The sequence below is a fragment of the Sorghum bicolor genome, chromosome 2, assembly GCF_000003195.3.
Source record: "Sorghum bicolor cultivar BTx623 chromosome 2, Sorghum_bicolor_NCBIv3, whole genome shotgun sequence".
Taxonomy (NCBI): domain Eukaryota; kingdom Viridiplantae; phylum Streptophyta; class Magnoliopsida; order Poales; family Poaceae; genus Sorghum; species Sorghum bicolor.
Genome location: NC_012871.2, coordinates 25288697 through 25349927, shown reverse-complemented (window position 1 = coordinate 25349927; position 61231 = coordinate 25288697). Strand labels below are relative to the sequence as shown.

At 49.5% G+C, this 61231-nt stretch overlaps 1 protein-coding gene across 10 annotated transcripts; it reads right to left on the bottom strand.

Annotated features, from left to right (window-relative positions):
* LOC8063874 (sulfate transporter 4.1, chloroplastic) lies at nucleotides 905-56173 on the bottom strand. Of its 10 annotated transcripts, none has more exons than XM_021453103.1 (17): nucleotides 55684-56173; nucleotides 52000-52048; nucleotides 51694-51895; nucleotides 44651-44819; nucleotides 40880-40945; nucleotides 40690-40797; nucleotides 32571-32678; nucleotides 32435-32521; nucleotides 30530-30590; nucleotides 30290-30417; nucleotides 12620-12661; nucleotides 12235-12351; nucleotides 12090-12141; nucleotides 1963-2101; nucleotides 1776-1861; nucleotides 1533-1609; nucleotides 905-1444 (listed from the first exon to the last, which is right to left on the bottom strand). In XM_021453103.1, exons 1-17 carry the CDS (start codon nucleotides 55978-55980, stop codon nucleotides 1124-1126), a joined length of 2109 nt encoding a protein of 702 aa, XP_021308778.1. In that variant the 5' UTR covers nucleotides 55981-56173; the 3' UTR covers nucleotides 905-1123. The 10 variants fall into 10 exon arrangements, with proteins under 10 accessions (XP_021308778.1, XP_002459897.2, XP_021308779.1 ...); XM_002459852.2 differs by having other exon boundaries at nucleotides 32435-32500; nucleotides 55684-56172; XM_021453104.1 differs by lacking the exon at nucleotides 40880-40945.

Here is a 61231-nt window from a genome sequence, read left to right as displayed (position 1 = left end):
AAAGCACAAAAACGCACGAGAGAAAGCCGAAGAGGGATAGGGGAAGGAGGCGCGCTCACCACGGCGAAAATCGGGGGGCGGACACGGCTCGGTTCGGCCGGACAACGGGCGGTGGATCGCGGCAGCGCTCCGGCGGTGGTTTCTGCGCACTGCGAGCGAGAGCAGGTGCGAGGGAAGAGCGAAAAGGGGCGTGGGGTTTGCGGCTCGTGCGCGGGCGCGGCCAAAGAGGGTGAGGCGCCGGGGAGTGAACGTGAGGGAGCGGGGAGAGGAGCACACGGTTGCGGCTTCATGAGAGAGAGGCGGTTGGAGGAAAGGGATGAAGCTGACGGGTGGGCCCCGCTTGTCAGCCACCGGAGAGAGAGGAGGGGAAAGGGGTCGGCCGGCTGGGCCAAAACTGAGGGGGGGGGGGGAGAAGGGTTTTGTTTTTTTTCAACTCATTTTCAAAAGCATTTTCAATTTGAATTTTGAACAAATTTTTCTTTTGCAAAATTCACACATCACAAAATAAAATGCCATAGCATGAATGCACACACCAAAAAAAATGTTTTCTAAACTTATATTAAATTTTATTTTCCCAAAATTTATTTATTTTTTTTTCTATATTTTATGAGCACAAAATAGCAAATTAAATTATTTTTTATCTATTTCCAAAAGAGCAAAATTTAGGGTGTTACAAAGGAGCCAAACATCCATGTTCAGCCTGATGAAACGAGCCGAAATTAGACTGAGCCGGATAAAACGAGCCGAAATTATTGAGCTGGCTACATACATGCATGTGGTCCATACCCTATAAAAAGTACACATGCAAGTAGAGTCCATGCCAAAAAGCAGCCAATGAGCATGCGCGAGTAAGCTCCACGACCGCTGATACGCAAGGATTTTTTGATCTGAGCTCTCACATGTATGTTTGATAAATTTTTTTTGATAAAAATCTTCATGTGAACAAACGAGAATATCTTCTCCTTTCCTTCTACGTGTCTATATGTTATAAAAAATGATAAATAAACAGCACAGTAACAATTGTACACTTCACTTTCTTCATCACAACAAGTTAACGACATAAATAAACACATATATGTCCAAGACAGTGAGGGAGTGAGTCCATCCCGTTAAGTATTCTGTATTACACAAGGTTTTGCCGGAGCAGCGGCTGCACCTCACCATCAGCGTGCGCGTAGTCCCGTGCCTTCCATAGGTTCTTGAAGAAGCCATAGTACTTTCGATGCTGCTTCTCTGGTTTAGGAGTTGAAACAGAATCGGACAACTCACCTGATGCCTGAACAGCCAGCTTCAACGCATTTGAAGATGAATTCTGCACATGCTGTAGGCATACATGCACAGCATCATGCACTCGCACAAAGCACCACCCAGCACCTATCAAGTCAATGATGCCCGATCTAGACAACAAAAGGTGCACTTGCTGGTTTGGGTTAGCTATGGCAATCTGCAATCAGTAAAGAAAATACAGCTTCTAAACACATTTTTTACTAGTTTCTCGGTGCAACAATTTCAAATGTGCTTACGGGATCAACCTGAATATGGCGTGCTTTGTATTCTTGGTGCAAATCTTTAAGAGCTTGAACAGCACTCGAATCAATATATGTAACAGCTGCATGACCAAATATTTTATCATTTTAACAAGTGATACTGAAAGCCCTTAAGAAGCTCATAAGTTTCTTTCAGAAATGACCACTACCGAGGGGAACAATCTGATGCAGAAAGCAATGATTCACAAGCTTCTTGTAAAAAGTGCAATTAGAAAATGAAAGACTTACGGGACATCTCGAGGATAACAAAATACACCCTTCCAACATCAAGTCCCTTATTTGAACTTGGAAGATTGAGCTCATACTCACGCAACCTGACAAATTATGATTACCAGATGAACTTACATTACCTTGTAAATGATGAAAATGTATTCCTGTGTTTACACAAATGATGAAAACAGACCAACAAATTTACCTGTCTTTGATGTAGCTAATGTTGGCAAAGTAGATGGGTGCATCAATTCGAACCACTACTATCCCATTATATGTATAAGCCTCAGGGTACTGTAATGTATTCCTGTACACAGTAGTGCCAGGTAAACGGCCCAAGACAGCTGTACAAGCACAGATCAGCCCCAACCAAAGAGTTGATAATCTTCAACACAATTACGGAAATAAAAAAGTTGTCTTAAGTCAAAATTTTATAAGTTTGACTAAATAAACTTAGAAAACAACACAAATATCTATGCCAGAAAATTAGTATCATGAGATACACCATGAAGTATTTTCATAATATGCCATTTAGGCCTTGTTTAGTTCACCCCGAAATCCAAAAAGTTTTCAAGATTCCCTGTCACATCGAATCTTGCGGCACATGCATAAAGCATTAAATATAGACGAAAACAAAAACTAATCACACAGTTTGACTGTAAATCGCGAGATGAATCTTTTGACCCTAGTTAGTCTATGATTGGACAATATTTAGCACAAACAAACGAAAGTACTACAGTAGCGAAATCCAAATTTTTTTCACATCTAAACAAGGCCTTAGTTGTTACTAACCTACAAATTACAGAAGTCCAAGCACTCCAATAGTGGAGTTGGATATAGAGAGAGCCACATAGGCAATATGGGCGAGTAGTAGATGGGCCCTTATACAATTATAATAACAGAAAGAGGTGGAATGGTTCAATTGATCGTTCTGCTAGGATGGCCAGAGCTGAGTATGAGCAGTGCAGGGCACACTTTGTTACGATCTTTGGGGACTTGGCAGCACTGTCGGTTGACGTTCTGGCTGATGAGCTTGCTCGTCGCCATGAGCTCCTGATTGAGTCGTTAAAGTTTCACCGTTTGGACAGTGCTGATTACCTGCTAGTCCTCCCCAACAAAGCTACAACATCTCGTATCTTCAATGATGGGCAGCCTGTGCACTTGCCGCCATTCATGCTGGTTTTCCGACGTTGGTCCCGGCTCAGGAATGCGTCTGTGGTGGTGTTGCCCTCGCTGGTTGATGTGGAGCTGAAGGGCATTCCAGCACACGCCTGGGAACTCGAGACGGCGAAGCATCTTCTTGATGAATGGTGCTGGGTCCGTGGACTGCATCCTGATACGGTCGACTAGAGGCACTACTCTTCCTTTTGGCTCAAAGCTTGGTGCTCTCAACTGGAGTCGATCCCTGAGATCATGTTCTTGGACATCTTCGAGCCACTAGTGGTTGTCAAAGAAGTTCCCTCGACGAAGCGTGCCCTGAAATATGAAACCAAGATCGCCGTGTCTGGTGCTCTGGATGCTGGGATGGATGCGCTGTCGTCGCTGCCGTCCCCGCCGCATGATGACCCCGACCGCGGGAGGCGTTGTCGGCGGCGGTGAGATCTTGCCCCGTCGGATTTTGCTCATCATCCCAGTATCGATGGTGGAGCTCCTCGGGTCTCGGTGCTTCAACGTTTTGATTCCCGTTCGGTGTCTGGTGGGCTGGCTGCGCGTCCACTAGTGCCTGAGGCGTTGCATGCGCGGGCATCTACTTCATCCGTTGTGGGTCAGCCGGCGGATCTCGAAGATCCTGCTGCAGGCGCAGCCTCTGGTGCCCGAGGCAACGCATGCGCGGTTATTGCCTTCAACTGCCTCGGGTCGGCTAGCGTTCATTGATGATATGGCGGCACAGGTCATCATGCCATGCTTTGGGACGGTTGATTCGATCCCGGAGAAGCCAGAATTACTTTTTGGGATGTCGATCGTCAGCTTGGCTACCCCTGTGGTGTGTGAAGACCCGGTGGAAGATGGAGGCGTGCTGGCTGATGGTTTGGGCGCGAAGGCGGGCCTGGGCGCGCGGCCTGGAAGGCGGCGACGCGAAGGTGCGCGCACGGCCTGGGAAGGTGGCGACGCGAATCGCGTGCGGCGCGCGTGGCCTGGGAAGGCGGCGGCGCGAAGGAGCACACGCGGCCAATGGTGCGGTGGCGCGCTTTCTTAGAGAGAACGCACGGGCGGAGGAGAAGCAAAGCGGAAGATTAGGATCGTAATTAGGGATGATACCATGTAGAGAAACACCGCACACCCTAATCAGGGGGGGTGACCTTCATTATATAGCCTAATAGGCTAGGGTTACAGTGTACAAGGCCAATGGGCCGTATGCCCAATGTGGGCTGTTACAATATATTCTAACACTTCGCACCCCAACTCGCGAGCTCTATTTTCCATTGCAGTCACTACAGAGGTTGGAAATGGACGCAATACTCTGTTCTGGACTGATAGGTGGTTGCATGGTAGTTCTATTGAAATCTTGCACCATTGGTTTTTGCGTGTGTTCCGCCAAGAACCCGCAAGAAACAAATGGTGGCTGAAGCTCTCTCCAATCTGGAATGGCCAAGGAAGCTTATCTTGGACAGGAATTAGAGAATTCCTACAGCTTTGGGACTGCTTGCTCAATATTAATCTGACTGACCAGGAGGATTGTCACACATGGAGGCTAGATGCAAGTCGAAGCTACTCATCCAAATCATCTTATAAAGCCTTCTTCTTTGGCGCTGTAACTTTTGAACCTTGGCAAAGAATATGGAAGACTTGGGCCCCAAGTAAATGTAAAATGTTCTTATGGCTGGCTATCCAAAACAGGTGCTGGAGAGCGGATAGGCTCGCTAAGAGAGGCCTTTACCATCCAGAGAAATGTCCGTTATGCGATCAAGAAGAGGAAACAATACTTCATCTGCTAACAACATGTGTGATAGCCAGACAAGTTTGGTTTAAGCTTTTAAATCCTTTCAACCTTGCTGATTTGGTTCCTCAGATCAATGAGCGGAGTTTTGCTGATTGGTGGCGCGAGACGATAAGCAAAGTTTCTGAGCAGCACAGGAAAGGAGTGAACACCCTTATTACTTTAGGGGCCTGGAGTATTTGGAAGCATAGGAATGCTTGTGTTTTTGAGGGAATATCTCCTTCTGTCAGCACTATTTGGAGGGAACTTAAGACTGAACACAGCTTATGGTGTATGGCTGGGGCTAAGAAGCTTTTGGAGTTAGGGCTAGCTCTTGCTGACTAGATCCCTCTAGCTTTGGTCGTTTTGTAACCCGGTTCTATGTATCTGTGCCTCACTCATATTTGGTCCCCATATGAGTGAGGAGCTTGTTGGGGACCCAACTTATGTTTCATCTCTATAATATAATGAAACACAGCTCTCTTGTGTTTTCCCAAAAAGAAAAGCCTATGACAGGGTAAGCTGGGATTTTTTTGTTTGAAGTCTTAGAGTCTAGAAGGTTTTCTAGTATTTGGGTTAATTGGATTAAGCAGTTAGTCACAGGTGGGTCTTTAGGTATTTGGTTAATAGTGAGGAAAGTGCTTACTTTAAACCGGGAAAGGGTCTAAGACAAGGAGACCCACTCTCTCCCCTGCTTTTTAATTTAGTTGGTGATGCTTTCTCTAGAATGCTAGATAAGGCTGCTAGGAGTAGCTTGGTTCAAGGGGTTTTTACTGATTACAAATAGCGAGGTATCATGCCTCTCCAATATGCAGACGATACTATTTTGTTTAGTAGTGCTGAGTTTCCTCACCTGGTGAACCTTAAACATGTAATTATGTGGTTTGAACAGATCTCGGGAATGAGAGTGAATTTCCGTAAGAGTGAGCTCCTCACTCTAAATCTTGATGAAGTAGAAATTAAGAGGGCTGCTAGTATCATCAGTTGTCCTATTGGTGCTTTCACAATTAAATATTTAGGTGTGCCGCAGCATTATGATAATTTGACTAGAGAAGACTTACAGCCTTTAGTTGATAAGCTCCTTAGTAGGATAGCAGGGTGGAGGGGCAAACTTCTATCCTTGGCTGCCAGAACGTTACTGATAAAAACTTGTCTTGCTAGTATTCTCATTTATTTACTCTCTTTTATTAAATTCCCAAAGTGGGCTATTCAGATTCTCAATTCTCATATGGGGAACTGCTTATGGAATGATTTGAATGATGCACACAAATATCATTTAGCTAATTGGGAATTTGTTGCTATGAGTAAAGATTTTGGAGGTTTGGGAGTCCCCAACTTGAGAGATTCAAACATTTGTCTTCTAGCATCTTGGCTTAGGAGATATGAAAAAGACAAGAACAAGCTTTGGACAGAGATCTTAGATTTTAAGTACAATACTAAAGATCCTAATATTCTGCAAACTAGGGGTGCCTCGCCTTTTTTCAAAGGTTTCATGTGGGCGGTTCAAGCAGCTAAGATGGGATATAGGTGGGTTATTGGTAACGGTGAAAAAGTAAGGTTCTGGGAGGACAACTGGTTAGGCACTTCTAGTTTGGCTATTCAATATTGGAAGCTTTATAGATGGGTAAACGAGAAGAATAAGTCTGTTGCCAGCCTTTGGGATGGTACAGATCTTAAATGTTCCTTTAGTAGAATGGGTGATGAGAACATGTTGGAGCTTTGGGAAGAAGTTTGTCAAATTGCCTCAACAATCAATTACAGTGATGAAGAAGACTCCATGGTATGGCAGTTTTCTTCAAATGGCAGATTCAATGTTCAATCTTTCTATAAGGTAGTTAATTTCAGAGGTATCCAGCCAGTGTTCATTTCTTCCCTCTGGGATATTAAAATCCCTCCTAGAGTTCAATACTTCTTGTGGCTTCTTAGCAAGAACAAACTCCTAACTAGGGATAATTTGAGTAAACGAAGAAAAGTGGAAGATCCAACGTGTTCATTCTGTAATGAGGAGTCCATTCAACATTTGTTCTTTACTTGTGTTGTTGCGAAGCAACTTTGGCATGTTTTTTCTAAAACCTTTGACATTCATCAGTTAATAGTTTCCTTTGAAGATATTGGTAAATTTTGGTTAAGTAATAAATGCAATGGTATTTTGAATATGTTTACTTTGGCTGCAGTCTGGTGCCTCTGGAAACTTAGAAATGATTTGTGTTTTCAGAGATCGACTTGGAAGAGTATGGCTATACTCCTTTTCCAGGTAGCTGTGATGGTGGAAAAATGGAAGATCTTATACCCGGAGGAGGAGGTCATTTCTCAAAAGGTGAAGCTGTTCAAGAAAGAGGCAGCCCAGGTGCTTTGGCTTCAGTGGAGATAATGGCTGGAAAGGATTGGCTCCGGTGGGAGCAAATTCAACCTCAAGTGGTGCTCCATTGATGGTTTTGCCTTCCGGACAGTGTTGTCGACGTCCTGGTGCTACCGGGTGGTTTAAATTTGGTGTTGTCTTAGTTGTAATTTGGAGTTTTCACTTGTAAGGTGGTTGCCTTGAACTGGTGTTTTGAACTAATTTTGAACTCAGATGGTTTCCCCATCTGGAGCGCTGTAAATAAGGACATGTGGTCTGTTGACCTCTCGGTTAATAGACACAGGCTATGCCCTAGAATTCTTAAAAAAAAAAATCCTAGAAGTATGGCACTATTTAGTTGACTGGAACCAAACTCTCTGTTGGAGTATAAGTATTAGGCCCATGAGGCCCATGTATAGAACACCTTGTACCTCCCCTAGGGCTGAGCTCAATTGAGTAAGAGAGCACAAGTTTCAACATGGTATCAGGCTATGGTTTCCTCCCTCCCTCCCCTCCCCTAACGATCCAGGCGCCGCCGCCATGGCCGGCCGGCCTAATCCCCCTCCTCCCGACTACGCCCCTCCAAACTTCAGTTGGGCGCAGATCGCGGGTTCTCCGGCACCTCCGCGCGCTCCCGGCGGCGCCGCCGCAGCCCAGCGTGCTCCCAGCGCCGCCGCCGCCGCCGCCGCCCAGCGCACTCCCAGCGCCGCCGCCTGTCCCGTCGCGGGCGTGGGGGCTGGCGCGGGCGCCGCCGCCGCCCAGTGCACCCCCAGCCTGGCCGCGAGCGCGGGGGCCGGCACGGGCGCGGGCGTGGCCTTCCCCGGCGCGGGCGCGGCCTTCCCCGACGGCGGGCGCGAGCGCCACCACAGCTCTGGTCACGAGCGCGGGGGCCGGCGCGTTCCCTGGCGCAGACGTAGAAGACCAACCGTGCGCGGGCTTCCAGGACTAGCCGCCAGGCATGCCGGCACGCCGCCAGCCGCCATTGTCGGCCCTCCTGTCTTACCCCCTCCATCCTCTTCGTCCTGGGCGCAAGTAGCGGGTCCCTTCCCCCCACCGCCGCCACACGTGCGGCCGCCGTGGCTGCTGCCCTCCTGGCGGGGGCGCCGGCCGCCGTGGGCGTGGGCGTGGGCCTGGGAGCCACCCCCGTGTGCGCCGCCGCTGCTCCACGCCCTGCGGGCCTGCACCCTACCTCCGCAGCGGCCTCACTCGCCCTTACCTCAGCCGTCACTGCCTGGGCTGCCATCCACGGCAGGCCGGCCCCCTTCACCGCGACGTCATCGGCGCCTCTGCCGTCGGACGCAGCGGCTCTACGCGTGCGGGCCATGTCCGCCGTGCCTAGAGGAGCTGCGCCTCCTCCCCCGCCGGCCTACTCCTTCAGCACCACCGCCAACCCTCCGTCCGCAGCTCCTCTTGCCACGGGGCTGCGACCAGTCAGTCCTGACTGGATCGCTGACTAGGGCGCCACCTTCCACACCACGCCCGATGCGAGTCTACTCTCTTCTATCAGTCCTCCCCACCCTTCCTGTCCCTCTTCCATCATGGTCGTCAATGGCACCTGCATTCCTGTCTCCTCCGTAGGCACTGCCAGTTCCCATGACTCTTTTCATATCCCGGAAGTTGTTGTGGCTTCCGGTATGGTTCACAACCTCCTCTCTATTCGTCGCTTCACAACTGACAACTCTTGTTCGGTAGAGTTTGACCCCTCTAGCATCACTGTGCGGGATTTGGCCTCCCGGCGTCCTCTTCTCCGTTGTAACAGCACTGGGCCTCTCTACACCCTTCGTTTCCCTGTTTCCGCTACTACACCTCCTTTGCCTTCTTATTCACCCCTTCGGCATCTGCCTTCACCACCACCACCTCCACTACATGGCACCGTCACCTTGGACATCCCGGCCGCGCTGCTTTGACACAACTGAGTCGTAGTTCTGTTGTGCCTTTCCCCCACGCTCCTGATGAGCATTTGTGTCATGCATGCTAGTTGGGCCGTCATGTTAGACTTCCTTTCCCTCCCTCCTCACATGCGGCTTGCATCTTTGATCTTATCCATTGCGACCTGCAGACATCTCCTGTACTTAGCATGTCTAGCTACAAGTACCACTTGGTGGTGGTTGATCACTTCTCCTATTACTCCTGGACTTTTCCCTTGCGTGCTAAGTCTGATACATTCACCACTCTTCGCCACTTCTTTGCATGGGTGTCCACCTAGTTCGGCCTCACCATCAAGGCTGTGTAGTGTGACAACGGGCGTGAGTTTGATAACACCACCGCTCGCTCCTTCTTCCTCTCCTGTGGTGTCCAGTTGCGCATGTCGTGCCCCTACACCTCCCCTCAGAACGGCAAGGCTGAGTGCATGATTCGCACCACAAACGATGTCATGCGCACCCTTCTGTTATAGGTCTCGCTTCCCGCTCGCTTCTGGGCTGAGAGCCTCCACACCGCCACCTATCTCCTTAACCTCTTGCTCTCCATGGCTTCCCCTGCCCCCGCACCACACCACGCTCTTTTCGGTACCCCTCCCCGCTACGATCACCTTCGTGTGTTTGGGTGCGCTTGTTACTTCAACACGGCCGCCACTTCTCCTCATAAGCTGGCCCCCCATTCCACTCTCTGTCTCTTCCTTGGCTACTCCCCAGAGCATAAGGGGTACCGTTGTTTGGACCTCTCTTCTCGCCGTGTTCTCATCTCTCGCCACGTCGTGTTTGACGAGTCGGCATTCCCTTTCTCCATCACCCCCACCTCCACACCTCCGGCTGACCCAGCGGAAGCTTCCTTTTTTCCCACTGATTCGGTGGTTCCACCACAGTTTCCACTCTACCCTAGAGGTATTGCTCCGGCACGCTCTCCTGTTGGTCCCACCTCGCCCCTACTACGAGCCAGGACCCTCCTCTAGTACCTGGCACGGCAGAGGCAGCCCCGAAGCTTCCACCACCGCTACCTTTGGCTTCGCTACCTCCCGTTGTGCCCCAAGTCGCCGTCCCGATCGCGGGACCGAGCGCCCCGCCCCCACCTCCTCCCCGGTGCTCCGGCCTCGTCTACCAGCGGCGGCGAGAGCCGGCTCCGCCACTCCAGCTGGTGTCGCTGGCTCCGTTGCCGCCCTCGCCACCAGCGCCGTCGTCACAGGTGCGGGCTCTGCCATCGACTCTGCCACCTCCGGTGGAGCACCCGTCCATACCGCCCTCGGCTCCGGCCCCGATGCGCTCTCGCGCTAAGCCATCGGTGTACCACCCGCCTCAATTCACCGGGATCCTCGTCACACTCACCCCATGGTGACGAGGCAGGCGTCCCAGCCGCAGGCCCTCACCGTCGTTGCCTGCGCGACGGGGATCTCTCCGGTACCCTCTTCCGTCCACGAGGCCTTGTCAGATCCTCACTGGCGCCGCGCGATAGAAGAGGAGTACGCGGCCCTCCTCGCTAACCAGACGTGGGATCTGGTGCCCCGTCCGCCGGCCTCCAACGTCGTCACCGGCAAGTGGACCTGGACGCACAAGCGGCGTGCTGATGGTTCCTTGGAGCGCTACAAGGCTCGCTGGGTCCTCCAGGGCTTCACTTAGTGGCCCGGCATAAACTATGATGAGACCTTCAGTCCAGTGGTGAAGCCAGCTACCGTCCGCACCGTACTCTCATTGGCTCTCGAGCGCTCCTGGCCTATGCATCAGCTGGATGTCAAGAATGCCTTCCTCCATGGCACTCTGACTGAGACAGTCTACTACAATCAGCCAGACGGTTTCGTGGATTCTTCTCGTTCTGACTTGGTCTGCCGGCTCAACAAGTCTCTCTACGGTCTCAAGCAGGTGCCTCGGGGTTGCTATTCTCGGTTCGCTACCTTCCTGCATACTCTTGGGTTTACGGAGGCCAAGTCCGACACCTCACTGTTCATATACCACCACGGGGGCGAGACTGCTTACCTGCTCCTCTATGTAGATGACATTGTTCTCACCGCCTGCAGCGAGTCTCTGCTCCAGCGCATCATTGCCTCTCTCCAGAAGGAATTTGCTATGAAGGATCTTGGTGTGCTCCATCACTTCCTCGGCGTCACTATTGAGCCCCGACCTTCAGGCTTGTTCCTCCACCAGCGGCAGTTCACTTGTGACATTCTGGAGCGCGCAGGGATGACCGACTGCAAGTCCTGTTCTACCCCGGTCGATACTCAGGGCAAGCTATCAGAGGCAGAGGGTCTAATGCTTGGGCCAGAGGACTCTACCGCCTAGTGAAGTCTTGCTGGCGCGCTCCAGTACCTCACCTTCACACAACCTGACATCACCTACGCCATGCAGTAGTTATGCCTCTACATGCATGCTCCGCGGGAGCCCCACCTTACTGCTATGAAGCGGCTCCTCTGGTACCTCCGTGGCACTCTCGGCTACAGGCTCCTCCTCGACCGGTCCTTCTCTGTCGAGCTGGTTGTCTACACCGACGCTGACTGGGCAGGCTGCCCAGACACCCGCAGGTCCACCTCCGGCTATGTTGTCTTCCTGGGCGGCAACCTTGTCTCTTGGTCGTCCAAGCGACAGCCAGTGGTCTCACGCTCCAGTGCTGAGGCGGAATACCGCGCTGTTACCAACTGCGTGGCCGAGGCCGCTTGGCTCCGCCAGCTACTGGTTGAGCTTCACCGCCCCCTCGCTAGGAGCTCGCTCGTCTACTGCGACAACGTCAGCGCCGTCTATCTCTCCACCAAAACTGTGCAGCACCAACGGACCAAGCATGTGATCGACCTGCACTTCGTCCGCGACCATGTGGCCATCGGCGACGTCCGGATCCTCACGTCCCGACCACCTCACAGTTTGCGGACATCTTCACCAAGAGCCTCCCTTCCTCAACCTTCGCCGAGTTTCGCTCCAGCCTCAACGTCACCGGTGGCTAGTTGTGGCTGCGGGGGGATCCTGTGTGTTCTGCTTGTTTTCCTTCTTATCCAGTCTTGAACTCCGTTGCACCGGTAGTCCAGACTGTGGGGGGTGTTGGAGTATGAGTATTAGGCCCATGAGGCTAGGCCCATGAAGCCCATGTATGGAACACCTTTTACCTCCCCTAGGGCTAAGCCCAATTGAGTAAGAGAGCACAAGTTTCAACACTCTCATACCTATATGCGGATTTGCTGACTCATGGATCACAAAGGCCAATGAGAATGCAACCTAAAAAGAAAAACATCAGAGTTAAAAAGGGATGTTTATTTCATGTCAATGATAAATCTATGATAAGCTGAAAAAAAAGGACTTTCAATTTACCCCAACAAGGACGCCAATCTCAATGCCAAAAACCAATGTTGTGATAAATGTGATTGCCCATAAAAAGAAATCCTTCTTATCAATAGACCACAAGAAGATGGCCTCTTCATAATCTACCTGAATATTAGAACACTGATTTCCGTGAGAATTTGAATGTAAAATTGTTTAAATCACAACACAAGGATTAAATACTATGAGAAGAGATACAAAACAAACTGAGGCATTTATAATTTTATTAAGGTAACATTTTACATAACCATAAAGTCACAACAAATAGTGAAATGATAAATTTATTCTTTGCAAAAGGCATGATAGTGACAGTAGGCACCAAGACTATATGATTCAATCACAGTATGCAATAAGTAAGATGTGAAAATGCTCTTACCAAGCCAGTAACAGCAGAAATCACAATTGCAGCCAATGCACACTGGGGAAAAAAGCTGAGATTAAATTAGCATATATGTGTACTTTGGATTAAATAATTTATTTATCATAGTAAACTCTAAATGCAGAAGTTGAACATAGTATAAATTATGAACATTTACACCACAGCTGTGCAGTGAGTGCTGTTGTGGTACTATAGAAACAAAATATCTATTCATGTGGTATAAGAACCCACCTTTATGCCCCTAGTACGAAACTACAGATATGAATTGCTAGATACCTTGTTCGTTGCATATATATCCTTAAAGATATCTTTCCACCTAACTGAAGCAGGTTTCCTTAAGTTTTGATATTGTCTCTAGAGCATTTCAAGTCATTCCTACAAATGGAGAACAATACCCTAATCCTTTAAGGTCATGTTGTCTGCCTCACTAATGCAGTTATCTATCTTGAAATATTAGGGCATGGCATAGGATTTTTGAAGTGTTGTGGACGTGCCAAACATCAGCAAGCTTTGCAGCAGACAGGAAGGCGGAAGCCTGTTCGAAACCAGCCAGGCTGCACAGGTGAGTAGCACCTGAATCACCCACTGTTGTGGACGCTTTCATTGGGAAACAGTACAGCAGGAAGAAGGCGCCAGCCTCCAGTGCCTAATTTTAAGCCATAGTTATCTGTGTTAGGTATCTGTTTCTATAAGTTAGGATCTAGAGAGTGAAAATAGGAGATGGGTTAGCAGTTTGTTAGTGTTATAACTAAGGGACAGATGATTAGGGGAGTCAAGCAGAAATAGAATCATCTTGTTCAGAGCCTCCCAGGGAGGGAGAACTAGCTCTATCGCTGCTGCCATTGTTAGGTTTAGCCACTGTAATTCTCCTCTAGTTCATCAATAGAACAACCAGATTCCTAGAACTATCACCCACCCACACACACCTTGGCTAGAGGTAGAAGAAGGTGTTGAACCCAGCACACAGCACATACAAGTGCAGCAACTAAACTACCTTCTCTGTTGCAATACATAGAGTATATATATACAAGTAGTGATAGAGAATTACCAACTACATAAGGTACACTAGTACTTGGCTGATCTCAGCCCCAAGTACTCTACATGGCTGTTGTAAGCTACTACATGGTTGGCCCACTGCCATACTAGTACAGTAGATAGAGGACAGAAGAAATGACCTATTGCCAACTCCTTGCTGCAGCAAAACAAATGGAGAATGCAGCAGATTATCTTACAAGGCCATGGATGGTGAGCAAAGGTGTAGATATCTCCCTCGCTATAGTAGTGAAAGATGACGGCCCTCGTGTGCAAATTCCATAGAGTTATCTCTAGTGAATTGACGAACTGATAAGAGATTACGATAATAGAAGGGACATGAAGAACATTGTGGAGATGAAATGTAGAGCCAGTGGGTGTTGCTAGAGGTACATGACCACTGTGTGAAATTGGAATACTAGAGCTGATAGATATGTCTATTAGGAAAGTGTATATTAGGCAAGGCTATATTTAGTATGATTAGCACCTGCCATGTATTGCATTAGGAAAGTGTATATTAGGCAAGGCTATATTTAGTATGATTAGCACCTGCCATGTATTGCATGTAACCTGCCATTGCATTGGCTATATATATCAATGTCACCCCCCCACGTTGGGTGAGAGGTGTTCTCCTAATCTTTCCATCATTCTACATGGTTTCAGCCGCGATCAATTGATCCCTGATCCGACCTTCTGCTTCCGCTCCTCCTCCCCTCCACCTCTCCCAGCAGCCATGCCTGGCGACGACGACGCAGCCGCTGCTGCTGCCGCAGCCGCCGCCGCAGCTGCCAAAGCTCCACCCCAGGCTGTCATCGTCCCCCCCTACACAGCCGTCAATGTGAAAACTCACATCCCGGTGACCCTGGAGATAAACCCAACTTCACCAAGTGGGCTTCGTTCTTCCAGACTCTGTGCGGGAAATTCAGCCTCCGTCCCCACATCGACGGGCCTCCTGCCGCTGCGGATCCATTGTGGGACATCGCAGAGTGCACCGTCCGTGGCTGGATCCTCAACACCGTCGACGACTCGGTTCTCGACCTCGCCATCACCGACGAGAACCAGACTGCCCGCGAGTTGTGGGTCGCCATCGAGGGACTCTTCCGCTCCAATCGTGCGCCCCGGGCAGTCTTCCTGCTGGAGGAATTCCATTCCCTGAAGCAGGGTGATTCGTCGATCGACGAGTACTGCCAGAGGCTCAAGATCAAGGCTGCTGCCCTCCGGGACGTCGGTCACACAATCGAGGACTCCCAGCTCGTCCTCAACCTCCTCCGTGGCCTCAACCCGCGCTACACCGCCACTGCTGACGACATCGCCAACTCCACCGTGCTGCTTTCCTTCTCCAGGGCGCGCGAAATGCTCTCCCTCAAAGAGCTGCGCCTCGCCAACGATGAGAAGACCACGGCTGCATCTGCCATGGTGGCCGCCTCTGGCTCCACCTGCGGGTGCCGCCCCTCCTCTTTGGCCACTGGTGCTGCTCCCAAGAGCTTTGGGGGTGGCAAGAAGGGCAAGGGCGGCAAGAAACAGGGCAGTTGGCGCAGCCAAGGCAACGACGCTGGCTGGCAGCAGGGCAGCGGCAGTGGACAGCAATGGGGCAATCGCCCCATGAGGCCCTGGTTCTGCTACAACCCATGGGCTTTCCAGGGCGGCGTTCCTCCTCCAGGCAGCGGGTGGCAGCAGGGCAACAGCACCGGCGGCTGGCCCCCTCACGGTGATCTGGGCGAGCGCGGCCAGGGCATCATGGGCGCCAGTCCGCAGGCCCACACCGTCTTCGCTCCCCCTCCAACAGCTCCATCCGCTCCAGTGTGGGATCAGTCCGGCCTCATCGCCGCCTTGAACCAGATGGCGCTCCAGAACTCCGGCTGGGTCATGGACTCCGGTGTAGTTAATAAGCCCTGCTTCCTAAGCATTTCTTAGATAACTGTGCTAGTTAAATTTCTGTCATTAAAGGCCTTGGGTAGCCCAAGAGTTGTGCGGGTACCCAGGCAGCTAGTCTGTCTAATTAAAGCTCTAGTGAGCTGTTTGTAATCAATGCAATATCTGTCTTTCTCTATATATATGGAGACGCCTGGGGTTAGTTGCCTCAAGGCTAATCAAAATCTGTGTTACCTCTAACATTTGGTATCAAAGCTAGGTTAGACACCAGAGAGCCACGAGGCCATCTCCTCTCCTCCTCCACCCATGTCGACCTCTGCTGAGCGCGTTGCCAGACTCAAGGCTGCGCGCTTGAAGGCTGCAGAGGAAGCAGCAGCGCTGGCAGTCCAGGCAGCACAGCAGGCGGCGGCTGCTGCAGAGGCGGCAGCAAGGACGGCGCAGGAGCTGCGGGCCGAAATTGCTGCTGAGAAGGGAGAAGAAGAGGAGGAAGAGGAAGAGGAGGACTTGAGGAGCCAGAGGACTCCATCGCGGGACAGGCGCCGTTCGCAGTCACCACTGCGTAACAGAAGGCGTCGTGGCGGCGGCCGCTATGAATCACCGCAAGGCAGGGTGGTTTACCGCGACTCCGGCAGCGGCACATCATGGCCAATGCTGGACAAGACAAATTACTATGAGTGGAGCCAGACGATGAAGCTCAGGATGCAGGCGCGCGATCTCTGGGAAGCTGTCGAAGGAGGCCCAGTGCAGTACCGCGACGACAGGCGAGCCTTGGAGGTGATTGTCGCGTCTGTGCCCAAGGAGTTGGGGCTCCCGCTCCTTGACAAGGCGACAGCAAAAGAGGCATGGGATGCCATCGCTGCGACTCGAATCGGTGTGGACAGGGTCCGCCGAGCGACGTTGCAGCGGCTGCGTCGGGAGTGGGAGAACATGGATGTCAAGCCTGGCGAGCCGGTGGAGGATTTTGCCCTGCGGCTGTCAACTCTGCACCAGCAGCTTGTTCTTCATGGTGACAGGGACATCGACGAGAAGCGTGTTGTGGAGAAGTTTCTGCGCACGGTGCCTGCCAAGTACGCAGATTGTCGTCGCCATCGAGCAGTTCCTCGATTTCGAGGCGCTCTCGCTTGAGGAGGTGACAGGAAGGCTCAAGGCGGTGGATGAACGTGAAGCGCAAGCTGTGACAGAGCCGGTGTCCATTAACGGCAAGCTGCTGTACACCGAGGAGCAGTGGCGTGCGCGTTTGAAGGAGAAGCAAGGCGCAGAAGAAGCTGGCGGTTCTGGTTCAAGAACCAGCATAGCGGTGGCGGCGGACGCGGCCGTGGTGGTGGACGCGGACGAGGCAGAGGTGCTGGCCGTGGTGGCGGACGTGGAGAAGGCAAAGGCGCTGGTCGTGTTGGCCCCAACACCTGCCTCAACTGCAACCAGGAAGGCCACTGGGCACGTGAGTGTCCCCAGCCGCGCCGTGAAGATGCAGAGCGCGGCGGTGGAGGGGGAAACCGTGCTGGCCGCGGTGGTGGCAACCGTGGTGGAGGTCGTGGCGGCGGAAATCAGGCTGGGCAGCGTGGTGGGAACCAAGGAAGGCATGAGACGCGCGCCCAGTACGCTGAGTGCGATGAAGATGGTGCTCTGTTTCTGGCACATGGCTTCATCAGCCTGGAACAGAGCACGCTGGTGCACAGCTACACGGCGCAGCACGTCGAGCTCTCTGAGCCACGCGCTCGTGCCTACCTCGGCGTGGACGAAGAAGAGGTGGACAGCGGCTGGTACCTGGACTCCGGCGCGACGCATCACATGACCGGGCGCCAAGAGCTCTTTGCTGATCTGAACACTGACGTTCGAGGAACGGTCCGGTTCGGGGATGCGTCGAAGGTTGAGATCAAGGGCGTCGGGTCTATTGTTTTCCAAGCCAAGACCGGTGAGCAGAGGGTTCTTCATGGCGTCTATTTCATTCCGGCGCTGAAGAACTCTATCATAAGTCTGGGACAACTTGATGAAGGAGGGTCCAAGGTTGAGATTGATGATGGCGTGCTTCGCATTTGGGACAAGAGTCGCCGTCTGCTCGCCAAGGTACGCAGAGGGAAGAATAGGTTGTATATTCTGCATCTTGAGGCTGCACAACCTGTCTGTCTCGCGGCACGCAAGGATGAAGAGGCGTGGCAGTGGCATGAGCGTTTCGGCCATCTGCACTTCGATGCACTCCGGCGACTCAGCAAGGAGGAGATGGCGCGCGGAATGCCGGTGGTCGACCATGTTGAGCAGGTGTGTGACACCTGCGTTACCACCAAGCAGAGGCGGCGTTCCTTTCCGGCTGCAGCAGCATACCGTGCCCAGAATCAGCTTGAGCTGGTGCACGGTGACTTGTGCGGTCCGGTCACGCCAGCGACACCGGCGGGCAACCGCTATATCTTGCTGCTTGTCGATGACGCCACCCACTTTATGTGGGCTGTGCTGCTGCCATCCAAGGACGCAGCAACAGAAGCAATCAAGAAGGTTAAGGTGGCAGCAGAGGTGGAAAGCGGGCGCAAGTTGAAGGTCCTGCGCACCGACAATGGCGGTGAATTCACCGTCGCAGAGTTTACTGCATACTGCGCTGATGAAGGTATTAAACGGCATTTCAGTGCCCCTTATTCACCGCAACAGAACGGTGTTGTTGAGCGCAGGAACCAAACAGTGGTGGCCATGGCACGAGCTCTGCTCAAGCAACGCCAGATGCCCTCTCGGTTTTGGGGGGAGGCTGTGATGACGGCTGTACACATCCTGAATCGATCCCCGACGAAGGCGCTGAAGAATGTCACTCCTTATGAAGCGTGGCATGGTCGGGCACCAACAGTCGGCCACCTCAAGGTCTTTGGCTGTGTGGCTTATACCCGGCGGCTTACTCAGCTTCGCAAGCTCGATGACCGCGGAGAGGCTGGCGTGTTTATCGGGTATGCGGAAGGGGCCAAGGCATACCGTATCTATGATCCAGTGTCCCAACGCGTGCGTGTCAGCTGTGATGTGGTGTTTGACGAAGGCCGCGGCTGGGACTGGGCATCACCAGCAGTAGGCACACCAGAAGCAGCGGGCAGTGAGTTTTCTGTTGAATTCCCATGGGCAGAGGAACTCCCTGAAGCAGGAAGTTCAGCGTCGCCTTCACCATCTCCTCCGCCACATCCTGCATCGCCTGGTTTCTCTCCGGTGGATGCAGGAGAGCCTGCAGCAGAAGCAGAGGAGCCCGCAGCGGAGGCAGAGGCGCCTGCGTCACCCAGAACACCTACACCAGCTCCAGCAAGTCCTCAGGTTGAGCATGTGACTCCCCTGGAAGATGATGATGAAAGGGTGGATGCCTACCATGATGATGAAGAACTCCGCTATCGGAAGATTCATGACATTATTGGTGATCAGCCAACCCCTCCGCCAGCGCAGCGGCTGTTTGCAGAACTTAATCTCACCCATTCTGGTGAGCCTACAAGCTATGAAGAAGCCAAAGATGATCCAGATTGGCAAGCAGCGATGAAGGAGGAGCTGAGATCAGTAGAGCGGAATGGGACTTGGGAACTTGTTTCTCCCCGTCCTGGTCACCGTCCCATTTCACTAAAATGGGTGTTTAAGCTGAAGAAAGATGAACATGGAGCTGTAATTAGGCACAAGGCAAGACTTGTGGCCCGTGGTTTTGTGCAGCAGGAAGGAGTTGACTATGAAGATGCTTTTGCACCAGTTGCAAGGATGGAATCAGTGCGTGTTTTGCTTGCCTTAGCAGCACAAGAGGGATGGGCAGTACATCACATGGATGTGAAGTCTGCATTTTTGAATGGAGAACTCCAGGAGGAGGTTTATGTTACACAGCCTCCAGGTTTTGCTGTAACAGGAGAAGAGAAGAAAGTGTACAGGCTGCACAAGGCCCTGTATGGCCTGAGACAGGCTCCTCGGGCATGGAATGCCAGGCTTGACTTCACTCTCAAGCAGATGGGTTTTGAGCCGAATGTGTATGAAGCTGCTATGTACAGAAAGGGATCAGGTGACTCCTTACTGGTAATTGGAGTCTATGTTGATGATTTGATCATCACAGGAGCCAATCAGCAGAAGATTGAAGCTTTCAAGGCAAAGATGAAGCAAACCTTTGAAATGAGTGATTTAGGTCTTCTGTCCTTCTATCTGGGAGTTGAGGTGAGACAATCAGAAGGGAACATCACTCTGAAGCAAACCCATTATGCTAAGAAGATACTTGAGCTTGGTGGTATGGCAGGTTGTAATCCAGCCACCACACCCATGGAAGAAAGGCTGAAATTGAGCAAGGAAAGCACAGCAAAAGAAGTAAATCCAACTCAGTACAGAAGACTGGTTGGCAGTTTGAGATACCTAGTGCACACCAGACCAGATTTGGCTTTTGCTGTAGGGTATGTTAGCAGATTTCTGGAGAAGCCAACAACTGAACATCTTCAGGCTGTGAAAAGGATCTTGAGATACCTGGCTGGTACTCTAGATCATGGGCTTTGCTACACTAGATCAACAGGCAAAGCAAGGTTTGTGGGTTACAGTGATTCAGATTTGGCTGGAGATGTTGATTCAAGCAAAAGCACAACTGGATGTTTGTTCTTCCTTGGAACCAGCCTGGTCAGCTGGCAGTCTGTCAAACAGAGAGTTGTTGCTCTGTCTAGCTGTGAGGCTGAATATGTGGCGATGACAACTGCTGCAACCCAAGCTTTGTGGTTGTCAAGACTGTTTGCAGATTTGTTGGGAAGAAAAGTTGAAGTGGTGGAACTCAGAGTAGACAATAAGTCTGCTCTGGCTTTGGCAAAGAATCCTGTTTTCCATGACAGGAGCAAGCATATTAGAATCAAGCATCATTTCATCAGAGATTGTGTGGAAGATGGTAGCATCAAGACAGAGTTCATTCCCACTGCAGATCAGCTCGCTGATATACTGACTAAAGCTTTGGGCAAAACCAAGCTGGAAGAGATGAGGAGCAGGATTGGGATCAAGGAGATCAAGATTAATTGAAGCAGGCCTTAGGGGGAGAAATGTAGTTAATAAGCCCTGCTTCCTAAGCATTTCTTAGATAACTGTGCTAGTTAAATTTCTGTCATTAAAGGCCTTGGGTAGCCCAAGAGTTGTGCGGGTACCCAGGCAGCTAGTCTGTCTAATTAAAGCTCTAGTGAGCTGTTTGTAATCAATGCAATATCTGTCTTTCTCTATATATATGAAGGAGACGCCTGGGGTTAGTTGCCTCAAGGCTAATCAAAATCTGTGTTACCTCTAACATCCGGCGCCACCTCTCACATGCACAATTCGGATGGTATACTCCTCTCCCGTCAACCCTCTTCTATTCCATCCATCACTGTTGGCAATGGTCATCATCTTCCTGTCTCTTGCTCCGGCAGCTCCACATTACCAGGCCACGCGTCTCCCTTTTCGCTTCACAATGTTTTAGTTGTCCCCTCTCTAGTGCGCAACTTACTTTCAGTTCGCCAATTCACTCGTGACAACCATTGCACTATCGAATTTGACGCGTTTGGTTTTTCTGTTAAGGACCTGCAGACCAGACGCGTGATTCTTCGCTCCAATAGCTCCGACGGCCTCTACACCGTCCCTGCCACGCCACAGGCCAACCTCGCCATCTCCACCGACCTATGGCATCATCATCTTGGTCATCCAGGAGCTGCTGCCCTCCATTTTCTTAGACAAAATAATTCGATTTCCTGTAATAAATCAGCCCAAACTCTATGTCACTCATGTCAACTTGGCAAGCATGTGCGGCTGCCATTTGGAAATTCCAGTTCAGTTTCCTCTTTACCGTTTGAGCTTATACATTGTGATGTTTGGACATCCCCGGTCGCTAGCATTTCTGGTGCACAGTACTACCTTGTCATCCTCGATGACTTCACCCATTTTTGCTGGACCTTCCCCCTAGTCCACAAGTCCGAGGTAGCTACTCACATTACTCAGTTCTGCGCCTTCGTCCACACACAGTTTAGCGTTCCTGTCAAGGCTGTTCAGGCTGACAATGGCACTGAATTCGTCAACAATGCCCTCGCCACCTTCTTTGCCTCTAGCGGCATTCACCTACGTCTCTCCTGCCCTTACACCTCCTCTCAAAACGGCAAGGCTGAACGCATCATCCGTTCCCTGAACGACATATGCCGCACGCTGCTCATCCACGCTCACATGGCACCTAAATACTGGGCAGAGGCACTAGCTACAGCCACATATCTCATCAATAGGCGCCCCTGTTCAGCCATTCAGCATCATGTTCCTTATGAGCAACTCTTCCGGCAACCCCCAGACTACACCATTCTCCGTGTCTTCGGTTGCCTCTGCTATCCTAACCTCACCGCCACTTCCAAACACAAACTGTCCCCTCGTTCCACAGCTTGTGTCTTTCTCGGATATCCCTCCTCACACAAGGGGTATCGGTGTCTCGACCTCACAACTAAACGGATCATCTCCCGTCATGTTGACTTCGATGAGACGCAATTTCCGTTCAGTACTAACCCTCCCAGTGTGCTGCCAAGCTCTCTGGACTTTCTTCTTACAGGTCCTCCTGCACCGGTGCCTCGTACTACTGCCACGCCGCCACCAGCTGATGCTGCGCAGCCACAAAATAGTGGTCATTTGGAGGAGCTTGCTGAGGACCCACCTATTCTACAGATTGGCCCGGTCCTTGCCCCTGCCCCGGCTGGTCCTGCTCCAGCCGGCCCTCCACCTCTACGAGTCTACACTCGGCGGCGTGCTGGCACTTCTGCACCAGCCCCTGCGACAGCCGCTGCACCACCTTCTCCACCGGTGTGGAGCAGGCGCCTGTTGTCCTTGTACAGCCGGCCTCTACTCCAGTTGTGGTGCTGTCGACGAAAGCTAGTCGGCAGTCTACCTTGGGGTATACCCACGGTAGTAGTTTATCGGTAGACGGTGCGTAAGCTACGAACTCGATGGTGACGCAAGACACAGACAAGGTTTTTATCCAGGTTCGGCCGCCGTGTGGGTGTAATACCTACGTCCTGCGTCTGATTGTATTGGATTGTGTTGAGATGAATTGAATATGATCTGTCCTCTAGGGGACCCCTGCCACTCCTTATATATCCTGAAGGGACAGAGTTACAAGCAAAGTATCCTATTTGGTACAATATCTTGTAGCCTTGCGGTGCACGCCGACCAGTCGTGCGCCGCACGTCTTCATCCTGTGGGCCGAGCCACCCTGATGGTGCGGCCCATATAGGCCCATGAGAGTTTAGGGGTTTATACCCCACAGGTGCCTTCCCCGCCTCCTTCGCCGCCTCCTACATCGAGCCGGCCGGTGACGCGCTTCCAGACCGGCTCGCTGAATCCTGTTGCTCGTTATGGCTTCCCAATAGCTGCTCACGTCGCTACCTCCTCCACTACCTCGCCCATTCCCCGTGACTACAGAGGGGCCCTTGCTGACCCTCAGTGGCGCGCGGCTATGGCTGAGGAGTACAAGGCTCTCGTCGACAACAACACGTGGCGCCTCGTCTCCCGGCCTCCCGGCGCCAATGTCGTCACCGGCAAGTGGATCTTCAGGCACAAGTTCCACTCTGACGGCACGCTGGCTCGCCATAAGGCTCGCTGGTTGTCCGCGGCTTCACCCAGCAACATGGCATCGACTACGACGAGACGTTCAGCCCGGTCGTCAAGCCTGCCACGATTCGGGTCGTCCTCAGCATCGGTGGCCTATCCACCAGCTGGACGTGAAGAATGCATTTCTTCATGGTCACCTGCACGAGACCGTCTACTGTCAGCAGCCCCCCGGCTTCGTTGACCCGACGCGCCCCGACGCCGTCTGTCTTCTTCAGCGCTCCCTCTACGGCCTCAAGCAGGCCCCGCGGGCGTGGCACCAGCGCTTCGCCACGTACGTTCGACAGCTCGGCTTTGTCGCTTCTGCCACCGACACCTCCCTCTTTGTCTACACTGAGGGCGGCGCCAGTGCCTACTTGCTGCTCTACGTCGACGACATCGTCCTCACGGCTTCCTTGGATGCTCTGCTCCGCCGCATCATCGATCGCCTTCACTCTGAGTTCGCAATGACAGACCTTGGGGAGCTCCATCACTTCCTAGGGATCTCTGTCACTCGCTCCTTCGACGGGCTCTTCCTTAGCCAAAGGCAGTACGCGGTGGATCTTCTACAGAAGGCGGGCATGGCCGAGTGTCACTCGACATCGACACCTGTCGACTCTCGTGCCAAGCTCTCTGCCACGGAGGGCGCTCCCGTCGCCGACCCCAGCGCGTACCGGAGTCTCCCCGGCTCACTTTAGTACTTGACGCTCACTCGCCCCGACATGGCGTACGCTGTGTAGCAGGTGTCCCTCTTCATGCATGATCCGCGCGAAGCTCACCTTGCGCTGATCACCGGGCTGGCCTCCACATCAACGGTATGTGAAGGGCACACTGTCGGCTGGCCTCCACATCGGCACTGGACCTGTCGACAAGCTGATTGCCTACTCCGACGCTGACTGGGCAGGGTGCCCCGACTCCCGCCGTTCCACTTTAGGCTTCTGCGTCTTCCTCGGCGACAGCTTGGTGTCTTGGTCGTCCAAACGGCAAACCACAATGTCCCGGTCCAGTGCGGAGGCTGAGTACCGAGCTGTTGCTCATGTGGTCGCAGAGTGCTGTTGGCTTCGACAGCTTCTTCAGGAACTTCATGTTCCCTTGAAGGTCGCCACAGTTGTCTACTGTGACAACGTCAGCGCTGTCTATATGACAGCAAACCCAGTCCACCATCGTCGTACCAAGCACATTGAGATCGACATCCATTTTGTCCGTGAAAAGGTGGCTCTCGGCGAGGTTCGCGTTCTCCATGTGCCCTCCAAGTATCAGTTCGCCGATATCATGACCAAGGGGCTGCCGATTCAGCTCTTTGAGGATTTTCGGTCCAGTGTGTGCATCCGGCATCCTGACGCTTCGACTGAGGCGGGCTGATAGATGTCTATTAGGAAAGTGTATATTAGGCAAGGCTATATTTAGTATGATTAGCACCTGCCATGTATTGCATTAGGAAAGTGTATATTAGGCAAGGCTATATTTAGTATGATTAGCACCTGCCATGTATTGCATGTAACCTGCCATTGCATTGGCTATATATATCAATGTCACCCCCCCACGTTGGGTGAGAGGTGTTCTCCTAATCTTTCCATCATTCTACAAGAGCCATTCTCCATTCCCAGTCATGGAGTACGAGAAAGGAGACGAAGAGGGGTGCTGACATCATCGGGTTTCATATGTAGGGAGGCGCTGGAGTCAACCACCAGCCTATTGTTGCCGACCTGTAGGTTGTTCATGCAGCTATAAGGCTGGCGCTGTCCCACGAAGACTGAGCACCAATGGGAATCGACGGTTGTGACTAGTAGAGAGGAGCAGCAGTGGCCCTGGACCATGGGGTCCAGGGCCAGTGGGAAGACGACTAGACCACTGGGCAGTGCTCCAACCACTAGGAACTGACACTGTCTAACTGCCTGAGTCAAAGCAGATTCATGGGCCAGATGGTGGTTGGGGTCGACTATAGCCTCCCTGGCCGGCCTGACCAGAAACATTGCTTTTCTTCTACTGCTTCTTGTTGGAGCAGCCGCCATGACATGCGGTCCCCTTGCAAAGTGGCAACAATCATTTGGTAGTGGAGAGCAGCACGAAGTCAGCTTCGGCCTTGGTGGAGGTGGCAAGGCGCATCTTCTCACACAGCAGGATGTCGCTGGTAGAGGCGAAGTTGGGGAGGATGGTCGATATTGCAATGGCGGTGGCCGCAGAGGCCACCGTCTTGTTCAGACCTGCATTTTTTCTTGACAAGTTTGGTCTCTGGTTTTGCAGCAGTTGGGGCTGTTGCAGCTGGCACCACAGCCTTCTGTGACTCGTTTCTCAGGTTGGTGGAAAAGATCTACTGCTGCTATCCCCTAGGAAGCGCATAAAGGCCTCAATTCCTTGATAATCTTGGTTGCTTGGGAGATTTGGAAGCATCGTAATACTTGTGTCTTCAATAATAAGAGGCCAAGTGTTCAGAAAGTCCTTACGGCTATTAGCTCAGAGGGGGGGCTTTGGTGCTCAGCGGGGGCCTCCAAGCTCCAGGAACTTGTTGTTAGGTAGGTTGCTACCTTCTGGAGCTTAGGGATTGGAGGTTTTTTGGTCGTTTTTATGTTCCTTGTGTGGTGTTCCTGTTTTCATAGGTCCAGTGCGTGGGGTGTGTGTGTTGGGTCTCTTGGACCTGTTTACCTTTTTTCTACCTTAACGAAATGACGCGCAGTTCTCCTACGTTGTTTGAGAAAAAAGAGAACCAATATGTGGTAATAGGTGTTGCGGAGAGCATCAGCAGTACGCTTCTGCTCCGTCCAGCAGGCAGTGATGGAGAGATCGCCTTGCTGCAGCCCATGAAGCTCGTTGATTACAATGGCATGGTTCTCCTTGTTGCAAAAGCCCTTTGGCAGTGATGTACAAATGTCGTGCAGTCTGGTCCAGATCAAGGACATTGCTGGCGATGGAGTTGTACATGATGGTGTGGATGACCTATGAGAGCGAATAGATCTCAGGAATTGATTGATGTATTGCATTGGGCCGCATGGCTGATTATAAAGGGTACATAGGACTAACACCTCATGTGGGTACACAATATGGTACTATTCCTATTTACTATAATATTAAGCAGCCAGGCCCATGACTAGCCCATAGGGTGATAGGGCGCCTATTCTAACACGCCCCCGCAGTCGAATTGTCAGCCACTCTGCACGTTTAGACTTGCCACCCACCTTTGGAGCCCCCGCTGTTGGCACCTGCACACAAGCACCAGGTAAGCAGACCCTGCTCACCTTCCCTCTCCCCCTCCCCTGCTCCAAGGAAGAGGAAGAGCCCTGAGCTCCCTCACTCACTCACGCAGCACACACACACACAGTTTTCAGACTTGAACTGAAACCTGGAGAACTGAATGAGTGGCAATGAACTGAGTTTTTCCATTGCAATAGGTAGGGTATATATACACAAACTATGTACCTGCTGGTACACTACTTGGATGGTGACTACACCAGTCCAGCAACTACTCTACATGGCTTATCTCAGCCAATACCTACTCTTGTACCAGCTTAAACCAGCCCACTACTCTAGCTGGTGTACTTCTACCAACTATGGAAGACTAAATGGCCTATTGCCATACTTCTACAGTGGCAGCCAAGAGCTGACCACTTGAACCTGCCAAATGCAGGACAAAAGTACAAGAGGGACAGCAGATTATATCTTACACCCGCGATGAAATCCAGCGCAATATTGGCCCAAACCATGGATGGAATGGGCAGGGGCAGGACACCTGGGAGGAGGCACTCTTTTGTACTGCTGGCAGGTGAGGCAGCTAAGGATGAAATCGTTGGCTGCTTTGGCTTGGCCATCAGCTTGTGGGTGGAAGGCAGTTGTCATGTGTAGCTTGGCGCAAAGAGGGTGAGGAGCTCCTTTCCAGAACGCCAAAGTGAACACCGGGTCGTGGTCGGAGGCGAGTAATTGCGGGTGCAGTGAGGTGCACAATCTCGGCGAAGAACGCCTTGGAGATGGTCTCGGCGGTGTAAGGGTGACCTAGCGGGATGAAGTGGCAGTATTTTGGAGAACCAGTTCACCATATTAAGATGACGGACTTGCCGCCCACCTTTGGGAGCCCCTCGATGAAATCCTGTGCGGCGTCAACCCAAACCATAGATGGCAAGGGCACAGGCAGGAGCACGACCCCTGGGAGGAGGTCCTCAGTCTTGTACTGCTGTTCAGTGAGGCAGCCACAGATGAAATCCTACACCACTAAGCGAAGGTTAGGGGCATGGAAGTCGCGGTGGAGCTGGTGCAGGGTCCGCTAGATGCCCTTGTGGCCGTCGTTGTGGATGTCGAACACCTAGTCTAGGAAGAGCATGGAGGACAGGGGGCACATAGAGCTTGGCGTCGAAGGTGACCAGCCCATCCACCAGAGACCATGGCATGGCATGGCGGCCTGCCTGGATGTCCTGCAGCAGTGCCACGGGCACGGGATCGGTGTTGTTGGCTTGGCGCAGCGGGTCGATGAGGGTGAACTATGTGGTGGCCAACAGGAAAGCCGAGGCTGAGTCGACATCGCGATGGGATGATAGAATGTCTAATTGGATTATTGGGCTAACCCTAGAAGGGTAGCAATATAGTATGACATACATGGGCCTCATGAGCCTAATACACTCATACTCTAACATGGGAGAGCACGTCGGCGACGATGTTGGTGCTGCCCGGTTTGTACTCCAAGAAATCGAAGCCCAGCAGCTTCCCCTCCTAATGATGTTGCGGAATTGTTGAGGAGGAACTTGAGGCTAAAATGATCCACGCATACCAGGAAGCGGCAGCCCTAGTGTAAGGCTTTTGTTGGAACGAAACACGGGTTTGGGCGCAGATTTTCTCTATTGTTAGCCACAAACCATGGCAAGATTTTTCTAAGTACATATAGGATAGAAAGATTGCAACTTAAGAAGGCTACAACATATTCCAACTACTAAAGTAGATGCTAAAGCAAATGCTAATTATGATAAGTGAAGGAGAATATAATTGGTGGAATATTTAATATATTGCATTGGGCCTCATGGGCTGATTATATAGGGTACATAGGACTAACACCTTATGTGGGTACACAATATGGTACTATTCTTATTTACTCTAACATCCCCCCGCAGTCACAGTGGGAGAGCTATAGACGGTAAGACTGGAGAAGAAGTTGATAACATCCCCCCGTAGTCATAACAGTCGATGCGCCGCGTATGCTATGGCTGGAGAAGCTGATCAGTCCTCATGCAAGGCGGTAGCCCTTTGTGCCGATGTCGAGGTAGCCGAGCGTAAGGGCGCAGTAGCCGTGGTCGAAGAAGTCGTGCTGAAGATGGCCGAGGTCGACGTAGTTGTGGTTGGGTTGTGTGTTGATGGAGCTACAGGCACACAAAAAGCGCCATGGTAATAACAGAGATGCGTCGAGGCAATCGTCGTGGGAGGGGGTGATGTCGAAGTCGATGCAATAAGGACCGTCGTAGAAGAAAGGCGACGACGCAATCAAGGCAGACGGGGTAGGAACGGGAGGGTCGATGCCGAAGTCGATGCAGTCAAGCCGCCTGAGCGCCGAGGCGCAGCTAGATTTGCCTGATCCAGCAACGCATCGGGGATGAAAGCACGTGTCAGTGTTGCCAATACCAAGCGTACAAGGGAGAGGGCCCCAACCATGTGGTTGTGCTGGACAAAGAAGAAGCAATGCGGGAGAAGACGCGTCGACGAGTAGGTCTCAGCGACGACGCGGGTACTGGCAGCTCGATAACGAAGACCCAATCAGGACGAAGACCTGTGCAGACGGATGGCGCAGCAGGGATTGCGCAACACAATCGTCGATGCACAGATGATGGCGATGGAGATGCAACGGCAAAGCGTACACACGGACAACAATGTTGTGGCTCGATGAGGCTACACAACAGCAGCCCTGTTGCTCGGCGAAGATGCACGTAGTACTCGAAGACGGTGTCGATGAAGTCGATGTCGATGTTGGAGTAGAACGCGCGAGGTCGACGAGCGGTGGGCGACTCAATCCCGATCAATGATCGGGCAAACCAAAAAGATACAGCAGCAGCAGATCGGGTGTACCCAGTCTTGATCGGGCGGCGCAAGGCGCATGGCGGGTCACGAACATGCAGGGTCGATGGCGCCAACGCAGATCGACGAGGTGGAGATGGCAGATCCGCCCGGCAATAGCGACACGCCAGATCTGGCTGCCTCCATGGCAGCACAGGGTCAAGGCTTGTGGCCAGCCCTAGCCGCCACCACGGCGACACGGGACGGGGCGAGATCCATCTGCCTCCATGCGATGATGATCAGGTGTTGATGGCGACAGCCGACGGTGAGCCTGGGGACGAGGCGGCGGCAACATGGCAATGACGTAGGGGAGATCCCGATCTGCTGTGCGACGACGATGGTAGCCGGATCAATAGGATCGGGCGCCTAAAGAGAGGCGCCGCCCCCGGTGGAGATCGACCTCTACCCGGGGCACGCAGTGCAGAAGCGGCGGTGGCTAGGGTTAGAATCTAAACCTAGACAAATGATACCATGAAGGAGAATATAATTGGTGGAATATTCGATATATTGCATTGGGCCTCATGAGCTAATTATATAGGGTACATAGGACTAACACCTTATGTGACACCTTATGTGGCTACACAATATGGTACTATTCCTATTTACTCTAACAATAAGATAGATGATAAGGGTGCTAACACATCCACCAACTACTCTAGATAAACACAAGAGTTATAGAGGTCTATCAAAGGCCTCCAGTGGCGGATGGCGTGGAGGAGACCGATGAGCTCGTGCTCATAGGCTGCCAAGGAAGCATGATGCGGCGTGGTCGCTCGACTGAAGAAAGTTATCGGTCGTTTGACTGAAGAAAGTTATCGGTTGACTGAAGAAAGCCGGCAGTGCCAGGACAGAAGCAGTGTGTCGTCTTGAGCGTGATGAAGGTTGTTGTGGCCGTGTCTGATCACCTGAACCACTCCCTTTACGACAAGGTGGTCAAGGCTTAGGGGTGCGGTGATCAAGCCATAGTCGTGCACAAATTTGTGGTAGTAGCCCCATGAATCCCTGAAGGCCAGAGACAATTGTGGGCGCAGGCCACTCTAGCACCGCTGGACCTTGCCTATGACCATGGCGACGCCGTCGGCGGAGATGACATGGCCCACGTAGATGAAACATAGGGTTTCAAAATGGATAGACAAAATACAATACCAAAGCTTAATCTTAAGGAAAAGGTGTCACAATGACATGTATAAGTGTTACCTGAGGTATATCAGTAAATAATGGGGTCATAAATAATAGAGCACTACCAATGATTATGCCCATTATGATTCCAGATAACCCAGTTTTTGCCCCACTTTCATGATTCACAGCTGACCTAGAAAAGGAGCCTACATGAACCAGCATTTTAGACTCGTAAACTTTTGATCTAGCACCTAAGACTATGGAAAAGAAGAATAAAGAACTCAGTTATTTCTCATTATATAGTGTTAAATATTTTACCTGTGGCAGGATATGAAGAGAAGAATGAACCACAAATATTTGCTATGCCCAGACCAAATAACTATAACAAAGCAAACATGAACAGAACAGTTAATTTGAACAACTATGAACTTTATTAGGAGACAAAACCTGCAATTCTGAATGCAAAAATACATATGATTCCATATATTTCTTTAAACCAATTTATTACTGAGTTACTGAATCAAATTATATAGGCCAAAATTCTCTATAGTTACCAATTAGGACAAGTGTGTCTTGTGAAGTCAACAAGAAGATGCATAGAAAAGCTAACATTTTATCCATTCGTTCTTGGCATATTAACTATTGCAACCTACAAAGTTAAAATCTTCCGGACGATACATTGACTACCACTGCAGAAAGAGCTTCATCCTACAACACAAAAACTTTGCATGAAAATTTCATTATTCACTTACATACTATTAGAGATATGTATGTACTTTTACTTGTACTCTAAGTTGTATCTTGACTATATATATGAAAGTCACCCTCCCTTAACGGGTGTAAGGTGTTTCCCTAATTCTCTACATGGTATCAGACCCCTGGGTTCCCTTCCAGCCTCTGCCCTAACTTCTCCCTGCGCGCGCTCTCCTCCCCTCCGTTTGCACACATCAGCCGGCCCCGCACGCGACCCTCCCTTTCCCATGCGTAACTCCGCTTCCCCGCGCGCCACCACATGCCCGTGCGATGTTCGCGCCGTGTGTGCCTCTGCTTCCCGCACGCACTTCTGCTCCTAGCTCGTCTCTACCCTCTGTTCCATTGGCCTTCCCTCCTGATCCCTGCTAGGCCGATCACTGTCGCCCCCTATGCGACGATCGCTGTCCACTCCCAAGTCCAAGTCACCCTCAAGCTGAAACATCCGAACTTCCACAAGTGGTTGCCTTTCAACAAGTCTCGGCTGGGGAAGTCCAGGACCTAGTCATGGAGGACAATCAGTCAGCACATCACCTCTGGGTCGCCATCGACAAGTAGCCCACCGCCATCTTCCTGCACGAGGAGTTCTCTATGAAGCAGGGGGGCCTCTCCATCCTTCCCACAGCCAATACCTCCTTCCATCTCAACAATGTTCCGATTGCGCCTGAAATTATGCGCATTCTTCTTTCAGTTTGCCAATTTACACGTGAAAATCATTTTTCTTTCGAATTTGACGCACTGCACGCACTGCACGACCTCACGGCAACTTGGCCTGACCTCGCCTACACTATTCAGCAAGTCTGCCTCTTCATGCACAACCCACAAGAGCCACATCTTGCCTTCATTAAGCGCATCCTACGCTAAGTGATGGGCAATCTCGACGCAGGTCTCCAACTAGGCACTCTAACTTGGGCTTCTGCATCTTCCTCGGAGACAGCTTGGTCTCCATGCGTTCCAAGTGGCAGACTACAGTGTAGACGCTGAGTATCAGGCTGTTGCACATGCATTTGCATAGTGTTGCTGGTTGCAACAGTTGCTTCAGGAGCTTCACGTCTCTAATTCCTTCGGTAACGATTGTCTATTGTGACGTCGTCAGTGCAGTCTATATGACCACCAATCTAGTTCGTCGTCCATTGCACAAAGCACATTAAGATGACATCCACTTAGTTCGTGAGAAGGTTATTTTAGGCAGGTTCGAGTGCTACATGTCCCTTATGCACATCAGTTCGCGGACATCATGACTAAGGGACTGCCTGTATGGTTGTTTAGTGACTTTCAGTCCAGTCTCTACGTCCAGTTCCCTCCCGCTGTGACTACGGGTGGTATTAGGTCACCCCTCCCTTAACGAGCGTGAGGTGCTTTCCTAATTCTCTACACATACCATGCAGTGATACAAAGAAAATTACATATATAGTAACAATGTTTATCAGCTTGTACTAGGGGACACTAATTAGGCTAGTAAGTGATGCTTGCCTCTTTGTTAGAGTCCAACTCATAACCGTTCTTTGCTGCCAAAGCTTTAGCAATACCAACAGATTCCTGGAATGATATGGTAAAATACTTAATGGTAAGGGTATCTTAGAAAAGTAGTACTAAGCAAATTTCTCACCAAAATGGCAACACCAGTGATAAGTGCTGCAGTTGGCACAAGTGACATTAGATGCTCAAATCCTTGAGGAATGGAGAACTTGGGAAGACCTTGTGGTATTTCTCCAACCTAAGCACGAGAGAGAGACAGAGAGAATGAGTTACTTGTGTAGTTGTCCATCATATTGTGTGCTGTGTTTCGATATAAGCTTAATAATTGATTAATTTTTTATGTACAGTACTAAAGTATCTAAAAAACACAAACTTCTATAATAGAGCCCATTGCACAAATTTGGCTATGATTTCAGTGTGGAGTACCGCCCGGGTCGGCTCAATACAGTCACCGACGCCCTTTCTCGCCGGGAGGATGAGGATGCGTGCCTTGCTGCGACCAGCATGCCGTCTTTCCGGCTGTACGACGACCTACGCCGTGAACTCCAGGAGTACCCGACACTGCGAGCTTACCACGATGGAGTCGCGGCTGAGCAGGGCGCCCCGTGGCGCGTCGTTGATGGCTTGGTGCTGCACGGCACCCGTGTTGTCGTGCCGGCATCATCGACGGTGCTGCCAGCAGTCCTACAGCTGGCCCATGCCGGTCATGAAGGCATCCAGAAGACGCTACAGCGGCTGCGTCGGGACTTCTTCATCGACCACGATCGTCGTTTGGTACAGGACCTGGTCAGCACATGTGTTGTGTGCCAGCGGAACAAAACAGAAGCGCTCCATCCAAGGTGCCTTCTCAAGTCTGGGCAGATATCTCGCTTGACTTCATTGAAGGGCTGCCCCACGTCAATGACAAGAACGTGATCCTGACGGTGGTTGATCGCTTCTCGAAGCATGCACACTTCATTCCGTTGAGCCACCCATATACAGCAGCAACGGTGGCCAAGGCGTTCTTCAACGCCATCGTGCGTCTCCATGGTTTTCCAGTGTCCATCGTCAGCGACCGTGATCCTGTGTTCACGAGTCATGTCTGGCGGGATCTATTCAAGATGGCGGGTGTGCAGCTCCGAATGAGCACGGCATTTCACCCACAAACTGTTGGCCAGTCGGAAATTGTTAACAAGATTATTGCTATGTATCTCAGGTGCCTTAGAGCAACTCCAACAGTTTGCTAAAACTCACTTGGCAAATCTATAGTTTTGCCAAGTCTTAAAACTAAATGTCAAATGGAAAAAAGAGGCCTTCTCTGAAGGACGGCAGAAGCCAGTCTGTTCTAGATTGATTGCAAGATTACACAAGGGGTTACATTATATAGAGGCCCAAGGGGCCTGTTCACACAGCCACATAGGGTGGCGCATAGCTAAGTAATTAGCAGTAAAGGACTAACACAAATACCAAAGGAATACTAGCACTAAGGCCAATGAGATAATCTAACACCCCCCCGCAGTCGGAACGTCGCAGCAGCAGACATTCAAACTGGAGCGAAAGCCTTGGAAGACAGAGGTAGGCAAGCCCTTGGTGAAGACGTCAGCAAACTGTGAAGTTGTTGGGACATGAAGTACACGAACAGCGCCAATGGCAACATGTTCACGGACGAAATGAAGGTCAATCTCCACGTGCTTGGTGTGTTGGCGTTGAACAGGGTTGGTGGAGAGGTAGACTGCGCTGACATTGTCGCAATAGACGAGGCAGGCAGAGGTGAGGGGATGACCAAGTTCCTGGAGAAGCTGTCGTAACCAGGAAGCCTCAGCGACACCATTTGCAACAGCCTGTATTCAGCCTCAGCACTGGACCGGGAGACAGTAGGCTGCCGTTTGGAGGACCAAGACACAAGGCTGTCACCCAGGAAGATGGCGTAACCGGAGGTGGAGCGGCGAGTGTCCAGGCAGCCAGCCCAATCCGCATCAGTGTAGACTATCAATTGTGAGGGGGATGTCCGAGGAATGAGAAGGCCATGATCAAGTGTGCCCCTGAGGTAGCGAAGGATCCGCTTGGCAGCAATGAAATGAGCTTCCCGAGGGTCGTGCATGTACAGGCATACTTGCTGGACAACATAGGCAATGTTAGGCCGAGTGAAGGTCAAGTACTGAAGGGCTCCCACTAGGCTGCGGTAATCTGTAGGATCAGCGACTGGTGGGCCGGCTACAGCAGATACTTTAGCACAAGTGTCAACAGGAGTGGAGCAAGGTTTACAGTCACTCATGCCATGACGGGCAAAGATGTCCAGAGCATACTGACGCTGTGAGAGGAGCAAGCACTCTCCCTGACGCTGAACTGCCATGCCCAGGAAGTGATGAAGAGGGCCAAGATCTTTCATAGCAAACTCTTTCATCAGAGCAACAATGACTCGACGGAGGAGTGGCTGTGACGAGGCAGTGAGGACAATATCGTCCACATAGAGCAAGAGATAGACAGTCTCTGTGCCGCGCCGGTGAATGAAGAGGGATGTATCAGACTTTGCCTCAGTGAATCCCAGGGAGAGCAGAAAGGATGCAAATCTGCTGTGCCATGCACGGGGAGCTTGCTTCAGACCATATAGGGATTTGTTGAGCTTGCACACATGCTGTGGAAGAGCAGAATCGGTGAACCCCGTGGGCTGAGAGCAGTACACAGTTTCAATGAGGGTCCCTTGAAGGAAAGCATTCTTGACGTCGAGTTGATGGATTGGCCAGTCCTTGGAGTGAGCAAGAGTGAGGACTGTGCGGACTGTAGCAGGTTTGACAACAGGACTGAAAGTTTCGTCATAGTCGACGCCGGGCCGTTGAGTGAAGCCGCGGATGACCCAGCGTGCCTTGTAACGGTCCATAGAGCCATCAGCATGGAATTTATGTTTAAAAATCCATTTGCCGGTGACAACATTAGCCTTGGCGGGGCGAGGAACAAGATCCCAAGTATGATTTGCCATGAGGGCAGCAAATTCTTCTTCCATGGCGTGTCGCCAGAGAGGATCAGCAAGAGCGTCACGGCATGACCGGGGAATCGGAGATAGGGCCTCAGTATGGAGGATCCGAGGCTGCATGTATCCATATTTCCCACGAGTCATCATGCCATGGTTGTTGTCAACCGGTGGAATAGGAACAACACCAGTCGGAGGAGCATCCTTGACGAACCGAGGTGGCGAAGGGATGATGGATGAGCAGCGTAACGGAGCAGCAACTGATGGTGACGGTGGCGCTGAAGATGCAGCAGTGGTAGCACGCCGGGAGTAGACTTGGGTGACCGGCGGCTTGGGGAAAACATGCTCCAGAGCTGCAGCAGCAGCGGGGGCACGCCGGGAGTACACCCGAGTGATCGGCGGCTTGTGGAAGCCGTGCTCCAGGGCGGCAGAGGCGTTGGGTGTACCTGTAGGAGAAGGAAGAGCTGGTAGAGGCTCATCATTAGTTAGAAACTCAAGCTCATGTGGGGCTGGAATCCGATGACCTGAAAAGGGGAAGGTGGTTTCGTCAAAAATGACATGGCGAGAGACGATGACAAGGTTAGAAGAAAGGTCGAGGCAGCGATAACCCTTGTGGTCAGGGGAATAGCCGAGGAAGGCACAGAGGGTGGAGCGAGGAGCGAGTTTGTGGGGAGCAGAGGAAGTAAGGTTGGGGTAACAAGTGCACCCAAAAACGCGAAGATCATGGTAGGAAGGTAGTGTACCATAAAGAGTGAAGAAGGGAGTGGACATGTTGAGGGTTTTAGTGGGGAGGCGGTTTAGAACGTGGGTAGCAGTGGAGAGGGCGTCGGCCCAATAGGAGGGGGGCATGGACACCTAGAAGAGGAGAGTGCGAATAATGTTGTTCGTGGTGCGCAGGATGCGCTCAGCCTTTCCATTCTGCGGAGAAGTGTAGGGACACGACATGCGAAGGGAGACGCCGTGAGTAAGAAAGAAAGAGCGGGAGGCGGAATTGTCGAATTCGCGCCCATTGTCGCATTGGACAGATTTGATTGGACACCCGAACTGAGTGCGAACATAGGCAAAGAAATGCGAAAGTGCAGAGAATGTTTCAGACTTGAGACGAAGGGAAATGTCCATAAAAAATGAGAGAAATCATCCAAAATGACTAAATAATATTTGAAGCCCGATACACTCAGGTGACGTCCAGAGGTCACAATGCACTGAATCAAAGGGTTTGGAGGCCATTGAGGAAGAAACAGAAAAGGGGAGACGCACATGGCGCCCCAGCTGACACGCATGACAGAGGTGATCGGCTGCAGACTGATGGCAGTTGATCGATGAAGACTGAGACAGGTGTTGTAGGGTCTCCTTGCCAAGGTGACCGAAGCGACGGTGTCAAGTAGATGATGAAGGGGTGGCAACAAGGACGCAGGGAGCACCGGGTGTCGAAGGAAGCTGAAGGGTGTACAGCGGTCCGAGGCTGTCACATCGAAGGAGGACGTTCCTGGTACGCAGATCCTTCACAGAGAAGCCAGAAGGGTCAAACTCAATAGAAACCTGATTATCAGTAGTAAGGAGGACGTTCCTGGTACACTGATAAGAGGTTTTTGATAATGCCAGGAGCAAGAAGAACATTATTTAGACGGAAAGGGCCAGGAAGAATCGAGCAGCCGGTGCCAACGACAGGAAGTGTGGCACCGTTGCCGACCACGATGGAAGTGGGAAAAGAGGAGGGTGTGGGGGTAACAATACCGGGGTTGGCAGCGACGTGGGAGGAGGCGCCAGAGTCGAAAACCCAGTCACTGGGGCTGGGCTGGTTGAGGGACACCGTGCTGAATGCCTGAGCCAGGGACTGCGGTGTCCAGGGAGCCCAAGTCGGAGGAGTGGGAAGCAGCGGTGCGCCTGGACTTGGTGGAGCAGCTGGATAGCCCGGTGGAGGTGTACCAGCCAGCATGTCGTGCGGTGGAGGAGCGTCGGGGCGCGTCGAGGAAGGGCGGGGGCCACCAGGTGCGGGATTAGGCCACATTTGAATGGACCCGGTCCAGGGGTTGTAGAAGGACGGCCACTGCTGGCCGCCAGGAACGCTGGTGCTACCGTGGGTGCCCTGATTGCGCCCGCCGCGGCGACGACGGCCACAGTTGGCACCAGAATTAGTGCCAGGAGAGCCGCCGATGGGTGGAGTCGTGGCCGGGGGGCGAGGGGGAGCAGCGCTGGGTGCGGGCGTCGTCTTGCCCGGTGCAGCGGTGAGGAGAGCAGTGGGAGCAGCAGATGGTGGCGCCATGTTTAGTTCAGCAAGACGGAGGTCGGCGCGAACGTCGGCGAAGGAGGGGAAAGGCCGCTGGCGAGTAATGATGTGAGTCATGAACTGGAACCGCTCGTTGAGGCCCCGTAGAACGTTGAGCACGAGGGTCCGGTCATTGACAGGTTCGCCGAGGTCGGCGAGGGCGTCAACCATGCCCTTCATCTTGCGACAGTAGTCGTCGACAGTGAGGTCTCACTGGGACAAGTTGCGGAACTCAGCATCAAGGAGCAGGGCGTGGGACTCGCGGTTCCCAAGGAATTGTTCCGTAATCCCAAGCCAGGCAGCACGGGCAGAAACGCCATCGTGCGCGTGGATGATGTCCAGGAGCTCGGGGGAGATGTTGTTGAAGATCCATGACACAACCACACAGTCCATACACTGCCAGTGGGAGTCAGAGGGACGGGAGACGTCGCTAAGGACATGATCCTTGAGCGCGTAGCGGCCGAGGGCGAGCAGCAGATAGCCCCACCACTTGGAGTAGTGGGGAGACTGGAGGTCGAGGACGATCGGGATCAAGTACTTGACGTTCTGGACCGCGCAGGCCTGGCTATGCAGGTGCGCAAGAGCGGCGGCCTCAGAGGAAGTGGAGCGGGCGTCGTCGTCGGAGAGGACGTCGGCGGCGGCGGTGTCCGGGCAGAGGCGTTCGCGGAGTGCGGCCGCCTGCGCCTCCAGGGTGTCAGTCTGCGCGCGCGCCTAGGACAAGGCGTCGGCGGCGGCGCGCACTCGCTCCTGGGCGGCGGCGGCTTCCTTGAGAAGGGCCGCCTCCTACTGGAGTTGGTCGGCGCGGGCAGCGTTGGCTTCCCGGGCGGCAGAGGCCTCGCTCTCCAGACGCTGGGCGGCGGCGAGGGCCTCATCGCGCAGCTGGGCAGCAGTGGCGGCAGAGGCGCCCGAGGCAGATGAGCCGGCGGCCATGGGAGCAGGACGAGCGCCAAGGAGGGGACGCGCGCGCGGTCAGGGAGACGAGCGCGGGCGTCGAAAAGAGGGGTGCGGAAGCAGAGGAGCTGGGCGGAAGAAGGGGCACAGGCCCGATCTTTCACGCGTGTGATACCATGAAGGACGGCAGAAGCCAGTATGATCTAGATTGATTGCAAGATTACACAAGGGGTTACATTATATAGAGGCCCAAGGGGCCTGTTCACACAGCCACATAGGGTGGCGCATAGCTAAGTAATTAGCAGTAAAGGACTAACACAAATACCAAAGGGATACTAGCACTAAGACCAATGAGATAATCTAACATTCTCCAACAGTTTGCTATTTGGGCTTGGAAAAAGAACTTGACATCCTAGGATTTTTGCCAAAATCACAAAATTGAGCCTCCTACAAGTTGGCAAAACTAGTTGGCAAATTGGAATACACGTGATGCCAAGCAATAGAGGACTTGGCATATTTGCCAAGTGAAGGGGGAATTTTGCCAAGCTCACAAAATTGCCAAGTAGTTTTGTCAACTTGTTGGAGGCTGTTTTTTGTGGTTTTGGCAAAAATCCTAGGATGTCAAGTACTTTTAGCAAACTGATTGCCCACGCAAATGGCTGGAATGACTTCCGTGAGCTGAATATTGCTATAATACGTCCTACCACTCGGCGCTACGGGCGACACCATTCGAGGTGGTATTCGGGTGGCCTCCTATCTTGCTGCCGTACGAAGCAGGGTCTGCTGCCACGGAGTCAGTGGATGCTCTTCTCCGGGACCGCGACGCTTTTCTGGCTGAAGTGCGGGATCGTCTTCTCCAAGCCCAAGCTTACGCCAAACAGTACTACGACGCCCAGCATCGTCCGCTGGAGTTCAGTGTGGGCGATTGGGTGCTTCTTCGCCTCCTACATCGTCCGGCGCAGTCCTTGCTGCCTGGCTTTCATGGCAAACTCAGCCCGCGTTACGCCGGGCCGTTCCAGGTCACTGAGCATGTTGGTCCAGTCACCTACAGGCTTCGCCTTCCTGAGGGTGCCCACATACATGATGTGTTCCATGTGAGTGTTCTCAAGCCATTCCGGGGACAGCCGCCGTTTACACCACCGGTCCTGCCTCCTCTTCACAATGGGCGCTTGCTGCACCAGCCAGCACGTGCAGTGCGTGCCCAGCTTCGCCGAGGGGTGTGGCACGTGCTCATCCAGTGGACCGGCATGGCAGACTCCGACGCGACGTGGAAGCACGTCGACGACTTCAAGGCTCGCTTTCCGGACTTCCAGCTCGAGGACGAGCTGTTTCTCAAGGGAGGGAGAGATGTTATGGTGGGCAAGGTGTATCGGCGTCGTGGTTGACCAGGGGGGCATGCTGAATAGCTGGTGCGTGGTCACCAGCCAGCCCGACGCCCAAGAGTCCAGTAAAATAGGAGAATTTAGGAGAATTAGTTGGATATTTCCTTAAAAGTAGCTGAGAGGTATGTTAGGATTAAGTATAAGTATGGAACAATTCAGTTAATAAAAATTTTAAGCCTCGGATTGAGATTTATCTCCTTTGGGCTCCCAGCTCGCCTCTTCTCACGTTCCCATCTACTCAGGCGCCGAGCACCGCGCCTCCTCATTGTCGCCGGGCATTCAAGCCACGGCCTCCCACATCACACCACTACGCCCTAAGGTCCCTGGGGTCTAACAGTGAGTGTGTGGGTAAGCTAATTGCTTACCTCTGCACGGAGCAAGGGACCAATAGTGTCCATTCATCTTCAACTTTTTGGCTACTTGTAGTAACTTGAAATTACATGTGTATTTTTTAAATACTACATGAAATATTTAGAGTTTTGTAAAATTACTCTAATAAAGTTATTCTTGAGCAACTAGAACTATTGTTTGAAGATGTGAGCACAATAAGAAAGGAGGGGTAGTAGTTGACATTTGATCAAAAGAACAGGCCGGCTTCTTCCCTGATATTCAGCAAAGTAGCGGTAAATAAGAGCACAAACTATCATTTCTTCCTTTGGTTGCTCAAGGTGCTGGATGCACTCAGCAATAATTGCTATTTCGTTGCAATATGTTAGTCCACCCATTCTTTATATCTCTCAGTCAAACTGTAAATAAATCTCACCACTGATATGGCTGGTGGATGAAAAATTTTCACAAAAATTGTTCCAAGCACAACAGCTGTCAGAGGGCCAGAAGCTCTTAGGAAACGCAATCTTTTATTGGATTTTCCCTGCAAGGATTTATGGTCACAAACAAGGAAAATGATCAATTTAACTGAAAATATATTTAAAATAAAGAAAATAGAAACTTACTCTATTTTTCATAATTAGAAGAATCGCAAGAAAAGTCGATCCCATCACAAATGGAGGCCAGGAGAACTGCTTTGTTAAGTTAACCAAAGTGTTTAAATTAAATATCAGAACTAATATACTAATTTAAAGGACAGTAGGCTGTAAAACATAAGTGCAGTTCACTACAGTTAAAATTAAACATGATAAATTTATGTTTAAGCACAACAAAATTTGAAGTTTACTTTCATTAAGTAATGACACATGTGCCAAAAATGACACAAAACAGTGTTCTTGTTAAACAAATGCTTCGATTTGTTATTTAAATAAGCTTATATTTCAACTAATTATAAACCTGGCTCCTTCGATTCCTATTTAAATACATGGACAGCAGGATTGTACAAGGTCATGCCTACATAAACATTATAGCACATGGTGCCAAACAAAGTTATGGAGATGATGCCTTATCTACCTACACATTCTGCCTCAGGGCTGACCGCGAGGCCCACTAGAGGCCCCAGGAGGGAGCCCAGGCCAGCTAGGTCTGGGCTGAACTGCGCCACCAGGAGGGATGCGCGACCAGCGGAGGGGCGGCCTCCCGCCAAGCCATAGACATCCAGATCCGGGAGGATTAGGATTAGCTTGCTTGGAGGATAAGTTAGATTGCTTAGGGGCTAAGCCTCCAGGACCATAAAGACAGGCGCTATGTAACCATTCAATCGTAAGCAAGAGTAGAACAGACCAAAGGGCTTCTATCCCCTCCCTCCCTCTCTACAGCCGCTGCCCCCCTGCCCTAGCACACCACCCCCTCCCCGGGTTAGGCTCTGACACTAGTATCGCGAGACCACATCGATCCTTTAGGCACTGTTCCCACCAGTCATGGAGAACTTCAACATCTGCAACAGCAGGTTCGTTCCCTATGGGAACAGCTACCATATCATCAAAGGCAAGCGGACGGGCCTCGGCGGGCGGAGCCACCCGCGCGGCCCCGGCGGGCGGACCGGCAGGGTGGTGTAGTGCAGGAGGAGGTGGTGGAAGCCGCAAGGGCTGAGGCCGAGGCCTCCTTGCCGTCGGTGCCAAGGCGGAGTTCCTTGACGCGGAGCATGTTGGTGGCTAACTTGAAGTCTGGGAGCGGCGAGGAGTTGGCGATGATGTCGGCAGTGTTGGCGAAGCGGCTGTTGACGCCACGCAGAAGGTTGAGCACGAGCTGCGCGGAGGAGACGGTGTGGCCGACCTCCCGAAGTGCATCAGCGGTGCGCGTCATCTGCTGGGTGTAGGCATCGATGGAGAGGTCACCCTAGGACAGGTTGTGGAACTCCTGCTCGAGGACGATGGCGCGGGACTCCTTATTCGCCTAGAACAGAACCTCGATGGAGATGTACAAGGCGCGAGCGTCCTGATCGGGCTCCATGGCAAGGTCAAGGACGGCGTCGTCGACGAAGCCGTACATCTAGCCACGGACGCAGGCGTCAGGCTGGGACCACAGAGGGTCAGTCGGACGGGCGGCCACTGTGCTATCAATGTGACCGAGCAGCCCGTACTTGCCGCAGAGGGCAGTGACGAAGGCCGTCCACTTGAAGTAGTTCGGTCGCTCGAGGCTGAGCGTAGAACGGAGGCGCGACGGCATCAGCCATAGCACCGCTGGTTCCAGAGCCGAGAACGATGGACGTAGCGGAGGAAGAGGTCGAAGACGTCGACATGATCACCGGCGCCTGGTCCTAATCGAGTGGAGCAGGGGCGCCGGGGGGTGCGCGGCAGCCTGGGCGACCCGACTATCGGGCGGCAGAGGCGGCAGCGTGCGGCTATAGGGCGCGGCGGCCTAGAACGCGCGAGGCAGGGCGGCGACATGAAGAAGATCGCACGGCGGCCTAGGGGCGGCGCGACATGGGCCGAGCGGCTGCCTGCAGCGCGCGGCCAAGGAGGCGGCGTGGCTTACGAAGGCGGGGGCGCGACTGGGTCTTCGCGGTAGCCCGGGTTGGCGGCGGCGCGAGTGGACTCGCGCGGCGGCCTTGTGGTGCGGTGGCGCACGTCCTCACAGAGAACGCACGGGCAGAGGAGACGCGAGCGGAAGAAAGGAAGGGAAGAATCGTGAATGGATTGATACCATGTAGAGAAACACCGCACACCCTAACCAGGGGGGTGACCTTTATTATATAGCCAGGAAGGCTTGCAGTACATTTACAAGTTACAATGTGGTACTAATACAAGTCAGGCTAGGAGTACAAGGCCAATGGGCCGTAAGCCCAATATGGGCTGTTATAATTATATTCTAACACTTCCCTCTTCTCCCTCTAACTTCTCCCTAAAAATGGATCAGATACAAACAGATATATACAGATATTTCTTTTTTCTTGGATTCAGATTTGGGCATGGATAGTGTTACATATCCATATCAGATATCCAGTTTTAAGTACAAATATCCATATTCAGATATCCAATCCATATTCGGATACAGACTTTCCATTTAATAACTGAACCCCTCTTATCCGTACAGACTATCCATTTGGCCTCTAAAAACACCTTCGGACAAACTGACAGATAGAAATTATCCACCCCATTTGCACCCCACAGTTAATAGAATCAAGGAAAAAGTCTACTTGACCCCTCTACTATCGGTGGTTGTCTACTTCACCCCCTCACATATAAAACCATGTATTCTACCCCTCAAACTATTGAAAACGATCTAAATAACCCCCTGAGGTGGGTTTTAAGGTGGTTTTGGGTCATATTAAAAAGTCTATATAACCCCCTAACATATCTAGGGTTGACCGTATGACCCCCTCAATTATAAAATATAATATTGTAGCCCTTAAAGCATCTAATAATGTTCAAATGATGGTCATGTATCCCACCACATTGTCATAAGCACACATGCTCGCACACAAGCCCATCGGCTGCCTCCCCCTTTAAACTCCTTTTCAAGCTTGTGCTACTGCCCAATGAATATCTTGAACTTATCAGTCGTACCGTTTCAGCGAAATAATGGTGTTTTCTCTCAAAACAAATCAGCATCAGCCGTTCTTCCAGCCCGCCAAACAGGACCGACCTCATGCACTTCTCAACGACATTGAGCACATGCACTACGTTTGCACCCTTGTCATCCAGCTCCTTCTATTCAAGCAGTAGAAGCAACCGCCACCACCTATTCTTCATTCTCGATGATTCATCTTTATCTTCCCCAATTCTGCCCCAACTACCCACCATAGATATCTTGCCACTGGTCAGAGTTATATGGCACCCAGTAGTAAAATCAGTTGCCAGTGTCTTCCTCATTTGTGCCAACTGAGATATCTAGCCTGCTGCACTCTGATCATGACACTTGCACTCACCGGGTCACAACCCAAGCATGATTAGATCGTTATTCCTCATTTGAGGACGAAGTTCCCACAACAGGGAACACAATGCTGCTCCATGTTCCAAGCTGCTAAAAGCTGGAAACTAGAGCTTAAGCTAATTTATTTTATTTACGACTCAAAGGTGACAATGAGCCAAAAAGTGATAAGTTTTGTCTTTGTCTAGTTTAATTTTCCTTCAAAACATAAAAATGTATAGCTTTGTATCTAATAGAAATGTGTCTTCCGTAATGAAGCATGAATATATACAAGTGCCTCACAGCCTATAGTCAATATACCTTATCAACTCCCTTCAAGCCACCATTTAAGAACAAGTGAACAACATTTGATGCAATGCAAGATTGAGTAAAATGAAAAAGTAAAATATTTACTAAGGGAGTAGGAAAAAGGAATATAGGCAAGAAGGCAATAAATAAAATCATGAGAGCACAAGGAACCCCACCTCATCAGCTCCTGCAATTATGCTCTCAATGAGTGGTATAATTTTGCTGCTTCTTGTGACATTGTAACCTAAGAAATACTTTATCTGGGATAAACCAATAACAATGGCTGAAGCTGTAGTGAACCCAGATATTACAGAATGGCTAATGAAACGAATAAGCCAACCAAGCCTGCATACGGAATAAGACATATGAAATGGTTACACATTCTCACTTAGAAGAAGCATACCAAGAAGACGTATTTGTTCTACTCCCATCAAATTAAGTAAATAGTTAAGCTGGAGAGCATAGGATGAAGTCGCTGCACATTGCAAAAAGGATAACTTAGGTTGAACCACATGGAGTACTATGGTTTCAGCAGATATAACACTAGAAAGGGGCCATTTTAGATCTTATAATTACAAAAGCAGGATATATGGCTCTTAAGTTTTTACACTAATAGCCTGCCATGGGAGTAGCCGGGACAGTTGTTCGGGCTTTGGCATATGCTGAAACTCGACGGTTAACGCAAGAGATTTTGTATTCCACTTTTACCACCACCACCACCACTTGGTTTCTTTTAGTTGATAGGGATAATCCGTTGCTGTTGTTTTTCCCTATTTTCTAACCATGGCAGGATCTCCGACGGATTTCAATGATTGTGTGTCCAAGGGTGAACTTACAGCGTTCATCACTGAACAACGCAATCTTATGAACGAGCTGACACGCAATGTGAACAATCTGGTCACCCGCATTGAACAGATTGAGCAACGCCCTCAATCTTATCATGGTGATGATGAAGATGCAGATAGAGATCTATCTGATCATGAAGATGTGGACGATGACGGTGATGCACGCAACCGTCGCCATTACAACTTCAATCGTCGCGGTATGAGAGGTAATAATGATCCTTTTGCTAAAATTAAATTTAACCTACCTCCTTTTACTAGTAATGTTGATCCTAAGACACATTTAGATTGAGAGCCTGTTGTTCAACAAAAATTTGATTCTCATAATGTGCCTGCTGAGCATAGAGTTACACTTGCTACTAGTGAGTTTACTAATTTTGCTTTGTTTTGGTGGAGTGATCTTTGCAATACTAATAATGTTGCTGCTCTGCCTCAAACTTGGAATGCTTTAAAACAACGTATGAAATCTCGTTTTGTTCCTCCTTATTATCAACGTGATTTACGTCTTAAACTGCAAACTTTAAAACAAGGAGATAAAAGTGTAGAAGCATACTATCAAGAATTGCTTATTGGTTTAGCACGTTGTGGTGTATATGAAGATGATGCTGATGCTAGTGCTAGATTCTTTGGTGGTTTAAATCATGATATCCAGAACATTCTTGATTACAAAGAATGGTGTAATTTTTCCCAATTATATCATCTTGCTATAAAGGTAGAACGTGAAGTACAGGGACGCAAGTAACACCAGACTTTCAGGTCTAATAATATAATGGAAGGAATTTTCAGCAACATTCCGAGTCAGAGACGCTTAAGATTTTTGTTGCACCACAACCCTCTACACCTGTATTTTCTTCTAGGGTAAGTAAATTGTCTAATGTGCAGCCCCCACAGCTGAAGAAAGGTGTCACTCCGGGTGCTTCCACTAGTTCCTCTTCGGCCAGTGCTAAAATCATTTGCCATCGATGCAAAGGCATGTGACATGTCATGAAGGATTGCCCTAGTCGTCGCGCTTTTATTGCTACCGAGGATGGATATGTAAGTGCTAGTGATGTTGAAGATGATTTAGCCCTTGCTGCTAACATTGCTGCAGATTCCATCGAGGGCGATCAAGACACGGAGACCATCGCCATTGACTCCGTTGCTGCCACCGCGGGCTATTCTAGCCTTCTTGTGCAGCGTGTGTTAAGTTCACGTGTGGTACATGAAGAAAATAAGTAGCTCCAGCGCCACAATTTGTTCCACATATATCTTATTGTGCAGGGTTGTTGTGTTCTCACCATCATTGATAGCGGGAGTTGCAACAACTTAGTGAGATCAGATTTGATTGAGAAGCTTGGCTTAACCACACGACAACATTCGTATCCATATAAACTTCAATGGTTCAATAATAGTGGTAAGACTAAGATAACTACATCAGCCCGCATTAGTTTCTTCACAGGTTGTTATCATGATACTGCTGATTTTGATGTTGTACCTATGCAAGCTTGTTCAATTTTGTTAGGACGTCCATAGAAATTTGATAATGATGCTTTACACCATAGTAGAACTAATACATATACTTTCATACATAAGAACAAGAACATTACTTTGTTGCCTTTGTCATCAATGGATATTGTTAAACATATTAAATAGATTAACAATAAACCTTCCACAGATATTGATAAAAATAATAAAAATAAGTTACATAGAGGTCCTTTACTTGCTACAACTTCTGCTGCTGCGTTATGTGATAATCCAGATGCACCATGTTATACTATGCTTTGTCAACCATGTTATACTATGCTTTGTCAACCTATTATGTCTTGTGCATTGTCTACTGTCACTAACCTTTACTAACCTTTTGCGGGAGTTTGTTGATGGGAAAGAGTTGAGAACGACTCCAATTATAAAAGGAGGGGATGATGAGGACATCGCCAAGATGGAGTCGAGGACGACTCCAATTCAAGAAGGGGAGGATGATGAGGATATCGCCATGCTGGATATGTTGACACCATCGTCTTTTCCAAGTTGCAATTCATCTCCAACTCAGCTACCACGTCACTCTTGGATTCAGCAAACATGTCGTCAGTGTTTTGGTCATAACTTCTTCATACAACATCGAAACGGGGTGATCTTGAACTCCTTTGAAAGGGGACGACGACGCCGTCATTTTGGATCTAGTCCCAACTCTAGATCTTTCGTGGATTAATCTTTATGTCCACGACAAGGTGTTTCGTGGCCAACTTGGTCATGTATTCAGGCCTTAAGCCCATGTTGTGGACGCCTCCCCCTGGTTGCCTCCAACCCTAGGTCGTTTCTCCTTTATTTTCCACGCAGCCGCCGTTGTTAGACTTGAGTTTTTTTAGAGTTTAGTTTTCCATCGAGAAACTGAATCGTTTATTGTAACTGTGGTGACAACGTTCATTGTAACTGTGGTGACAAATCCTTTTACAGTGATCCAGGGCCTCCGTTCTTGATCTACTCCACTGTGTCGATTAGTCCTTTGGAACCGAGTTCTTGAACCCTCATTTGAATATTCGCGTCATTCATATGTGCAATTTCAGATTGCGTGTTTATACTTTCTTGCTTGTGTTCTTCGATTTGCTTGCAGGAAAAGCCTTCTTGGCGAGGTCAATCAAGTTGTGCTTGGTTGATAACCAACGGAGTAGTGGTGTAACGGTTGCAGGGTTCGAATCGTGCTAATTTGAAGCCGCATCGCCATCGTCAAGTTTTCCACAATCAAAATTACCAATTACCTCTCGGATGATCGGGCCTAACCCTCATCAGTGGGCTCCTCCTGTAACAACATCCAGCAGCTGGTCATCCACACATCGTTAAGGCATCACAACAGCTGCTACTAGACATCCTCGCCAGTGCGCCACAATGCTAGAGCAAGGCATCATCCGCCTCATCAATCCCACCTTCTCAGCACCCGTGTTGTTGGTCAAGGTGGATGACTCGTGGCGGTTCTACATCAACTACTGCATGTTGAACAAGCATATGTTCAAGGATAAATTCTGGACCGGTGGTCAACGAGCTCCATGGCGCGGACTACATCACTAAGCTAGACTGCCGCTGAAATCCCTAGTTTGGTTTTGGATAATTGATGAAACCCTAAAACTAACCTCTATGCTAAGTATGTGTAGACTTAATGAGGTTGATACATGCCAAGTGATGGAGCAAGTGATGATCACAGTGATGATGGTGATGACCACAAGATGATCAAGTGCTCAACTTGGAAAAGAAGAAAAAGAAAAACAAAACCCTATGGAGATCAAGGCAAAGGTATTGTTTAGGGTTTTGGCTTTAGTGATCAAGACACCATAGAGGGTGTGATCACATTTAGGATAGATAGCCGTACTATAAAGAGAAAAATTCTTTAGCTAAGCGGTTATCAAGTGCCATTAGGTGTCTTTGTTCATGTGCATGCATTTAGAACCTAATGAGCTAACTTAACTCTTTCGAAGAAAATGATTGTGAAAATGCTAACACACGTGCACATGTTGGTCTACACATTGTGGTGTTGGCACACTTTGAGAAGGAGGTTGAGTTCGAAGAAAATGATTCGGCGCTTTTTGAGAAAATGAAATGCATATTTTCTATTGCGCCGGTAGGAAATTTTGGAAAAGTCACAGGAGTGTTTCTCACCGGACGCTGGCCACTGAGGCACCGGACGCTGAGTCTGTGCGTCCGGTGTAGTCAGTGCCTGGCCCAGCTAGGGTAAGGCACCGGACGACAGGCACCGGACACAGGCTTGTGCGTCCGGTGGTACGTGTCCGGTGCATGGTCTGTTTGTTTTCCTCCCTGGGTTTAAGTCCGGTGAGCACCGGACGGTTCGGTGCTCAGCGTTCGGTGACCCCTCGAACTTGCAGACCTCTCTATGTTTAAGACCGGTGTGCACCGGAGTCCGGTGCCAACTTAGGAGCGTCTGGTGCTTTGCAGGTTACCGTTAGACTCTGTCGCGTGAGTTTCAAAAGGTGACACGTGGCCGTTTCTAGAGCACCGGACGCAGGGGTTGAGCGTCCGGTGCCTCCTGAGTAGCGTCCCGTGACCCCGTATTTTGCCCAGTGAAAGAGCCAACAGCTCTATTTGTTTAAGGGACTTATAAATACGTCTTGGCCGGCTTAGGACTAAAACTCTTGGCATTCTAACATACTTGACATCCTTGTGAGCCTAAGCAAACTCCTCCCACTCATCTCCTTCATAGATTAAACATCTTTGTGAGATTGGGAGTGATTCCAAGTGCATTTGTTTGAGTGATTGCATCTAGTGGCACTTGGGGATCGTTCTAGCTGCGGTTTTCTTGTTACTCTTGGTGGTTGCCGCCACCTAGACGACTTGGAGCAGCGGAGGAGCTTTGGCACGAGTCGGTGATTGTTCGTGGCAATCTCCCGGTGATTGTGAGGGGTTTGTGCCTACCTCGGCGGAGAGCCAAAGGCAAAATTAGTGGATTGCTCGTGTCATTGAGCTACCTCACTTGTGGGTAGGTTCTTGTGGTGTCCTAGTGAGGACGAGGTTCGTGCTACACCTCTTAGCCACCGAACCACCAAGTGTTGGTCGACACAACGGGAACGTAGCGTGCCGGCAAGCACGTGAACCTCGGAAGAAAATCGTGTGTCTCCATTGTGTTTGTTGATTGGATTTCTCCCGGTGATTGGACTTTATATTATTGATTAGTTCATCCCCTCTACGCGGCGGTATAAAAATCAAACCATCTCTCTTACATTCCCGTAAACTAGAGTAGCTTACTTACTTGTATAGAAACTTTAGATAGCTCTCTATTGTAAGTAGTGACCTAGCTCTTGTGTGCCTAGTGATCATATCAACTAGAACTGTTGAATAGGTGGCTTGCAAACACCCCTTTAGAGCTAGAGCAAAAAGCTTCGCTTTGTTATTTACTAACCTTTTGCTCTAGTGAGTTTGTAGTATTTTTAAATAGGCTATTCACCCCCCCTCTAGCCATATTAGGACCTTTCAGCCGCTCCGGCTATTATTGCTGGTGCGCATGCACTAGAGGACATCGAGAAGATGGAATTCCGTACTAACCACATCCACTTCGAGTTCCTCCTCATGCCGTTCGGCCCCACCAAACGCACAGGCGACATTCCTAGAGCTCATGAATGACATCCTTCGGACTTTCCTACGCAGGTTCTTGCTCGCGTTCTTGGACCACATTCTCATCTACAGTTTGTCGTGGTCTGAGCATTTGCAACATGTCTACCTCATCCTCGACGCACTCTATGCCCATAGCCTCCAGTTGAAGAGATCAAAGTGCTCCCGGTCTGAGCATTTGCAGCACGTCCACCTCGCCCTCGACACACTCCATGCCCATAGCCTCTAGTTGAAGCAATCAAAGTGCTCCTCAGCATATGAACAGGAGCTCATCGAATTGGTGGCATACGAACAGGAGCTGCCTGCCGTCTCAAAATGGTGGCATACGAACGGGAGCTCATCGGCCTAGTCCAGGCCATCCGACACTGGCGGCTGTACCTATGGGAGTGTCGCTTCCTCATCCACACCAACCACTACAGATTGAAGTTCTTGCTGGACCAACACGTATCCATGATCTCGCGGCATCAATGGATCAACAAGCTCTTCAGCTTTGACTTCGCGGTTGAGTATCGTTCCAGCAATCTAAACACGGTGGCGAACACCCTCTCTTGCCGTGACTTGGACAGCTCCGCACAGCTCACCGTCTCCAGGCCCTCGTTCACCCCTCCTCGATCACTACTTTGGAAAGGAGGTCTACCCCGATGTCTAGCTCGAGGACGAGCTTTTTGCGGAGGGGGGGGGGAGATGTCATGTGGTGCAAGACATTCACCTGCAAAGCCAAGATAGCAAGTGCAGCAAATCCGGAAAGTGATTGGTGCTAAATTGAGGACAATCCGAGCGCACCATTAGCTAGTGCTAATTTAGAAGCTTAGCAAGAGTGATTGGGAGAGAACTAAGGGGTGATTGGGCTGCCTAATGGCTATGCATTCCGTGAGCTACACTAAGAACAATCAAGCAAAGCAACATTCCTGTTGATGGGCTTCTCCTTGCGCCTCCCTCTCACTCCCTCGTGCCCTCAAGCCGCCGAGGTTCAAGACCTAGCCACCGATCACATACCCCTACTTCCTCTGCAGTCGTCGTAGAACCCTTGGTCCTATCACAGCTCTACATAAGACAATGACCTGGGGAGGTCATTCTCACTGTAACAGTACAGTTCTTAGCTTATTGCTTGAATAAACCAGGTGGTATGACTGCATACTTGTGCTTGCCACCCCAACATAGATAAATACTCAAATAAACCAAGTGGTGAAACATTCTTATCTATAAAGGTCAACTTCAATACTTGAAATTTCAAATGCTCCAAAGAAACAATTAAAAAAACATTTTTCCTGAGTAAACAAAGTTACCTTAGCAATCCCATCAAGCACTCCAAGATCCCAACCATGAGTGCCAGTAATATGGCTAATTCTGTGTACAGCTCACTAGATGGATTAACTATACCCCCAAGAACATTGGATACAAGCAGAGAAACAAGTGCCACTGGACCTACTGCTAGTTGTCGTGACGAGCCAAATATTGCATATACAAATAATGGGACAAAGCCTGTGTCTGTTCAGAACAAGGAAATGGAAAGATATGGTTTGCATTACCAATTGTCACTTGAGAACATAGAGGAAAATATAAAGAGGAGATTTAAAGATGGAAACACTTACAAAGCCCATAAATTGGGTGCAGACCAGAAAGCTTTGCGTATGACATTGCCTACAGTACAGCACAAGAAAAAAAATGATGGTCTAATTTTTGGAGAAATGGTAAGATGGAATGGAGGGTAAACTAAAAAAACATATTTGAGTAAATATATTCTTTATTATTGTTTATTATGAGAATTAAGTCAAGTGAACAAAAAATTATGAAGCAACCACTTATACAGTACAAGCAAATAAGGACTGATGAGACACAATAAGAACAGATGATCTATTCAATCAAATGTAATTTCCATTGTCATAGGCTTTGATTGCTTCATTGACCGCATTTATGAACAAAAACAGACTATCAAATATATGCAGTCTGCAACAGAAAGATAATTGGAAATTTATCATTCTATTTGAGGGGTTCATGTTAACAGAGGTGAAGGATGCACTCCATTGGAACTTGTACCTAATCAAACAGCATAAGTCCATCCATGACCAAGAAACAATGACATGATAACAAACATGAATGGCAGTAAGCAAACCACAGAAATTGTATAGTCCTCAAGTTGCTAACAATGGGCACAGTTGACTTGTCATTTAGGGCTTATTTGGATGAAGGCTAATTGTTAGCCAGCTAATTTTAGCTCTAGCCCATCCAAATAGAGGGAAATAGGTGGGCTTTTAGCCAAGACTCCAACTAGTTGTTAGCCTACTAGCTGGCCAGCCCCACCAACTTGGGCTAGTTTTTTTTTTTTTTTGACAAGGAACTTTGGCTAGTTTTAGCCCCAACTAGTAACTAGCCCTAAATGATCCAAACAAGCCATTATGCAAGCTCGGTAAGTTCATAAACCAAGATTTCCATCTAAAAACTTATGTAGTTGGAAACAACTGTCTAACTCAAATCCACATGACAATATAAGCAAGACTCTGTTAATTATATACAAAAAAAACAGCCTATACATGGGACCCACAAATTCCTGTAGCTTGAATTCCTCGATTATTAAGGTGCACCAACACATTAGATCTTAAAACAACTCGCAAAGCTCAAAATTAGAATGGTCTTTTACAAGATTTTGTAATCGTTTTGGCACAAAAGTAGAGATGCAAACGGGCTACATAACCCACATAATTAATCCTATATGCAGGTTCACGAGCACCCGCTTGCATCCCTACACGAAAGGATAACCAAGCATAAATAAAGACAGGCACCGAAGCAACCAATAACAACTTAACAAGGAGCTTAATAAGGAAAAAATATTCTGTTAGAATCCTAGATGTTTGGAACAGAAACATTTTAGAACGATAATAGCAAAGAATGCACCAAATTGGCTAGACAATCTTTCTAATATGTGATTCTCCAAAAATGTTACATCTGTGTCGATTGCAAATAATTTGCGTTACGAACTATTGGATGCTCGTTTCTCCAAGGTGACACTCAAATCCTTATAAGCAACACAAAAATCTAGCACATAGAGTTTCTCCTACTTATAACATACGTAATGCTTTCGATCACCCGTTTCGTCCACAATCGCTCTCATCTAGGCCCGCTCGTCTCCCCGTCAATCCATCCACATGCTGCAGCCCTCTCTCAGGCCGCGTGTCCCCTCTACATGTTGCGCCTCCCTCTTTGCCTAATGCTCAGCGCCTCAGGCTCCCTATCATCGATTGGAAGGTGCTCAGCCTCCCCAATTAGGAACTCCTCATGCTCGGCCTCATCCGCTGTACTCTGCTCCTTGTGCACCACCCAAGCAGACCATCTTCCTCCACTACTGGCAAACCACCAGCTCCGCATCGCCGCCACCATCCGAGCAGCTCCGACTAACCCATAGGCAGCAGCCTCCTTCTGCCGAACTACTCATTGTGCTCCGATTACTCATTGCGCTCCGCATCCCGTTCCTCACCCTGCTCCAACTCACGCTCTGCAACCCGGTCCTGCCCTTCAACTCCCCCAACGACAGTGCTGGAGTTGGAGGTGAGGGAAAAACCCAACCCCTTCCCTCGCCTGCGGCCAGGTACGTGGTGCAGCAGAACCCACGGCCATCACCTGCTGCGACCTCGCTACAAACATGCCCCAAACACAGTGGCTGACGCACGCCGCTCACCTTACCGCAACCGTGTTGGACACAGAGGCCGCTCCCTGCCACAACGACCGGTAGCAAGCAAAATCTGTGGCGTCATCCAACATGCATCTACAAAAGACGCCTTTTTTATTTCTAATAGAATGTGAACCAATAGCACTTCGGCAGGCTGAAGGCCTACTTCACCGGCTCTACTGGGTCCAAGGTTGCCATTGGCGTCATCTCTGACATCTTTGGTAATCTACTGTGCCACGGGTGAAGCTTCAAGGTTCTTGTGTTTTAAGTTATCAAAAAAAAGGTTCTTGTGTTTTCTCAACACTGAACTCTTTTTGTCTTTACAGGGTTCGAACCACCAATTGACTCATGCTTATTGTTTGAATCATTGGGTAGCTCTGGACCAACAATGTGTTTACCAGGTTTCAAAATAATCAGATAGAAATGCTAATTTTATTTGGTAGCTCAAGTGATACAAAGGTGAGAATTATGCCATCAAGTTGACTTATCCAATTATCAAACCAGCCATGTATTTATCATTGTGTTCAAACAGTGATGTATATTCTGACATAGAGAAACACTAACTTTTTTCTTTTGTATTTTGTGTTGTGCTTAAGTCTGGTAAAACATTGATACAGACTGAGCCCTGACTTTTTTTAACAGTTCATCAAGATACAAACTATTTTGTCTGTATCCCAGTTCATCTAGATCGTGCTAGAAAACAATCGCAGTTTGTATTTCGAATGCTGTAGTATGCCTATAATAGTGACTGCCATGTGCATAATATTCAATTACTCACTTGTACTGAAAGCAAGCCAGTACAGAAATCTTTTCCATGATGACTCAATTATATGGACTGAACTTTTTTCAGGTAGCTCCAAGTTTTGAAGTTTGAGTTGATTCAAGAGATCAATTTCTTTCCTCTTTGATTTTTTAAAAGAGTCTAATTTGTGAATAAATTTATTGTTCCTATAAATTGCTATGGTAACTTGCTCAGTTCAGTGCTATAGAAACATCCTTGACAACTTGCGCCAAAAAAAAACAGCTTTGACAAAGCACAATTAGCTGAGTACTTCAAATTTGATAGAGTTAACTTTGGACTTAATATGACCGGTAGCGTTAGCACGGGCAATATACTAGTTGATTAACAACGATCAAGCATCACTGAACCGTTTGACTGTTTGAGTTCCCTGCTAATACAATACTTTTTGTGATTTTGCAATTAAATAGTGAAGTTCCGCTATGTTGTTTCGTCCCGCTAGCTGGTTCGATTGTGGTCATACTTCATTGCATTTATACTTGCATGCCATCTGCTTTCTTAGGCCCCGTTTGGTTCCCCTTGCTAAATTTTAGCTAGCTAAAATTATTTTAGCTACTCTTGGGTGACTAATGGAACTAAACTATTTTAGCTCCTTTTAGTCAATGTGTTTGGAACTTTAGCTAGCTAAAATTTAGCAAGAGCCAAACATGGCCTTAGTATGGTGTCTAACTGGCACTTGCATGGTTGATTCCTAAAGTTATAATATTATCAATATGGCATGCAATTTTTGTTTGCCCGTAGCAAAGCACGGGCCCTCACCTAGTATCTCAAAAAAACATTAGCATACGGCAGGAGTAAGTGGGTGTATTGTACCTGGGGCACAAGCATGACTCCAACGGTGATGCCCGCGGCGAGGTCGGCCTGGAGATCCTCCTTCCATCTGTACTTCCGTGTCCACGCCACACACGGCAAGGCCGCCTCCGCCCATTCAAGTGGCCCCATGGCCCGAGCTCTTCCCACAGCCGCCCGCCACCACGGCGACGACGAGGAAGACGTCGACCCAGAACCCAACGGATGCCGCATCGGTATCACCCTCAGCGTCCTTCCACCTCCGGAAGCTGCGGCAGCTAGTTCGCTGGAGCTCCTTGACGCGTAAGAGGATCTCTCCATTTGATTTGACGGTTCCAACCCCTTCTAAATTTCAGAAGAAGCGCTGGGCACAGAAATTAGGTGTGCGGATAGACGCAGAGGTGGTGGCGATGGAGGGGAGGCGTGACCGCGTGGGGCGGAAGCGAGGAGCGGCGGGGAACGGGAATGGCTGTACGGTCCCCCCCCTCCCCAATGTGAACGACTAGATCATGTCAGGATAAGCGACCTGCTCGAAGAGAATTTTTTTTATTATTTTTAACCCTTTCTTCAAACTATTTTTGATTTTGATACTGAATTTTTTTTTTTTGAAAACTGAAGCCGTGCCACCATGGCATGACATTATAACACGAGAAAATTTTCTATTTGACCCTAAAAATAATGCTCCTTTCCTATTTAACACTAAAACTCAAAATATTTCCTATATGTCCTCAACTAAAGTTTTTCTTTCCTATTTAACAATTCCATTGGATCTGTGAGCCAACACCATGAGTTGTCCATGTGAGGCAATGCAAAAGACCATAATGTTCTTCTATAAATAAAATGAACTCTGTGTCGTGTCTCTCGTAACTTCTTCAACTTGTCCCAAAACTAGGTCGTTTCCCTCCCCTAACCCTAGATCAACGGTGGCACAGCCAAGGAGGCAGACGGCGGTGTGGCTTCAGGGGAGGGCTGCACATCCACGACAGGTGCCCGCCTAGGCAAGAAGGCGACTCGTGCGGCCTCCCAGCTGGCCCGCGCGGCCATGGAGGCAGACGCCATCGCGCCTTTGGGGGAGGTCGGCGTGGCCACAGATGCGCCGCGCGCGGCTACGGTGACGGTCGGCGCATCCAAATCAGGTGCCCACACGGTCTCCCAGCTGGCCCGCGTGACCATGGAGGTGGAGCGCGGCCCAGGCCATCTCGGTAGAGGGCGGGGACACGACCGCTAGGACGGGCACCGTGGTCTCAGGGTCGGTCGACGACACGGGCACAGGGCTGGCCAAAGCGAGCATAGGGGCGGCCGCCGTGGACACTAGGGCAGCCCAGGTGTGCGCGAGCAGAGCCACGCCTAGGAACACAGAAGGCACTGCAGGGTGAGTCCATGTTCTCCATATCCCCCATAGCAGCTCCATAGCACTAGGATTACAAAGTTGTAGAATTTTTTATGCATCCTTTTGTTATTGTGCTTTCTCAGGATGGATTCAGCTACTAGTTTTCTATTAAAAATTCATTTGCTTGGCAATCGCAAAAAGGCTAGAAAGGTTGTCAAATGTTTGAGTTTTGAGATGGTTGTTGACTCAGATTTGTCAAATTATAATGACTTCATTGACTTAGTTACAAAGAAGTACCCTCCAGGCTACTTAGAAGTTCCACATGTCCAGTACTATGATAATGTTCTTAAGAATTTTCTAGAAGTAAAATCGGACTAAGATTTGATGTCTATGTTTGATGTACACACTAAAGAGAAAGTTGTAGAGATGTTTGTCGCTTATTGTAATCCCTTGGAGAAATATGAGCCTACCACTGAGTGGGAGTTTGATGTTGAAGGAAAGCCTGAAAATAATACAAAGGAGGATGACGATGATTACCTTAGAAATCATTTACCAGAATAAGAACATGTTGGTGTTGATGAGGAGATCATGTATTTGGACATTGTACCTATGAATGTTGTAGATGTGCCTGGATGTTCTAAAAAAGGGAAAAAAAAGCAGTGGCTGAGAATGGCTCAGAGGATGAGGATAAGGATGAGGATGGCTCAGAGGATGAGGATGAGGATGAAGATGGCTCAGAGGATGAGGATGAGGATGGCTCAGAGGATGAGGATGAGCCATATGAAGAAGTAAATCAAAAAGGGCAGCTTTCCTCTAACTCTGGAGCTTCAAAAAGGTAGCTTATACTAAATCTGAATTTATTTTGAATAATCAGTTTTTTGATTTGATCTAAAAAATGTTTCCATACACATGAACATGTACAGGTCTAAAAGTGGTTCAAATCAACCTGAACCACTTTCAATTGAGCTTCCTATGTTCAAAGATAAACCAAAAGCTGTTGTCAAGTTAAAGGGTAAAAGGAGGAAGAAAGAAGTAGATAAAAACACTGCAAAAAATCTTTCATCACAACTTGAGAGCCCTGCAATGGGCACAAGGAGCAAAAGACTTCAACCTAGTAGTCCAACACTGAGCACAAGAAGCAAAAGAAAGCTGAGTTTGTGATTCTTATATGAGAAAATTGACTAAATGTGTATTGTGATAGAGATGCATGTAATCGATGCAAACCTGTGAAAATATTTTTATAAAGCTGAACCTGAATGTAACTCTTTGTTGTGAACATGTGAAAATATTTATATGCATGTGAACATGAATGTAACTCTCATTGTGATCATGGATGCTAAATATTACATTATCTTGAACCTATGAGTTTTTCAAAATAAATGGAGATTATTGTCCTGTTGCATGTCATCTTTTCAAATTAGATGTTGTTGGAGACCTATTTTATTATTGTTATTCATGTATAAGAATTAATTTTAAACTGGGTATAATTATTACTAACTACATATAAGATGATGTTTGATTCTTTATTTATTTAACACAAGCAAAAACTGAAATGTTGCAGTTTTAGATAAAAATATTCATCAAAGATAGCAACATTAACCATGGAATGCTAGGATCGGTAAAAAATCTCTAGGGGTAGAACGGACTTTTCACATAGGACTTAACACTGTTAGCAACCTAAACTCATTGTCGACGAAAGTTGGTCGGCAGTCTACCTTGGGGTGTACCCACGGTAGTAGATTATCGGCAGACAGGTGTGCAAGCTATGAACTTGACGGTGACGCGAGACACAGGCAAGGATTTTATCAGGTTCGGCCACCGTGAGGGCGTAATACCTACGTCCTGCGTCTGATTGTATTGATATAAGTTGTAATGAATTGATCTGAGGGGGTCTCTTGCCCCTCCTTATATAGTCCTGAGGGCAGTGTTACAAATCTAGAAACTAATCGTAGTCGGTTACAATTGTCATAGATAATACGATATCAATTCCTATTCTAACGAACCACGATCTTGCTTGATCTCCATGCTTTGTTTTCTTGCGTGGAACTCTAAATAGATGGATCAAGCTACGAGTCGTCTAGTAATGGGCCAATTCTCTCGGCCCAAGTCTAGCCATAAGGGTATAGGGTTTTATACCCCCACAGCTAGTCCCCGAGCACTATGTATTGTGATGCGACACGGCGTCTTGAACTTCTTTGATCAGTAAAGGCAACAATCTTCCACAAGAAGTAGGTTGTCCGAATAATACATGGTGCTCTTGAGAAAAAAAATTTCTTTCCTAGTGAAGTGTGCCCACTTTACTTTTTTGAAAAGTATAAGGTTTCAAAAAGCAAGCATATTCACAGTTAGATGAAGTGTGCTCATTTAGTCCCCGAGCCTGGTAGTAGGTGACGTAGACACGTTGTACCAGAGTTTAAAAAGAAAAGTCCACGTAGAAATTCAGATATTGAGATGCATCGTCAGGTGCATCATACCGATGTAGTCCCCGAGCTTGCTGAAAGGCGAGGTATGAACCTTGTAGCAAGGTCTAAAAAAGTTTAGTTGTATATGAGATTAATTCATATGGAACTGAAAAGAGCAGTCCCCAAGTTGTGGTCCAAAAAAGTGAACGTGCTCGGTGGTTGGCACAGGCCCCGAGCACAGCATAGGAATCTCCAAGAGTGATCGCAAAACAAGCGTGCTCGATGGTTTAGACAGTCCCCGAGCACATTATGGAGTTGAATCGGCCAGTCCCCAAGCATTTTTAGTAACGTAAATGTGCTCGAAAATCACTATACCATCCAGTCAGTAATCCCCTGACCATAAACAACTTCTTCCAAACCTTTTAAAAAAACAACTATCCTGCTTGTCAGTGTGACGTAGGTCATCTTCCCAATACTGTCAAAATGTCAGACTGAACAATCCATCAACAGCATAAAAAGAAGAGCCCATTAAAATAGAGTCGCTTATCATGAAAACTGAAGCAACAAGTGGGCCCAATAATCGATGAAATAGACGACGAAGTCATCACGACAATATTGAGAACCAAAACGGCAACCTTGCCGCAAAAATCGCGTAGTTCCCTAAGATGCGGGAAGTGGAAGAGGTGGTTACTCCATAATAAATAGCTGAAGAGAGGTAATAGCAGATCTCTACCAACCAGTTGCCTTCCTCAATCCTTTGTCTTCCTCCTACCACCATAGACACTGTAACACCTCAGTGTTATGGTTGCATCCTTTCACATGCATGACATGAGCATAATCATCTTCATAAGCATACCACGATCATCATTTACCTTGGGACATGTCATTTTATGTGTAGATGTTGCTTAACTTGTTTATTTATGCTTTATATGCTCGTGTTTGAGTATGACATGCCCTTGTATGTGTTCTAGACCTTGGTAAGTAGTTTAACTTTGCTTAAATCAACCTTAAGAGCAATGTTCTTGTTGATCATATCCTCTAATTATGCTTCTAAGTCATAGTTTCACTTAGGGGGCCTATAAACATCTTTTGCTTAGGCTTTTAAAAAGTGCTTCATAGAATGATTGCATGTTAAAACCCTCTAAAGCAAAGTTGTAGCATGTTTTATAAGGAACAAAAGTTGTTTTATGGCCATCTCATGTAAATGATGACAACTTGCTCAAAAATGGCTCATAAGGCAGAATTGGGGGCTGTTTTGACACTTGCAAAAATTTTGCTAAGTCCTGGCGCCACCAGTTTGTCTGAAGGTTTTTGGAAGCCCAATATCTTTTCATCCAGGCCGATTTGGCTTTTGCTCCAGTTGACAATCTTGTAGAACTCAGTTAGTACTCCAAGATTGTCAACTACACCATCTCCTAGTTCGACACGGTTTGGGAGTTAATCTATGCCAAAGTAGCTTTGTCAAACATCAACGAAAACCCTGATGGCGAGCTCTGTCCGCCGTCGTGGCCGACCGGGTGCAGCACGTGGCTGCCATTTGGCGCCCATACGCCGGTGTTGGACCCACTGGTCAGGCCATCGACGCCGTCAAGGACGCCACGCCACCCCCGCACTCACCCAGCGCCCTCCCACTCGCTCTGCCTCTCTCTCGCGTCTCCGACGGCAGAGGCGCCATCGCCATTGCCGCCAAGAGCTTCGCGAGCTCCGCGTGCCCTCGTCCTCGCGTCGTGTCACCTCTCTGGGCGTCTTTGAGTCTGCCTCGAGCTCCGCCTTCTTCTCCACCTCTTGGCCACCCGAGATCGCCCCGAGGTGAGCCGCATTTCTCAGGTTCTCCGTCGTC

Bases quoted from the DNA above. Each gene is read 5' to 3' on its own strand.
- LOC8063874 (XM_021453103.1), bottom strand. From the start codon at position 55,980: ATGGAGAGATCCTCTTACGCGTCAAGGAGCTCCAGCGAACTAGCTGCC. The intron at 32,522-32,570 runs GTGAGAAATTTG...CTTACCATTAAG, and splicing joins TCACTGGTGTTGCCATTTTG to TATTTTACCATATCATTCCA. The intron at 12,662-30,289 runs GTAACACTTATA...TTTTTTCCCCAG, and splicing joins TATTTACTGATATACCTCAG to TGTGCATTGGCTGCAATTGT.